Raw genomic sequence first — 54198 nt, forward strand, 5'->3', positions numbered from 1 at the left:
GACATGTTTGGTGTTGTAGCTAGCCGCATCTCAGCTGCGCTGTAAAGGCTCGTGTTGAGAGGTTCTGTTGAAGTCGTATAATTGTTGAATATTTAGTTTGTCATACCGCCGCCGCGCTACTGTTGAATATTTATTTTGTCATGCCACCACCGCAATGCCTTTGAGTATTTATTTTGTCATGCCACCACCGCACTGCCTTTGAATATTCATTTTGTCATACCACCGCCACACTATTGTTAAATATTTATTTTGTCATACCACCATATCTTGCATATCTACCGTGAGGCCCGCTGGTAGATGTCCGGGAAACGTCTGGTCTCGTTCTCGTTCCTTAAGTTAAAAAAAATATTAATGTTGTGTTGAAGATTTCAATATTACACAAGCAGTTGTCATAGTTGATGTTATATACAAGACACCGATGATAGATAAGAAAGTATATTTGGTGATTTTAGATGTGTGAAGAACTTTGTATCGAGAATCTTCTTAGGGTAGAATAATTTGACATGCGTGGAGTTTGCCAACGGTTTCTGGCGAAGTCGAAACATTTATTAAAATTAAACGAAATATATAACATACATATATACACAATAATTGTACAAACAAGTCAGGTACAACAGCCTCGGGTATAGTGGCTACTTTCAAAATTATTGAGGTAAGCTCGGTTAGTCAAGCTGGTAAAAGCTTTCATCGTCTAATGATGGCCTATGCTAGTCGCAGCGCCCTAGTAAGCTGCGCGTGCTAAAGAATAGGACGAATCTAAAATTTCATATTAAGTGCACATGAGAAAAGCCTTCACAAGATGCATTGTTTAGCCAGGCAAAATGGTTATTAATTAATATTAATATTATTATTTACTAACCATTTTGCCTGAATAACAATGCATCTTGTGAAGGGGTTTCTCATGTGCACTTAATATGAAATTCTAGATTGTATCTTTAAATCAGTCAGGATTTAAAGATACAATCTATCAAATGTAAACGAGTGAATGACATTTTAATGTAGCTTATCTGATGAATGACTTCTATTAAAAACTAATTCATTTAGAGCGGTGAAATTTAGACAGAACTTCATCGAGAAGATAATCTTTGCTGCACATAATAAGGTTAAAGTTAGTTGTCTTGAAACTATATTTTTATTTCATAAACTTATGAGGCAATCTATTCATAAAAGAACAACGGGCCATAAATTTTTTTTAGAACGAATTGCATTATATTTAGTAGCGAAATTAACAACAAAACTGAAGTTACAAAATCACCGCTAGGGTTTTAAATACAAACAAAATTTCTACGCAATCCTCGTTTGAAGAGCGATGGAAGGCACAGGGGCTATACTTTCAAAAAAGTTAAGAGATCGTAAGTTCATCAGCCAATCATTGACGGCCTTTCAAGTCAAATCCACCAATCACAGACAAGAAAATAGAGCGTAAGTACTTACGTTCACTTAGCGAGTTTTGAAAGTATGGCCCCTGGTCTCGAAAATTGAAGCATCGTGGGCAAATGTGGAGGCAATGATTGCCGTAGGATAATGATCTTAATCGATAAACTTTATCGAAATGGCTGGAATTCCGCCTTAACTTTTTTAAGGTCATTTGTAGTTCCCAAGCGCCTTACGAAGGGATTGGAGTCGAGTTTTAGGTGAAAATAACTCTTATTGTCTCAACTTTTATTCTTTTAATCTTTTTAATGAAATTTTCAAAATAATATGAATTTTGAAGGAGTTAGAGTTGAGTGATAGGACTCGAATAGGAATAGAATTCGAATCGGAATAAGAGTTTAATGTGAGTAAAATTTTATTGGGTGTAAAAGTCGAGAGGGAATAAAAGTCGAATGGAAATAAAAGTTGTGAGGTTTTCACACAATAGACAAGGTGTAAAATTAAAAAAATAATCAAGGAAACTTTTATTTTAATTTTGTCAACAAAATGTTGAGTTTAATTTGGAATAGTTTTGCTTCATTGTGAAGCAGACAAAGTTCAGTCGTTAAGAGCCAAATCCCAAAATTCGATCTTCAGAATACGGTTCACAAGAAGTTGAAGGTGGCGGTTTGAAAGAACAGGTGACGAAGGAATGATGTAGAAATAAATTTCCAATTGAATATTTATTTAATTAATATATTCAATTAGCCGGCTAAAATAAATTTAGGCTGGCAGTCTCAGGATTGAAATAAATGTATACTGTATAAGAAATAAATTTGAATTATAAATCTTGCAATATGCCAGGGTAATTTAATTAATATAATAATAATGATCAAAATATCACTTGTGTACGTAAAACATTATAACTAACCTGTGATTTAAATGCCCAGTGTCGCAATCACTTAATGAAGGAAGAATAATTGGTGGAAAATAATGGAAATCAGTTTAAGGGGTGGGAAGTTGGGCAGAGGGAGAATAATAATAATAATAATAGGGAGAAGAGTTGACGGTATAAAGGTATACCCGCGGTTTATACAAGATCAAGAATGATTATTGATGATTCTCATTATTATGATGATTCTTATTATTAGGATGATTCTTGTATCATCAAGAATGATACAAGAATGATTACTAGTATTTGAAATAAGAATTAATATCAGGGGCCAGGGCTAAAAACTAAAAACTAAAACTGCGTTGCAACACATCCATGCGACAACATTTCTTCTCGCTTCGAGCCACCGACATGTGGAACAGCCTCCCTCATAGCATCGTTGACGCTCCGAGTGCGAACGCCTTCAAGAAAAGTCTAGACGAAGCTATGCAGGAGCATATGTTCAGTCTTGAAATGACTAGCACCTTACGGACCTGGCAATAATTCCAGCAGCTTTTTCAATCGATCGTCTGTTCAGGAAAGATCGGGTTCAAAAAGCCGGGTCCCTTGTGGAATCAAGTCACGAATAGTACAAGAATCGGCAACAGGCCACGGGCTATTTCTTCAATGCCGACACTTCTATTCTATTCTATTAAATGGAAATCATTTTTACGAGCTGAACATCACCGTTAGCTCCTAATAAATACTTAGTGTCATCGAGCTTCGTTCATTAGTTCGGGATATATTCCTTGGTCATTGAATTTGAAGTTTGGCCGTGAGACCGGGCGTGAATTTGTCCGGCACCTGTAAGCAGGTGACATTGTTTGATCGCCTGGGTTCTGCCTGGCTAAAACGTGATTGCGTTTTAATTTTTAATAAGAGAACACGATATATGCAATGAAATATTGCTCCGGTTTGCAATGGTCTTCATTTAATTAATTTCTTCTTTAGAGCATTTCTGTTACGCCGGAGTGAAAATTTTTTTAAAGATAACATCTAATTCCATCCCGAGGCCGAGTCTCACTGCTCATACATAGAGCGAAGTTTATATTATGAAAGTTCATTGACTGGGCAGAGAGCTTTGTATTTCGAGGTCTCTTTGCACATTGTATCTACAAAGAATAGTTTTTTTTCAGCCGCGACGTCTCGAAAAACAAAATGTAGGCCTCGGCTCAACGCTGAGCAGGATTTAAAAGTGGCAGTTATGAATAAGCAAACCAAGTGTTGCGAAGTCGTGCTGTCAATGCCTGAACTAATGACTACAATATATTCTAGATTTAAGTCACTATTATGCTGAGGAAAAATTTTTGTGTTGCTAAGTTATCCATTAATTGAAAAAGAAAAATAGCTGTTCATATTTGTTTATTCAAGTTTGATTTCTGTTCTTGACGCATATAATGAGTGTGGGAAAGTATTTTTACACTCGGTTGGATATGATTAAATTGATTTCGATTCATATACCATGCATATTATTGAGACCCATACTCATTACCAAACACTGTGACCTTTGTTTGTTGAATATAAATTGAAATAAAAGTTTTCAGCATTATTGTTGGCTCCACAGTCCAGAGGAACAGGCGAAGCCTGAAAAATACAACGTCTTCAAAATAGAGACGACCGCAAAGTTGTAGGAAACTTTTCTTTTTATGATAAAAATTTTGGGATAATTCGCCCATCAGATAGGCATGTTTATAAAATAATAAACCTAACTATACAAAAAACAACTAAAACAGTTCTACACCACTTTTTCACTTTATTTATCAGTTCTATACCACTTTACTTTATCTAGAACATTATCGTTCCCTTGTTACATGAATATGGTAGAAATACACGGTCACGCGAAGAAGTTTCCTAGCAATGAACAAGACGCGGAGCCTAACCTTGAAGCTGCACTTGACAGCATTCACTTGAGACGAGAGGCTGCGCCGGTAACTGGCAACGAGTTGACTGTCTACCTCTCAGTAACGAACTTGTTTTGTACGAAAGTGCTTTCCATCACATGCTGTTACTAGCAAATATGGAATTATTCAATGTTAATATTGAAATATTTCATGGTTAGGCACTTGTTTTGTACGAAACTGTTTTCCATCACACGCTGTTACAAGCAAGTTTGGAGTTATTCAAGGTTAGCATTGAAATATTTTATATTTAGGTTTTAATGTCAACGGGACTTAATTATTTTAAATATGAACCAACCAACAAAAATATGTATTCTCATTTTATCATTCATCTGTTGTTTTCACGGGAAAGTTTTTATGAAATGCAATTTTACAATGGTAGCTTTTAATTAAAATTTTTGTTTGTGCTGTGGACAATTAGTCAAATAGTGATCAATCAAACCCGATATATTTAATCCCGTTGAACAGGTAGAAAACAAACTTGTTGCCCTACACGCACGCTGTGAACTTGTTGATAAATTTCGAGCGATGTCGTCACATCTCTGCATCAGCACGTACAAGTCCCCTAGACATGATGTCCTCAAGCTCGAGGTTTGTATCTAATCACTGCACACAACGATATAGGTAATGTCTGATACATCACTGCACACAACGATATAGGTAATGTCTGATACATCACTGCACACAACGATATAGGAAATGCCTGCAAATTTGCACGAAATTATATATAATGTCTGATTTTTTTGCCCGCTTGTTGGTGTGGATAAATTATTTTTGAGAGACCATCTCATGGTGTACCAAGATGACTTGAATAATGACTACTACTCACTAAAACACTAATGTATTTTGAGAATATGAAGTTATGTTTATTTTAAAGTGAATTTAATTCATTACGAATTAAGCGAATGATCTTAATTCGTGCAAAAGGTTTTGTTTGCCTAGAACAAGAATAATCTATAAATTTCACAATAAATTTTTCACGTGAGCGTCATTATGCCAGGCTCGAGCGAGCCGTCGAGCGTTGTGACGGCTCGCACGAAGGGCCAAGCTCCCGTGGCTCCCCCGCTGTTCCAGTTCGTGACCAGCAACAGCACCCAGGCCACCCTGTACCTCACCCAGTGGGACTCTGGGGGCTGTCCCATCTCCCACTTTGTTGTCCAGCTCCGCGACTCCAACAACCACTGGACTACGGGTCAGCTCAAAGTGATAATTTCCAAAGCTAAAAAATTGATGAAAAAATGGGATCACGGGTCAGCTCAAAGTGATAATTTCACTAATAAGTGATAATAAAGCTCAAAAATAAATGCAAAATGGCATGAATTTAATGTGTACCAAACTATGAACAATCAAGGTTTGCTCATTTGAAAAATGTATTTACATCGAACGAAATATCAAACTCTGATGTTTGTGGCCAATAACTGAACGTACCATTCGAGTTTGTTTAAGTGATAAGCGGTCATTTTCATGTAGGAATGATGACCATAAAATAGCAGTGAAGAAAAGCGACGTAGAACTAAAAGTTTGCGGCTCATTTAGCATATAGCGCAATTCATGAGATGTTTCATGGCATGGGACGTCAAATATGTGCTATGAAAGTCTACGGCAAACACTCGTAGTATTCTAGTATCTATGACTTATAAATAGCGGTTTCAGCGCTTATTAGGCCGTAGGCCTGTCGCTGATTCTTAACTTCGCAGAACATTTACAGCATTTTGCGGTCTCGAACTCGCAACTCACTGCTACAATTCTGCTGTGCTTAACCGCCCAGCCTCCTTGCCGATTCTGACCAGAAACTGGCGCCCAGAGCTGGGATCGAACCCGCGCCTCTCGGCGCCAATACTGGTACTCTGAACTGTAACCACTGGGCCACCCTGCCTTGTTTCAGTATTTCGTAATGCACGGAACTGTGCCGTTTTTGCATAAAAGTGAACAGAAAATAGGTTTCAAGTAAATAAATTAATCGCTTAGCATGCACTTCATTTTGTTTCAGTGAGCTCGGAGGTGTTGCCGAGCAGGACGTTCGCGGTGACGGGCTTGTCGGGCGGGGGGGACTACGACATTCAGGTTACGGCGCACAACGCAGCCGGCGCCACCAGGGCGCTCTACTCCATCTCTACCCCGCTACCACAAACTGATGGTGAGTTACACGTCCTAAAATTATTCGAGTTATATTTCATCAGTTTTTAAATTTTTAGTGAGGTTTTTAGCGCATTTTCTCATTTATGGAAAAAATGCACTATTGTTCTCGCCATGTCCGTCCGTCTGTTCGTTAGTTCACGTTTTCGTCAACGAGAAAATGCGCTCTCTGTCACTCACTGCAGTGAGTACTGAGTTACCGTATATATACAATTTTCTTTCGATGGACTGTGCTGTTAACCTCGTATACTTGTGAAAAATTGACCAAGATTAAAAGTAATTCCAAAACTTGAGGTCACAACGTTTAGGCAGTAAATATAGGGACCTTTTGAGACAGCTATTTAACAGATATCAGAGCCGAGGCAAATACATGGTAGCAGTACACGACTAGTCTCACTACTTCAAATTATATTGTTCATGCCAAGAGAGCACTCATGTTAGTTATCATGTCAATGTATTTTTTCGGCCATATCTGTCAAGCGTCCATATTAAGCGCCACCTGACTGGTTATATAAGTAGTTTTACCTGAACCTGAGGACAGGATACCAAGCGCGTGAAGGATAAATAAGACATCATCTGTCTAGAGAACTTATCTTGAGACAGGGTGGATACATGAGTTATATTAGTGGTATTAGGTTAAGACGTCGACCGTTAGATCTGAGTAGCTCCAACGCAAGTTACATTGCGACGTGCTTGTTAGTTACATGAGGCCTTATTAAGGTTCCTTTTCTGGCACTTGACGTCGTCCATACTGACTCAGGTTTAGTACTTTTCCGTCATTCTCTACCACATCTAGTAAATATTACGTTTTAATTACGGATGATCTCAACTTAGAATATTATAATTATGAATAGAATGAGGCGCCTGATTGACATCGGACATATCAGCTACTGAGAACTATCGATAACCACGTAAATAGGTATCCAATGTAGTAATCATGTCACGATAGGCCCAAAACTTGGGCTGAAATTCACAAATTTTGTGTACAAATAAGCATAGAAATGCTGTTGTCTGTTTTTAGCGCGTTTTCTCAGTTACTGAAAAAAATGCGCAACTGTGCTCGCCATGTCCGTCTGTCCGTCCGTGACTCCACTTCGTCGACGAGAAAATGCGCTCTCTGGCACTCACTGCAGTGAGTACTGAGTTATATTTTTTCAGGATCACCGACGGCATGGGGCGGTCCCAGCGGTCAAAGCAGAGACGATCGCAACTCGCCGCTGTGGCGCGACCTGCGCATTCTCATCCCTATGGCGCTGTCCACACTCGCCCTAATGGCCACACTCGTCAGGATCTGCATCTGCGTCAGGAGAAGTCAGCATTAGCATGCGCGGGGTCGTTATTTATTCAGAACTTAGAGAGAAAGCCAGAAAACTGAACTGAGATTTGTACCTCTGTTTGGTTTGACCGCAGCTATGGTGGACTTGACATGGCACTTGTGACAACTATGCCACCGCAGTTTTGCGATAAAAAAATTTTATTTTAACTTAGAGATGAACGAAATTAATACTAATAATATTTGTTTTTTTTGGGAACAGAAGTTACGGGTACGAATAGCCTCATTCAATGCAATTGCTTCAAGTTTCTCCCAATCTATTTATACCTCATTCATTTCAATCTTATCTGCATTAATATCAATATTACCTATACTTTTTTTATATCGGACATATTGTTGATGGATTCAATCGCTGCTGTAAAAAATTAATTTTAAAATCAATTTATTTATTCATTTTAATCTTCAATAAGCGTTTTGCTTTAACAACATAAAAAACGGAAATTCTATTACGTTAAAATCTCTCATATAATTCATTACAATTTCTTTCGTACTCCTCTTATTATCATTTCCGATGCAGTAGATAAATTTATTCGTGCACGCTTCAGTATCATTTCCGATGCAGTAGATAAATTTATTCGTGCACGCTTTTTCTGGTGCCATTTTTTGCTTTGCAGATATGAGGCTTAGGTTGATGTTCATGCAATCGTTGTAAAGAATTTTTTACTGAACATACTTCTCCCGTGTACATAAGGTTGGGACCTTTTAGGTAGGACCATAGTTGATGAGCTCAGTTTGTAGTCAATTTTGCCCTAGATTGTTCAGCAATTTTATACGTTAATATTTTCTTACGTTATGACCATTTTATTGTTTTTACCTCTATTATTTTCTCTATTTGTTTATAATTTCGACTAACCTCAACTTTGCGTTCAAAATGTCCATTCTTTGTTATCAGAAACCGTTACAGTCATCTACGCGTTTTCATTCCGAACAATCCCCCGAACAAAGAGTGGGTTTTCTTTATAATCATATTTTCTTCAGGCAAAACCGTGACAAAACACAACCCTGCTGATGACGAAGTGGCTGATGGCGGAGCATCGAAGATTGCTCAGGACGGCCACGACTCTTCCATGCTCAGGGAGAAACAGGACCTCGAAAACCCAGTCAAGGCGCGCTCACATTTCCAAAGATTTCCGCAGCCTTTGCCGAACGTAGACGACGTTCGGAATGGTAAAAGAACCTCCTTGTGTTTGGACAATCTATATCATGGTTGAACTATATAAGGTTGACCCACAAGAAGTTCCGTCTTAAACTCAAACCATGATCTATATACTGCTAGAAATAATACGTTTTGTAATTATTTTGTTGATAAGTATATGTTAATTTTGATTATTGCTGCATTCATTTCATTGAATGTTATTAGTTGTTATGAGGCTGCTTATCTACTTATTATTTAATTTCTTAACTAAGGAACTTAAATAAGGACAGTTTTGAAGAGAGAGACAGATCATCGCTTCGGGGGTGTGTATCTTGTTGCTATTTTTATTCCAGATGCGTCGCCTGAAACAGTTATGAATGAAATTCTGATTACAATTTAAATTTTCGTTGAATAATTTTATTTACTCTCATTTGAAGAAGTACTCGATGCGACCCATCTACACTTTGTTCAAATTTGACATTGTATATTCACGGTCCGTATTTATAAATGAAATGGCTTCGTATGTAAAATCCATTGTATAGCTTCAAGGTTCGCTCTCAAAATTCCTGAAATTTGAGTCGAAATTTGAGTTAACTAAGAAGTTTACAGAACAACGCAAAATTGAAATTTCTAAACCATTAATGGCATTCATACCATATTAGAAATTGCAAATTATTGTGAAATATTAGTTAATTAATGAATTTTTTTTAGCCATATTCTACCGTTAGCAGCAAAATCCTATTAAATTCAGATTACCCAGGGGAGTCGGACGTGTATCACTACGCGGACAGCACCTACCATCTAGGGGCGCTATCACCGATACCCCAAGCCCCGCTGTCCCGACCTCCGTACGAGGCGAGGGACGGGGCCTATACAGAGGACACGAGCCAGAGGAGCTACGCTACTCTTGTGTACCAAATACCGTCGCTCAATAATGTCGACAGCCCTAATGCTGTAAGCTCTTTCCTGTTATAAAAATTTGTAAAATTTATCATTAAATTAAAAAATTCAATATTAAATATATCCTTTAAATATATTATATTTATTATTAAAATTAAAATTTTAAAAGATCCGGTTAAATGAAACGATTTTAGATCATCTGTGAACAAGTCACGAAAAGTTCAAGAATCGGCGACAGGCCACATCAGGCCTACTCTTTAGGGCCGACATCACTATGTTATTACGGAGAACTGAGGAAGCGAATCAGCTATTTTACGAACCCGGAACTCATTTACACCTTAAAACGTTTATAAATTCACATTTTTTTACACGAACCGATGGAACTTACTCCTCCTTCAGTTTCAATGCAGAATATTTCAATATTGCGGTCATGTTGTTGATTCTTTAGTGAGCAATAATTGTGAGGGAATATCTGTGAATTTGTAGAACATTGAAGTTCAATCTATAAATTCATATGAAATTCACGATCTTGGAAAAACTACAAATACAATAAATTGATTTAGTCGCAAACATTCGTCACAATATGACCTTGCTGGAAATTAATCGTATCCCGTTTACTCTGCCCTATCTTACTTTAATTTATTTTCAATAAGCTAAAATAATTACATTAATTAAAGCCAATATTATCTATGTTTAAATGTGAATTGTAATAATTGTTTTTTTCTCAAACTTTATCACCCGTAATGAAGATAATTAAATTCACAACAAAGCACGATTGAAGAAAATCTATTCAAAAGTATGTGGTTTGAATTTAATATCATTCGAAATTAATTTTTGACTGACCTCTTGTGGAGGCCTATTTATTTACCATGATTTTATCTGTGATTTTTTGTTTGTAGGATGATGAGGGCTCTTTGACGGAATATTAAAAATGTAAAAATAATTCTTACTAAGGTGGAAGGCTCCTCGTCGGACGAAAATTATTTATTTAGGCCTATTTATTTACCACGATTTTATCTGTGAATTTTTATTTGTAGGATGATGAGCGCTCTTTATCTGACGGAAGATTAAAAATGTAAAAATAATTTTCACCAAGGTGGAAGGCTCCTCGTCGGACGAAAATTATGCCAGCGCCATCCCCTCGAAAATGTCTCGAGGTTACCGCGGGCAGGCGAGGCCGGAGAGTTCAGTTGCACTCCGGGGCGTTGAGAACCGCCAGAGACGTCCGCCTCGACACATTTCTTTCCCATCCCAATGTTATGAGTAATTCTATAACATTTGAAGCCTAACGGGAATGTAGAAGTAGCATAACATTAAGATTGATAGGAATGGGGAAGTATACGGTCAACTTAAAGTGAAAAACCGCCCAAAAATTAATTTTATATAGGTATCTGAAAAACAGCCCAAAAAGTAATTTTATTTATGTGAAAAACAGCCTAAAAATTAATTTTATATATCTGAAAAACAGCCCAAAAAGTAACATTCATCTGAAAAACAGCCCAAAAAGTAATTTCATCTATCAAGCGTATTCAAGATTGACGGAATCGCATGAGATATGTCAACCATCCTCATCCTGTTTCGTTAATGCTTAAATTTGTAGATAGCGGCAGTATATAAATGTAGCAAAGATATCAGGATTATAATATACTCAGTGTTGTTAATGATATGAAAACTCAAAATTAAGCCTTGTTCTTGAGTTTGCTAATATAATAACGTGTTATTTCACCTGGCGTTTTTGTAAGGCAACGATTTTCCTAATGGATCCTTCAACATTCGTTGGGTTAAGTTCGAGTTCTAAGAGGGGTTTAAGTTTTATTTTCTTCGACCAGTGCATTATCCAAAACTTTATACGAGGATATTTTTTCCTCTCATCAAGTTTCTAGCGTTAATTGTAATTTTGCAGTTGTTGAATTTTCCTAAGAATTCAGTTCCATAGATTGTAAATACGATGTTGAAAGAACTGGCAGAAGTCATCATCAAATTTACGTAAAAATTCCAGGAGTTAGTGGGCAGAAGACGAGAAAAAAACGATTTATTCTTTACGATTATTTGTTTATGGTGCTTTTGTTATTCAAGCAAAATTAAGATGCTAATCATGGCACGAATACCTATACCTGTCCACTGAGATCATGTTATAATATAGCAAGAAGCGAACGAGTGCGAGAAGGTTATGCAGTCTCTTTCTTTAAATTCCGCCACTGAGCACTAGTTTACCACGAATATTATAAGCGTTCGCATTGCGTTTTTTTCAACGCACGTATATTATACAATACTCATGATTAAATAAGAACTATTGAGTTTCCAATTAGTGAAAATAAGTTTCAAAGTAAATGTACAAAGTTTTAACCGACAGAACTGATTTATTCAATGTTGATAGTAGGATGTGAATAGCAGGCGAGCTATTACTACTACTGCATAGATACATTTATTATTAGATAACATCTCATTAAACTGAAACGATCCTTACTTTCAGCTATCCTTAGTTTCTGTAAACGGTTTTCAATGTTCAGAATAAAGTTTACTCTGTTCAATAAGTCATTTTTTAAATTTAACCTTACAAAATTAAATAAAAATCCTCTTTGTATAACAAATTACATACTAAAATGCAAAAAATAGTATTACTATTAGATAATATATTAAGGTTTAGCTATCAGCTTCATATAGTGAGCACATGAAGTACATTTGCACGGTAATTAACATCACATCAGCAGCACATACAGCAATAACGAATACGCATATGCATCTTACCGCGATGGCCCTGGACCCTCTCTTCCTTCCTTCAGATTTCCCCTCACCCTACCCATGCCACCGTCAGAACTTTCCCCTTGCGATTCATAAAGTTTGGGACTTTGCTTCACCTTAATGGCATCTTCGTTGGAACTGTCATTTTGTGATTCAACAAGCTTCGGTCCTCGCCTCATCTCCTGACATCATCATCAGAACTCAAACCCTCCCGTACCTGCCTCACTCTCCTCATGCCGCCGCAGGAGCATTCATCTTGAGACTCATTATTCTTCATCCCTTGCCTCATCTTCCTTAGACCACCACCAGACCTTGCATCTTCAAATTCAGAAACTTTAAGCTTTTTCTTGTTCTGCACAAGCCATCGTCATAACTTTCATCTTGTGATGCAACAGCTTTAATCTTCTGCCTCATTGTTCTTATATGACCCTCGATGGGTCCAAATCAGACTGGGCTTCAGTGCGCAGCGGCGTTCCACAAGGAAGCGTTCTCGGGCCTGATTTATTCGTTGCGTTTATAAACGATCTGCCAGAAGATGTGTCTAGCGCTTGCTCGCTATGTGCTGACGACACAAAAATTTATAATACAGTGAAGAATACGTCGCAAAAAGTACAGTTGCAAGGTGATCTTGACAGGCTGGTTGACTGGGCTGATAAGTGGCAGCTGCGTTTTAACGCTGACAAATGTAAAGTAATCAACCTTGGCAAGTATAATGAACAGCAAGATTACAGTATGAGAAGACATGGTTTTAACGACAGAGTGATGATGTCGAAGTCGACAACGGAAAAGGATTTAGGAGTTAATGTCGATAATGAGTTGAAACTTTCGAGGCATATTGCGGCTCAAGTTAATAAAGCCAATAAACGACTTGGACTGATCAGACGCTCTTACGAGCACATAGATGCTGAAGCGATGAAGATGTTGTTTGTCGCTGTCGTGCGTCCGAACCTAGAGTTTGGCAACGCTGTGTGGTCACCAAAACTAGAAAAAGGACAAAAAATTAATCGAAAGTCTTAAAAAACGTACAACAAGGATAATTCCGGGATTAAAAGGCAAGTCGAATGAAGAAAGATTACCGATTATGAAGCTTCCAAGCCTCTGTTATCGACGTCTGCGTGGTGACCTCATTGGAGTACCGGTATAAAGGTATACCCGCGGTTTATACAAGATCAAGAATGATTATTGATGATTCTCATTATTATGATGATTCTTATTATTAGGATGATTCTTGAATCATCAAGAATGTTTACTAGAATTTGAAATAAGAACTAATATCAGGGGCCAGGGCTAAAAACTAAAAACTAAAAACTGCCTTGTAACACATCCATGCGACAACATTTCTTCTCGCTTCGAGCCACCGACATGTGGAACAGCCTCCCTCATAGCATCGTTGACGCTTCGAGAACGACAACCTTCAAGAAAAGTCTAGACGAAGCTATGCAGGAGCATATGTTCAGTCTTGAAATGCCTAGAACCTCACGGACCTGGCAATAAGTCTAGCAGCTATCTCAATCGATCGTCAGTTATGGAAAGATAGGGTTCAAAAGGCCGGGTCCATTGTGGAATCAAGTCACGAATAGTACAAGAATCGGCAACAGGCCAGGGCTTATTTCCGACACTTCTATTCTATTCTATTAAATGGAAAACATTTCACGAGCTGAACATCACCGTTAGCTCCTAATAAATACTTAGTGTCATCGAGCTTCGTTCATTAGTTCGGGAGATATTCCTTGGTCATTGAATTTGAAGTTAGACCGTGAGACCGGCCGTGAATTTGTCCGGCACCTGTAAGCAGGTGACATTGTTTGATCGCCTGGGTTCTGCCTGGGTAAAACGTGATTGTGTTTTAATTTTAATAAGAGAACATAATATATGCAATGAAATATTGCTCCGGTTTGCAATGGTCTTCATTTAATTAATTTCTTCTTTAGAGCATTTCTGTTACGCCGGAGTGAAAATTTTTTTAAAGATAACATCTAATTCCATCCCGAGGCCGAGTCTCACTGCTCATACATTGAGCGAAGTTTATATTATGAAAGNAGTTATTCATTGTTGACATTGAAATATTTCATAGCTAGGCACTTGTTTTGCATGAAACTGCTTGCCATCACATGCTGTTACTGGCAAGTTTGGAGTTATTCATTGTTAACATTGAAATATTTCATGGTTAGACACTTGTTTTGTACGAAACTGCTTGCCATCACATGCTGTTACTGGCAAGTTTGGAGTTATTCAAGGTTAGCATTGAAATATTTTTTATTTAGGTTTTAATGTCAACGCGAATTAATTCTATTAAATATGACCCAACTAACAAAAAATATGTATTTTCATTTTATCATTCATCTCAAAAGTTCACGGGAAAGTTCTTTATGAAATGCATTTCTACAAATGGTCGCTTTGAATTAACATTTATGTTTGTGCTCTGGACAATTGATACAGTAATGTAAATTTTCGTTCTGCAGAATCTCTTTAAGACTTTTTACATAAATGAAAATAAAAGTTCAAATAGTGATCAATCTAACCCGATATATTGAATCCTGTTGAACAGGTAGAAAACAAACTTGTTGCCCTACACGCACGCTGTGAACTTGTTAATAAATTTCGAGCGATGTCATCGCATCTCTGCATCAGCACGTACAAGTCCCCTAGACATGATGTCCTCAAGCTCGAGGTTTGTATATGCATCAGCACGTACAAGTCCCCTAGACATGATGTCCTCAAGCTCGAGGTTTGTAGATTGAAAAAAAAGCTTTCTCAATCAATAGCAGTTAACCATGAACCTATTGATTATGAGTGATTGAAAACGCATGTATGAACGTTTTTTTGAACGTCTTTTTGAAAACGTCCTTTGAACGTCTATATGAAAATTTTCGCCATAATTCTCTTTTGTTTCTTATTTTTTAGAATCTGTTTTGATCATGTTACTTCTTGGTGTTCATAATATTTAAAAAAATTTATAACGTGATATATTAATATTTAAATATTCCCTTGTCATTCAGAAAGCTCATTATATCGTTATAAATTATTGTGTCTACATCTATTTTATCATGTTCAAAATAGAAGTCAAATGTTCAGTTATGTTTCGTGGGACGCGACTGCTCGATGGTGCCGGCCGTGCTCGGTACCACGTATGGCTGTCAGGCCCGCAGGCTCGACTTATCCTTCAACAAAATCAAGTGAGCGAATACAGCGTAAGTTAGAGTATGACTTGACGTACATAAGGGTAATTCACTGAAACTTCTTGTTTTGTATTCCCGAACTTCCCGCCAAGCAGCCAGATATTGTAGACAAAATATAACTCAGTACTCACTGCAGTGAGTGACAGAGAGCGCATTTTCACGTCCACGAAAATGTGAAGTCACGGACGGACATGGTGAGCACAATAGCGCATTTGTGTCATAAATGAGAAAATGCGCTAAAAAGGAGAAAGGTAATTCATGTAAAAATCCAGGTCATGAAGTTTTGTGTCGTGCCTAGTCAGTTGCCACGGTGCATTGGACAAGTGAGCAGCATGCGTTTGCTTCTGGCGTACTTTTCTAATGGCCGTTTCATTATCGCTATTTGTTGAGCATTCCGTACTCGGTTCCGTATTCGTTCTTCAGTTGGGTTCCTGATCAGCTCCAAACCTAATCGGGTTCCGATTAGGCTCCGTGTAATTCTTTTATGGGGTTATCTTAAATCAATTGTTTACAATGTCTGTCCAAGGACCCTATACCTCATTAGAAAGAACAGCATACGCCAAGCCATCGCTAACATACCCGTCTTATGCTTTAGTGAGTTGAACGCAACTGCAAAGTCGACTAACAGAATGCATTGACAGTAGGGGGCCGTCATTTGTCCGATATCATCTTTTAAACTATGTGATATAAAATTTCAGGTCATGTCTTATTCAATAAAATTTATATTGTAATGATATTTCCACTAGTTTTTTTCTCGGCTATTAATAATTAATATTAATATAGGAGCCGTCATTGGTCCGATATGATGTTTTAAACTATGTGATACAAAAATGCAGGAAATGTCTTCTTCAATAAAATCTATATTGTAATCATATTTTCACTATTTTTTTATTTGGCTTTTAAATCAGGAAGTTTCCGTGAATCACCCTGCATTACGTCTCTTTATCATATTACTTTCAACAACATCAAGTGAGCCGGCAGAGTCCATGGTAAAGTGTCTTGAGAGGTGCTCCACTGTATCTTCATCGTTCATATTTATTAACATCACCAGAGAAAAAGAATTTGTAATTTCAATACTTTGTGTGAGAAATTTCTTGTTTCTTCTTCCTAAATTTCCAACCATTTCCAGGAACATTCTTTAACATATTATTATGTAATGACATTTAGTATATTATTCGAAAATCACAACAAACTTTTATTGGGAAATATTCTCGATATAGACCTCACGTTCGCTTGAATTTGGTTTCTGTTCTCCTTACGATGTTTTAATCGAAAACGAACCCACAATAAATGATACAAAATTATGCCATGGAAAATTTAGTTTTCAACGAGGTTCACTTCCCGAGGCCCAATTACCTGTTGAACGCGCATCATCATTTTCAATCCGCGCTTTAGCCTGAAAACCTAACGCGGATTGAGGTCTCTGAAGAATGGATGTGCGTTCGTTGTGCCATTGGATTTCCTTTCATTGCTTTACGATTGAATCTTCAGCTCATTGTGCGGGCTGGAGAGATTCCCTTATCTCGAGGAACTGATCCTGGACAACAATTGTCTGGGCGACGACGCACTCTGGCCCTTCATGCCTTACCTCACCTCACTCTCCATCAATAAAAATTACGTGAGTCGAGCTAGGAAATTCTTCAAGCTTTGAAATATGACCAAGCAATAGTGAAAGAAATGTTGGAGGAACTTCTCGGCTTCCGTTACAACAAAGGTATCAGAAGAAAATTATTATATGTATTAATTTTATTTTGCTTACAGTTATGTGGTTAGTCTTCAATATTGATGGTCATTGCCCCAAGGTAACAATTGCTCCAACAATACAAAACTCTCGGGCTTACAAGCGGCCTCTGGTTAGGTTGCTCTTCAAAGCTTCTATGCGTATACTCCACATGCCAGAAAAAAACACACCGAAAATCTATAATTAATTCTTTACTTCCATTATACTGTGCTTTCCATAGAAGGGTATATTTAAATTAGAACCTAATTTAATGATGATTCATTTGAACTTTACTTTTCAACTAAGCTGACAGTTTTATAACACATTATCCGAAGTCATTTTGTTTTTTGCACTATAATCCTATACCTAAAATAATCGTAACAGATCCAGAATTCTTCTTCATCGACATATTGATGCATTTTTTCGATGATTGCACTAAAGAAATGGTAAACATCTTCATTTGTACAAGCCGTTCTAGAACGTATGGGCAGAAATGATAATTATTGAATTGCTCCATTGCAGTTCAGCAACACGGCTCAGCTACTGTGCCAGCTGCAGAAAGCTTGCCCTAAACTGCGCTACCTGAGCATGCTGAACAACAGCGCTTGTCCTGATATCTTCAACGCTGCTACAGAGACTTCCAATTACGATCAATTCGAGGAGACTTATCAACAGTACAGGTGCGTGTCATCTGCCTCTTGCACGCACAACTGCATAGGTTATTCATGTTATTTCTTACAAATTTAGGCATGAAATGTGTGTTTTATCATCAAAAGTTATCGAACTCGAAATACTTCGTTTGTTTACGCATGAAATTTTTGTATAAAATTCAAGAACCGAGTATAAATGTTTTCAATTACACCACGGGTCTTGAGCTTAAATGATAACAAGATGTGTATCTGGCAAGTCGCAAATTATTGTTTCACTCTTTATTAATATATTTAATGCTGTTGAAAATTTAGTAATGCCACCATTTTCCAGAATCGTGAATTTGAATGAAATAAAGGTTTTGGACAACTAAATAGAAGGCATGACGTTTGAATGAAGTCATTTTTCGTTGCATTTTTGTGCAGACTTTTAGTGCTGCAACACCTCCCAAAATTACGTTTCTTGAACGGACAGCCTGCGAGCAAGAAGAAACCCAGGAGCGCCAAAGACGGCAGCTCTCCCTTCACTGAACCGACCTCCAAGTAGACAAGATCACTGAACCGACCTCCAAGTAGACAAGATCACTGAACCGACCTCCGAGTAGACAAGATCACTGAACCGACCTCCAAGTAGACAAGATCACTGAACCGACCTCCAAGTAGACAAGATCACTGAACCGACCTCCAAGTAGACAAGATCACTGAACCGAGCTCCAAGTAGACAGGATCACTGAACCGACCTCCAAGTAGACAAATTCATTCAAACTTCGAAACGTGGTAAATTTTTGGAGTCGAGGAATGCTTGAACTCGCTTTGCGAGTTCAGACTGTTATTGAGGTCTTATAGGTCAGCGATATAACCACTGTTATTATTAAAAAACAAATTTAAATTTGCACAATTAAATTTGTTTAAAAAACCACGGAAACAGCACCCGAAATTACAGTATCCTCGATTCTAATCAGGGCCATAATTTCAACAGGAAAGCCTTCGCTCGACCTTGTTTTCTTGTATAGTCATGTTTTTGGGATCAGTTATTGTTTGAATAGTCAATTTTACTTTAGATCAAATATTAAGGTGACAGATAAACTGATATATTTGGTGATGTTTCATGCCGAATCCTGGTGATACCTTAGCAGACATGTTTGGTGTTGTAGCTAGCTACATCTCAGCCGCGCTGTAAACGCTTGTGTTGAGATGTTCTGTTGAAGTCGTATAATTGTTGAATATTTTGTTTTTCATACCTCCACCGCACTATTGTTGAATATTTATTTTGTCATACCACCACCGCCTTATTGTTGAATATTTATTGTATCACTCCACCGCCACACTTTTGTTGAATATTTATTTTGTCATACCACCGCCGCACTATTGTTGAATATTTATTTGTCATACCTTGACTTCACTATTGCTGAATATTTATTTTGTCATACCACCGCCGCACCATTGTTGAATATTTATTTGTCATGCCTCCACTGCACTATTGTTGAATATTTATTTTGTCACACCACCGCCGCACTATTGTTGAATATTTATTTTGTCATACCACCATATGTTTCATATCTACCGTGAGGCCCGCTGGTAGATGTCCGGGAAACGTCTGTTCTCGTTCCTTAAGTTAAAAAAATATTAATGTTGTTTTGAATATTTCAATATTACACAAGCAGTTGTCATAGTTGATGTTATATACAAGACTCCGATGATAGATAAGAAAGTATATTTGGTGATTTTAGATGCACTGTTTATCCAGGCAAAATAGTTAAAAATGTCAATCATGATTTAAAAATGCAATCTATCAAATGTAAACGAGTGAATGGCATTTTAATGTAGCATATCTGAAATATGAATGACTTATATTAAAAACTAATTTCTTTAGAAAGGTAAAATTTAGACAGAACTTCATCGAGAAGATGAATTTTGCAGCACATCATAAAGGTTAAAGTTAGTTGTCATGAAACTATAGTTTCATTTCATAAACTTATGAGGCAATCTATTTATAAAAGAACAACGGGCCATAAATTTTTTCGAACGAATTACATTATATTTAATAGAGAAATTAACAACAAATCTGAAGTAACAAAATCACTGCAATGGTTTTAAATACAAACAAAATTGCAACGCAACCCTCGTTTGAAGAGCGTTGGAAGGCAAAGGTCTCGATAATTGAAGCATCGTGGGCAAATGTGGAGGCAATGATTGCCGTAGGAATTCTTAATCGATAAACTTTACCGAAATGGCTGGAATTCCACCTTAACTTTTTTAAGGTCATTTGTAGTTCCCAAGCGCCTTATATGAAGGGATTGGAGTCGAGTTTTAAGTGAGAATAACTCTTATTCTTATTCTTTACTATCACTCAATTATTCTTCTTTTATTCAACTTTTCAAAATAACATGAATTTTGAAGAAGTTTGAGTTGGGTGATAAGACTCGAATAGGAATAGAATTCGAATCGGAATAGGAGTTTAGTGGGAAAAAATTTTTATTGGGTATAAAAGTCGAGAAGGAATATAAGTCGAATGGCAATAAAAGTTGTAAGGTTTTCACACAATCGACAGGGTGTCAAATTAAAGAAAAAATCAAGGAAACTTTTATTTTGATTTATTTAACAAAATGTTGAGTTTAATTTGGAGTAGTTAACTTCATTGCAAAGCAGACAATGTTCAGTCGGTAAGAGCCGAATCCCAAGATGCAATCTTCAGAATACGGTTCACAAGAAGTAGAAAGTGGCTGGTTGAAAGAACTGTATGCTGTATAAGAAATAAATTTTAATTATAAATCTTGCAATATGCAAGGGTAATTTAATTAGGGTTATAAAAATGATCAAAATATCACTTGTGTACGGAAAACACTATAACTAACCTGTGATTTAAATGCCCAGTGTCGCAATCACTTTATGAAGGAAGAATAATTGGAGGAATATAATGGAAATCAGTTTAAGGGGTGGGAAGTTGGGCAGAGGGAGAATAATAATAATAATAATAGGGAGAAGAGTTGTACGTTTTGATGGTTTGGAAATTGATATAAAGACTTAAGGCTTGTGTTTGAATCTTCGCAGGTAACGTAGTAAGGTAACGCACTTCTGGAGCGAAAAACTCTAAAAAAGTAAATCGATTGATTTGATTTAGATGGTGAAGTATAATAACTAAATTTAAAGCATGAAATTTGCATTCGAATCATTTTAAAATTGTAAGCCTTAAAGTACGTCAAACTTAACAAAAGATTGAACAAATTAATTTAATGGAGCAAAAAAATAAATACAACAAAATTCACACGGCATTCATACAAACCAAGGAATAGAGAAACAGGATTAAAGCAGACGGATGAAATACTAGCACGTTAATGCAGGTAGCCTATAAGTTGTCAAACTGTACAGAAACTGCAATCTTCACGAAATTGTCGAGTTTTTAGATAATGAATCACATCAAGATATGAACTCTGCGTCACGGCCGTAAAACTCTAGACTGTCACTGACGGCTAATATAACGCAATACAATAGATAACAGATGATGACTGCAAGCCCTGCGGCAGAACCTCTTATTTAGACTAAATGCTTATTCTTCGGGTGATGTTAGAGAAGTGGATACAACAATAATTCTAAGCTAATAATATAATAAAAGATCATTTTGAATAAACCCTGCTGAATACGAATTGACTGTGAGGAATGAGGAATTTCTCACAAAGTCGACTGGGAATAAAAGTAGAGTGGGAATAAAAATCGAGTGGGAATGAAACTCGAGTGGGGATGAAAGTCGAGTGGATGAAAGAGTTGGGTGGGAATGAAAGTCGAGTGTGAGTGAAAATCGAGTGGGAATGAAAGTCGAGTGGATGAAAGAGTTGGGTGGGAATTGGAGTTGAGTGCATGGGCATAACATTCGAGTGGGAATAACAGTGAAGTGATGTTCCGAGCGAGCCGTTCATTGATTATGTTCCCGCGGGCAGGTAACGAATTTGGATGAAGGAAACCACGTTGATTTTTATATTGCTTGAAACTTGTAAACTGACACGAGAAGCCAGACAAACTAATTACGTTCAGTAGTACAAAATATTACATCTAATTCAAATTTCACATATGGATAATTTTAGATATAAGATGATCATTTAAATTGAGGTTCGCATGGTTCTAATGGCCTAGAAGGTAACGTAATTTCAGGCACAACTTTGAGTTACATGTTAAGAGTTTTTCATAATTGTTAAAGACTTTTGGTGCCGGAAGCACATCTCAAACTGATCTCAGCTAATTAACTAAAGAGTTAACGACTAACCAAAGAGTAAACGAGTAACGTGCAAACTGTACGTTCTAGATCTCTCAATGGCGGAGACATCTATGTGGGTAGCCACCACATGTGAGAATAATCGAAAAAATCAATAAATTAATAAATAACAAGGAAATTAATCATGCGTGGGAAGCACGAGCTGCAAGGTTGTAAAGCGAAGTACAAGGGTGAGCTTAAATAGAGAGGATTAGCAAATAGAAATAATTTATATGTTTTGAAAAGAATTGTAATATTTATAAATTTGAGTTGGATCTACTTATTGCTAATAAAGCGAGTATAAGACAAGAATTAGTATTAAACATTTTCCAGGAATAGGAACAACCTATAGGAACAAGGCTTCCACTTCTTAGTAATCTGGCGAAAAATTTGCGATCAGCACAAATAAAAGTAAAAATAAATACAGCAAAAAGACTGGACAATTTTTTCGGGGTAGCCCGGACGCCGATATTGCAGAAAAAAGGCACAAAATATTTCAAATAAATTTAGCAGCGGCTTGCGTCGAAGCGATGTTGATATTAGCGATGTTCTTGCTTGTGGTCACAGCACGAATGCCTGAACAAGAGGCGGGTGTCCGAATTGGTTAGTGTTTAGGAGTTAATATTTATTAATATATCAATCATATAGTATTAACCAGAACCTATTTAACCGAAACTTTGCAAATGATGCTTATATCATTCAATTCAAATCAAAATGATCCAAGTTGATCTGCCTCAGCGAGAAGTTATGCTGCAAAATATCAAAATTTTCGGCAGCAGGAGGCCGAATAAAATTAATCTGTCCATAGATTTTAGCATTTTAATTTAAAATAAACTTAAAATTAGGATTATTTTAGTTGTTACAGGTGCACGTGTGTGTTGAGTTGATGAATGAGAACTCCAGCAGATAATTCAGAGTATAGCGAATTTACGCGCGTAAATTCAGAATACTACGAGTAAAAACTGTGTATGAGAGGCAGAGAGCAGCAGCAGCAGCAGCAGCAGCAGTAGCAGCAGCAGCAGCAGCAGCAGCAGCAGCAGCAGCAGCAGCAGCAGTGCTATAGCATCTGGTATTGGTTATTCCTGACAACTAAGAGGCACAGCTGCTGGTGGAGATCAATAATATGGGTGAAGAGCAGCAGCAGCAGCACAGCAGCAGTAGCAGCAGCAGCTGCAACAGAAGAAGCAGCAGCTGCAGCTGCAGAAGTCAGGTGCAGCACAGGATGCTGGGCACTTCAGGGCACAGTCTCGGCGCAGCTGTAGCAGCAGCTGTAAGTCAGCTCTTAAAGCTGCAACAGGTGACCGGGCCGCGCACCGCTGCAATTTACCGTTAACGACATCTTTGCTGGAGCTGGTGAGTTTAGACGATTAAACCTCAAAGTCTGTAGAAGTGTTGAACTATGAGGATATAAATGTATACAAAAAGTGTTCGTCCATTTATGGTGTCGGGGAAAATTCTAAATCTATTGTGTCTAAGTTACCGTATGGCTGAATGACAGAGATCGACTATTAACTGAAGAAAGTTGTCATAGGAAAATGCATATACTTCTTGAGTAACCTTTTTGGTTAAAATAAAGGCTGAATAGCTCTGGTTTGTGCATGAAGGATTATCTCGAATCGCGTTAGGAGAAACGTTTATATTCAATCTGGCTGCCCGAACGTTCCAGAGAAAGCCTGACTATTAGCAGTCAGTTTTGTAGCATTTGCAAAAGCTTCAGAGATTATTCATTTACCGGAAATAGTGTTTTTAACCAGTGAAGATCTGGTAATACGTCCTATGACAAGATCCTTACAATTCGGCTGCTTGACCGACATTTTTCGAACATGTATCAAGTTTTTTACGCCTGAAAATTGAGCGCGTTCTCGAATCGTTTCCATGAGAAGTAGCTTCTGAAATTTGTCTCAAGTTTTAAATTCTTTTTGTTTCTAAAAATTGAACACTTTAGCGAATGAACGGTTTAGAACTTACGTACTTGTAAATGGATCGTTGTTCAGATTTGGATCGTTGGGTAAACATCAGTCCAGCTGAAGTCTTGACGGTATTTATAAATGGTCCAAGTTGTTGTCAAAACATTTTGATGATAAAATTTAGAGGAAAGACGATCGCAGGTTTCATATTTACTCGAAATTAAATTTTGGCTTAGACGTTAATTAATTAACGCTTCGTCTGGCGAAGCTTATATCGTCCTTTGGAATAGTTAATTGCATTTCATCCACATAAGGATCCTGCAATTTTATAAATATTACTTACTTTTACCGCTTATTAACGTCATCAACGAACTCTTGTTAATAATGTTGTATTAAAACAAGGGAGTCATGACAGCAGGGATAATTGGTAGCTCAACTGAATTACTATATATATAATTGCGTAACTGAATTGCTATGTATACGTCACTGAATTACTATGCATGAGAATAAATTCAAATTCTGGATGACAGCTAAAATTCTTCTAGTTTTGGTGCACAACAGATCACCATAACCAAGGGTTTAATGACGGAGATTATACTGTGACTGCAACTTAATATTTGTAAAGCTCTCCTTAACAAATCTTAAACACATTTAAATGTTGTGCCAAGCGTTTGCAACAATTATTTAGAATAATGACTGTAAATAACTGAATATTGAGCCCCAAAGGAGTCTGAAGTCCTAGAAAAATGAGCACAATTTAAGTTTATGTCATGTTTTCTTGTAAGCTAGGGGTTATTATGGAGGCAAGACATTTACCATCAGTTATACAAATTAGGAAACAAAAATTTGGTTATTAAATCATTTTGCTCATCACATCGCAGTTCAGAAATACATCAACGATCAATTTTCGATTTCTTTATTAACACAGGATCTACCCATCACCAATACCTTTATCATTACCCTCAGATTGCTTCATGCTTCTCAGTCTATTGATGTTAATCAGCAAAAAACAGAAAATTAATACTTTTTGAATCATTATGACTTTAAATAAATCGATTAAAATCTACATGCTTTAATGGAGATACGTTTGGCTAATACTGTCGTGGATGTAACTATGTTTGTTATTATGTTTATCAGTGTTCATGATAATTTATAACCTCTATTGCGTTCAATATTATTAACTTAGTAATAATGTCATGAACTTCCTTCTGAACATGGATCAATTGTCGCCACTGTGCCGTGCCCCGATTAGGCTCAGATCTGTAGAGGCTTTGCAGTGACAGCGCGCGTGTTCCTCCAGCGCAATCTGGTGCCGCGCGTTTAAGGGTACGCACACAGTGAAAGCAGGTTTGCCCGCGCGGGCAAACCTGCTCCAACCTGCCACAAGAATGAACATAGGATAATAATGTAAGTGTTCACAGTGAAAGCTCATCACATCCCAGTTCAGAAATACATCAACGATCAATTTTCAATTTCTATCATTAACACAGGATCTTACCATCACCAATACCTTTATCATTACCCTCAGATTGCTTCATGCTTCTCAGTCCATTGATGTTAATCAACAAAAAAAAATATCACAGAAAATTAATACTTTTTGAATACTTTTGACTTTAAATAAATCGATTATAATTTACATGCTTTAATGGAGATACGTTTGGCTAATACTGTCGTGGATGTAACTATGTTTGTTATTATGTTTATCAGTGTTTATGATAATTTATAACCTCTTTCACGTTCAATATTATTAACTTAGTAAATAATGACATGAACTTCTCGTTATTATTTTTAGCAATGTTTATGATAATTTATAACCTCTATTATGTTCAATATTATTAACTTAGTAATAATGTCATGAACTTCCTTCTGAACATGGATCACTCGTCGCCGCTGTGCCTTGCCCCGATTAGGCGCAGATCTGTAGAGGCTTTGCAGTGACAGCGCGCGTGTTGCTCCAGCGCGATCTGGTGCCGCGCGTGTTAGACAGTGTTAAGCTTAGACGAGTTAAGCTTTGTTTGGGCGGTACTGAGCTTAGACGTGTTAAGCGTGCTTTGTTTAGGCGGTACTGAGCTTATAGACGTGTTAAGCGTGCTTTGTTAGGGCGGTACTGAGATTATAGACGTGTTAAGCGTGCTTTGTTTGGGCGGTACTGAGCTTATAGACGTGTTAAGCGTGCTTTGTTTGGGCGGTACTGAGCTTAGACGTGTTAAGCGTGCTTTGTTTGGGCGGTACTGAGCTTAGACGTGTTAAGCGTGCTTTGTTTGGGCGGTACTGAGCTTATAGACGTGTTAAGCGTGCTTTGTTTGGGCGGTACTGAGCTTAGACGTGTTAAGCGCGCTTTGTTTGGGCGGTATTGAGCTTAAACATGTTAAGCGTGCTTTGTTTGGGCGGTATTGTGCTTAGACGTGTTAAACGTATTTTGTTTCGGCACTGTTGAGCTCATTTCGTTCTGTCAGTACTTATCTAAGACGTATTTAGCGCATCATTTGGCAGTACAGAGCTGCGTCACATTAAGAGTATTTTGTCTTGGCAGAAGTGAGCTTAGACGTATTATCAGATGTATCGAGCTTTGACGTATTAAAGGAGTTTCGTACATTCCCTAACAAAATTTAGAGTCGCCCATGCTTCGAGAAATCCAAATCAGAAGCTGCCGCGTCTATAAATTTTTATTAGGTGTGAGCGCTTAACAGTATTGAGCATAAATGTTCTTAAACGATTTTCGAGGTGCGTGTTTGGAAATAGCGAGTTTAAAATAATACATTTATTTATAATATGTTTCAAAGAAATCTCCCGATCTGGAACAAATTTTATCTGAGGAGGTGAATTAATTTCCTCCGTGTTAGCTGCCTAAAAATTCTATTTGATTTGAATGCAGGAATTCATTTTGGAACATCGCTCGTTTTCTTTCTAATTCCTCATAACAACAAATATGTCTCAAGTTTTCTCGCAGTTTAGTTCCAGATTTCATCGTAAGTTTACAGGAAAATTATTTTGACTTTTTCGACTCTTTCATTATGTCCTGTATGAAATTAAATGCATGTTGAATTTATTGATACTGCCCCAATAATTTCAATACATAAACACCATTGTTCATTTAACCGCCATCAGGCTCTGCTCAAGACTGATGTGAGTGGGAATTATTTGCACGGCAATGTCAGCCATCACCATGCACGGCAATGTCAGCTATCATCATGCACGGCAATGTCAGCCATCATCATGCACGGCAATGTCAGCCATCATCATGCACGGCAATGTCAGCCATCATCATGCACGACAATGTCAGCCGTCATCATGCACGACAATGTCAGCCGTCATCATGCACGACAATGTCAGCCGTCATCATGCACGACAATGTCAGCCGTCATCATGCACGACAATGTCAGCCGTCATCATGCACGACAATGTCAGCCGTCATCATGCACGACAATGTCAGCCGTCATCATGCACGACAATGTCAGCCGTCATCATGCACGACAATGTCAGCCGTCATCATGCACGACGATGTCAGTCGTCATCATGCACGACGATGTCAGCCGTCATCATGTCAGCCGTTTCCCCTCCGCTGTGCGCTGAAATAAATGATAGCCAATTAAAATATGTTGGGTCACGGGCCCATAGCGGGTTTCTCGCTAAGTATGGCAGATATTGGTCCGTGTTCTCTACCGCTGGTCGACAGTTTCACTGGGGTGAAGTGTACGGCTCTACGTTTTGCTAAGAGTTTGCGTTGATAAGTTACTCGCAAATAACTGTTTTAGCCCAAATAAAAGTTTTTCTCCTTCTAAATAAAACTGTTTTCGATTACTGTAAATGGAGCTTCTGAAATTACTGTGAATTACATTTTAAAAGTAATATTTGTAGGGATAATTTTGAGTTCAAGTCTAGACTATTATCTTTTGAAATAAAATGTAGACACGATATAAATTGAAATGATACATAGTGGGGCAACGGGCCCACGCGTGTCACGGGGCAAAGCGCCCATGGTGAAGTCTTGTGTTATACATCATTAGATTTGTCTCAATTAGCTTTTCAAAACTATGACTCGCTCTTTGAATTACAAATTACACTTCACATTGCATGTTTTTTTTATTTGCCGCCTCAAGGCAGCAGGTTCTAGTTTCTAGTTATGCGTATTTGACCCCTTATCGAGTTCTTGACTCGATCGAGCCAAAAGTGGATTTCAGCCAACACCAATGAGCCAAAAGTTGATGAGTTTTTATGGTGTTAGCTGAAATCACGATTAAGTACGAATTCCCATCACATAATATCTGGATTATGGACATAACTGGAACGAAATTTTTTTTATCAACTAAATATATTTTTTCTAGTCAAGGAAACATTTTTTCATGGCAAGAATGAATTTTTATCGTAAGGATATATTTTTCAAGTCATGGATATATATATTTTATGAATGAAATATTTTTTTTCACGTCAGTGATAAATTTATTAAGCCAGGAACATATTTTTTTCAAGTCAACGATATGATTTTTCAAGTTGTTAATAAAAGAAGGAATGCCATATTTTTTATTACATTTCATTATTTTTAACTGTAAAGTGTTGTTTTATCATTTTTAAACGAAAAATATGCAATTGTGGTATAGGTGGGTGGGCGCCTTGCCCCCAAGCCCATTGGCCCATTGTCCCAGGTTTGGGGCAACGGGCCCATTTTGACACTCTTTACAAAATAGTGTTTCATTGAAAATTGAATAAATCTAAAGGTGTCTAATTCACATCATACATTCCTCATTAGTTGTACCTTTAAACAAAACAAAGAAACACCTCGTATCAATTAAAACTTCATCAAAAATTTAGTTTAAAAAAGGGGGGCCCGCTGCCCCATGTTTCCCTACTATGTACGTGTCTAGCCGATCGCGGTACATGGATTTAAGATTGATATGAAAAATTATTTGGACTGAAATAAATGTACGGGACTCACGCATGTTTACCATATCAAATTCTTTTCATTATTTTACACAATTTCTCGCTGGTATTTCGGGTAAGGCCATGTACCTCACCCCGAGCTTGTAGCCATGAACCTCCCTGTTTCCGAGTAAAAAAAAATACAGAAATACTTTGAAGGTACCCGACATAAGTTAAGAAATTATTACCCTTGATGAAAAGTGACCGGGCTTGAGAAATGCATATATGTCTGGCTGCCGGGTTCGTGAGACACTATAATAACCCCGCGCTATGACAGTCTCTTCAGTGCCACCAAGTGACAAATTCTGGAAAGATTTCAACGTAGTTTGGCTAACTCACTGATTTCAAAGATTTCTTCAAGCCAAAGGCTGCCAAGTGAATGGAGTGATAATTGCTCGTAATTGCGTGGCTCGGGGAATTTGAGTGGACGGAAAAAGGGTCAACGTAGCTTGACAGGATCGCACTTCTGTTCGAACCATTAAACCACGAGTTTTGAGGATCATCCAACTCATATGATCTTTACTTTATGCGGACGAACGTTTCATTTCAGATAGAAAAATGAGTTAGTGTTTTTTTCGCTAACTTAATTATTATTGCTGTCAGATTTGTGCTTTATTAGCTTGATTCCTGCGAAGAAGTTACAAAAGTCTTACGTGATTATATGCGACATGCTGCATTACAGTTACTATATTATAAAAATTACAACTATGACCTTACAAACCTACTTATAAAAGAATTTGCTGAACTATGATAACATTATCAAGCAACATTACATTAAGCCCAGGAATGTGATATGATCATTGATTGATTTTTTGTCGTTTATTAACTACAAGGATAGATCTCCGAGAAATGTTCGTGTTTCCATTACTGAATATCTAATTTACGATCTAAATATCGAAAACATTTCTGTATTATTTAAAAATTTACACTACACTTGATTCTTAGAAATTGACAGGTTTCTTTCATTTTAGAATTAAATATTTATTTTGTAAGATGCGCTCATAAGGCATGCATTGAAGACGTATTTTCGAAATTTGGCTATCATATATTTCTGCAAAAGATGCACATATTTTTTTCTTACAGGAAAATATGGCAAATTTAAATGCTACACTATGACAGTTTGTCTGCTGGAAGTAAGGTAAAGTATTTCTTCCTTCAGAAAACACATTTTGATCGAGTAAGGTAAAGTATTTCTTCCTTCAGAAAACACATTTTGATCGAGTAAGGCAAAGAATTTCCTGCTTCAGAAAATACCGTAGAGAAGTTTCTCTACTATCTGAGGTATCGCTATGAGGCTACGTAACTATGAGGCTACGTAGGAGGCTGTAAAATCATTGCCGCCTCAAGGCGTAGATTCTACAGAATATAGTAGTAGAATATAGTCATGGTTGAACTATATAAGGTTGACCCACGAGGATTTCCATCTTTCAGTTCAGCTTTCTTGTTACGTCACTGAGATCGAGAAACGTAAACCAACCCGTCATTCCCATGACGGATTGGTTGACTGGCTTGATCGCATTTCGGTGATTGGTTAATGCCCGTGACGTCACTGAGATCAGCGACGTCACAGGCGAACAACAAACTACATCAGCAAAAATGAACTTCTCATGGGTCAACCTTATACCAGTTTAACCATGAGGCTGCCTTTCGAACATCGGAAATCGTGATCAGGCGCTGAGGGATGGCAGAACGATGGCTGATGCACGAAGAGCTTTGATAACGCATGATTTATTATGTATTATTGAAAGTTGTGTGTGCCTGTTTTAAAATATGTTAGGATTGTTGGCGATAAAAATATAGTGGGGCTCTTCTAGCATGTGTCCACGACAATTATCGTGTCGAAAAATTATTTAGGCATAGAATTTTCTAGTTTCTTTTTGTACCGGAATTACATGACATCAAAAAAAGACATTGAATTGTATTTTTAAAACATGCAAATTTCATTAAAAAATGAAATGAAGTTACATTTTAATGTAAAAAGCTGGATTTAAATGTAAATTCCATGCTAACTGATATATTTTTAGTTTTAAAACTATTTACTGCAAATGGAATGAGGCTATAGAGGCTATTCGGGCGGGATAAATAGATTCAGAATGAGGATGTTCGGGATGACGGGATTCAGGATGAAGGAATTCTGGATGACGGGATTCAGGATGACGGGATTCAGGATGAAGGAATTCTGGATGACGGGATTCAGGATGACGGGAATCTTATGTTGTGGATATTCTCTATCCTGGGCAGCGCCGGGCTAACCTGATAGATGACTATAAAAGGGAATTATTCGTTTGAAGTCGCGCAACTGTCCATCGCTCTCCTCACTTACCAAATTTGTCTTAAGAAGCCAATAACCAAATAACGAATTTATCTAATCAATTAATAGGAATAAATAGTAAATCAATTTTTTAGTTATCTAAGCTCTCTAAATTCTTCTCATACATCGTTCTCCTGCAACTAAAATGAAAACTTATTCTAGCGGCTGTGTTCAGCCTAAGGTCGAACATACAGTCAAGCCTCAAAGACAAGAGAAATTTCATCACATAACAAAACTCTTAACTTTATTGTATAAAAATAATGCCAGCAGGTATAAAGACATGCGGAGGGAAAAGATTACCTGAGATTAAGGGAGACAAAATCGTGGGGAAGAAAATCAGCTTCTCGATTGGTTCTGCTTTTGTATGCATTCTGCGGCGCGCGAAATCGCGGAGTTGAGATGGCGACTGTATATGTGGCTAACATGGTTGGGTTTCAACTTTCAACATCACGATTTGAGTATAAATGATGAAAATATTGAACACTGATATATTAATGTAAATATTTTGAAGCTCGTTGTAATAATAAATTGAACATAAAATCAATCGGGAAATTTTCGAATATTGAAAATTTTGACATTCGTTGATGTTCAATCCCATCTGTGTGTGTATCGCATCGTAAATTTAAACTCAATTACAAAATTCGTCATGTAAAACTATCCGTGACACAGTAAACGTTTTTGTCTTTAAAAATTCTTGACATAAATAAAATGGTTCCCGAATATTTCTAGAACACACAGCGCAGGCAACGATTTTAAATTACTTAAATATTAATTCAAATATTCATCTGAATGGATTCATCGTCAGTATTAAATAGCAACGACTTAAAAGAGTTGCTGTGTTACTAAGTTAATTTTTAGAACTATTCTGCAAATATTGGTGCATACTTTTGGAGGTCTCTTATTACTTCTTATAATCTTTGATCAATATTGTGCCTTATTTTGATAATATTTTATGTTTCAAATTTCTTTAAAGAAATCAATAGAAACTTGAAATTTAAAAAACCGAGAATATTCATAGATTACGAATGCAGTAGTACTACATATAAGCTCTTACTCTTATAATATACTAAAGATATTAAGAACTTAAAGATAGCTCACAACATTCACACATGTGGAGTTAATATATCGTTGGTCCTCAGAAACTGTACCATCTACTGACAACGACATCGGTACTATAATGTAGTCCATGCCACGTTTACACTATAGCTAAATCGTTGTCTCTGGAGACCACTAAAAATATTGAAAAATTTGTCGTTTAAATGCTATCTTACCGTAAATTTCCGAGTTACATAGCAATCATAATTATTCATTGAAAAAGCTTGACTTGAAAATTTAACTCAATAGTATCAGCCTGAATATTGTCAGCCTCAATAGTATCAGCCTGAATAACATCAGCCTGATAAGCATCAGCCTGAATAGTAGCAACCTCAATAGTAGCAGCCTGAATAGTATCAGCCTGAATAGTATCAGCCTGAAAATATTAGTCTGAATAGTATCAGCCTGAATAGTAGCAGCCTGAATAGTATCAGCCTGAATAGTATCAGCCTGAATAATATCAGCCTGAAAAGTATCAGCCTGAATAGTAGCAGCCTGAATAGTAGCAGCCTGAATAGTATCAGCCTGGATGATATCAGCCTGAATAGTATCAGCCTGAATAGTATCAGCCTGAACGAATTCGAAAGTCCTCATATGAACGGAAGAAAGAATTTGAAGGGCAAGTTATCTAATACGTGTCGCCAATGGACTCAAGGACTAAATTCTGAAATTAATTCTGTCGACAACTTTTGCCCGAAGCTCTCTGTGCTATAAATTCCGATATTCACGAGTTTGTTTCCATAGTAACCAAAACCGAACAAAAAGGAGAAACGTGATGTTCCATTTCCAGTGACTGATCTTTAATTAAGGAAAGAAACTATCGTCGCTGTTGTCTGCAGCATCGCAGGTGCCGATCTGTGCTGATTATAATCTAGCTTTCTTTTTAGATCGCAAGGCAAGACGCCATCATATGTGATCAATAAACCTGAGGTAAGAACTCTCCCTTTACCTTTGAAGTAAACAGTTAGCGCTTTGACTCCTGAAATGAATCTAATGAAGGTCAGACTGTTCTGTTTGTGAGGCTGGAACTCAAGTGGCGCAATCAGACATTTCACTGAAGAGACGCGGATCTCAGGGCTCTTAATTCAGCTGCTGTCCTGGCGAACAAAGGTTTATGACGCAGATTTATTTATAATTACCTAGCTTTCTAAGCTTAATACCTAATTAATTTTACTTCCAGGGGGGGTGGAAACTCGAGCTTTTAATTTTTGTTGTATGATTTTAAAACGGATAGTACTATTTTTCCGTGTGGTTGTCAAGCGTATATATATATATTAGGTATTACATCTGGAATTATTTCATAGAAGTCAATAACTATAGCAGGAAAAACACTTCAAACAGGAATGGATCTTTGAAGGTTTTATTGCTGTTAGGGGAGCTCAGGACAGTGCCAGTGAAGCGTCAGTGAATGGTGTTTGATTTATGACACGTGGGTATTCACAATTGGCATCTGACGGCACCTCGATCACTCAAAGCAAAATTATTTTCATTCGTGTGACTTTCCAATTGTGATTGGAAAGTTTGGTGAGCAAGGGTTTTCATGTCATCAAAGCTTCAACGGAATCTAACTTGTAAGACGCTCGTTAGTCTGTAAAGCTCCATCACTGGGATATTGAAGGAATATATCTTCCATAGGTGGCTTTGAGACGATGCCTTTTGCTAGGCATATTGCACTGACCTAAGGACGACTGACAGAACACGGAAGCGCAGCCGTGCACCACCAATTTTGTGCACCAATAAGCCCTGAATCGAACGCCTTGGATCTTTCCTGACATCCACCAATCAGCCGTGAATCACTCGGCTTTGTCTTCCTCCGGCCTCGCATAGAACCTGCCGTGCACCACCAGGCGGCGGATCGAATCTGACTTCCGGGCATCGTTAAATTACGTAACTTTACGTTCACCGCATCTGAGGTTAGGTTTCAGCTAGCATAGTTCTGTTCCAAAATTTATCGTCCTTCGGCAAGTGGCCGTTCGACCGAGGGCTAGTTCGACCCACGGCCTAGATACGGACGGCTTGAAGTGTTGAAGGCTACGTTCCGGAAGGCAGGAATCATGATGGTCCATTACATCCAGGGCAGTGGAGGTCTTTGGCAGGCGACCCACAAAACACAGCTGCGGTCGTAGTTTCGCTTCCAGCAGCAGTCTTAACTCGAATCTCGCTTAAATATACTTAGCTGCTGCATTTTCGTCTGTGATTGAAGGGCTTAGCTTGTACAGAATGAGCAAGACGCTGCTTGATGATAAAATTTTTAGCATCACTCTCTTTTTCAGCAGCACATATATAAACAACGACCAGATGTTAATGTGTTACCTATAAGATTTGTTATAAAATTCCCAATGCTATTCATATTGGTTCTTACTTGCAATGAGCCTTTTATATAAGCAGGGAATTTAACAGGTTGTCAAGTAGGACCAAATATTAAAGAAAATTCATTTCAGAGAAGCGTTTGTAATCTCGGCAAATAACGCCATAGTTTTTTTTATCCCAATAATCAGGAGGTACGTGAATGGATATTTGGGGTTACTGAGGACAGCACAAAAACGAAGTTGAACGATTATCTTTAATTACAGGTATTGAATTTCTACTGCAATTACAAAGTCGTGAGGCTGAGATTTTCGGATCATTCATCCAGTCAATTCTAGACTGAAGTGAACTGGAAGTATCCGCTCATTTGGGCAAAGATCTTTGTATGTCATGCATCCTTTCGTATTTTCCCGCATCGTGTCCTCTGAAGCGACATCACAAGCGTCAGTTCGAACATGAACATGATTTACGAGTGGCAGTCTCAGCCAAGTTTTGAGAAGTTGTGCTGAGCACAATAACGTTAGCAGCATTGTTGCTGCTAACGCTGGGGAAAAGTACGGTGTTCTTAGCAGATTGCAAAGGAAACGAAGTTTACGTATTAGGTGGGTTATTACTTACAACTGAAGTTCGACTTGTGATTTTGATTCATGTAATGCAAATACAATTTAGTTATACACTACTTTGAACAGAACAAAAATTACCTTCATATTATTGATTATGATGCATTTTAACACGTCCTCAGTACAGATGAAGAAAAATTAAAATGTTATTTGCGAAAATAATTTGATTTGTTTTTCAGCGAAATGTGGGGCGCGCACATTTCTATATGAGTGGGTATTGACAAGAATATTTTGATAATCATTGCTTTAAGGGGACCGTCTACCCCTAAATTTTCAATGTTGGCGTTTTCCGGTTTTTGTACTCATCTTAAAGCTTACTTTCTGACGCTTCGAACAGTACCAGAATCATCTCTCTACGTCGAAAAATGATTTCGTGACAGCTCCCTAAAGGGGGGCGGTTTCGAGGGCCCTTCAGTAAAGTCTATGGGATTAATTCGAAGGCTGGACACACTAAAAAGGAACGTCTGACGTAAAGCGGCTAATTATGGCATTATCCGGTTCTTATACTCATCTTAAAGCTCACTTTATGACGCGTCGTACGGTACCAGAACCATCTTTCTACGTGCACTTTGACGTACACGACGCGCCGTGGAACGGGGGGCGGTATTGGGCGGCCTTCACCAATTCCTATGGACGTAATTGGAGAGCAGGACTATAAAAAAGCATGCTGCCGCCAAAGCAGTCAGTGCCCATCATGACAGCGAGGTGAGAGGTTCCAGTCGCTCTATTCCTTGCTGACTTGGTTTGAGGCTTAGTTACGGTATCTAGGCTACGTTACGACTCTTTTACGTCCCTTTACGTGCCGCGCGGCCGTTTTTTGGGCCTGGTGTAAACCTCCTATTGCTCTCACGGCAAACCTATCTCCTCCTACAGTTTTCAAGCTACAGCAATGAGACATATACCATTCGATTCTAACATCATTTTTTGAAATTTGTGTATGGTTCGTCTTATATATGGGGAAGAAGGGGGACGTGCAGTAAGGCGTATCAGTGTATCGTGCAGTAAGGCGTATCAGTGTATCGTGCAGTAAGGCATATCAGTGTACCGTGCAGTAAGGCGTATCAGTATATCGTGCAGTAAGGCGTATCAGTGTATCGTGCAGTAAGGCGTGTCAGTGTATCGTGCAGTAAGGCGTATCAGTGTATCGTGCAGTAGGTTTAGGCTTATTTGTCCGAGTGCTTAATGCCGATCCTGAATATCATGACAGTTGACAGAAAGCAAAATATAAAAATACAAGAAGTCTTATCTAGATAAAATGACACTAGATTGAATTTAGGGATTTTTGGAGATTTGAATTTGCCAATTCCTCTTTCTTGAGTGTTGCATGAGCCTGCTATCAGTCCAAGGTGAGTTTCACTATTTAATTACTGTAAACAAATTTGGTCTTTGATGAATAGAAGGCTACAAGTTCGTTAAAAATTAGTTTTTTTTTGCATTAGGTTATTTTTATTTTTCGCAGGTTATTGCATGTTAAACGATGCCCGTAAACTCTCTGGTATATATTGTTATTAGATCAATCAGCTTTGGCGATTTACATGGCAAGGCTGAACGAAGACGCAAAAGTTACCAATGCAGCGTGAAATTTACTTTGATGTTCTGAATGGCAATGCAAAAAAATGTTGTGAATGTGGTTGGCTACAGATTAGAAAAGTTTGACGACCAAATTAGGAAAAATAATAAAAATTACTGTAATATTTTAATTGATAACGCTAATTATAGCGTTATACAGTTTTCTTGCTGATATTCGTGAACACTAAATTTATTATAGACTCCGGGTTTTCTAAATCATTGCTTCAGTTTATGTAGAGTAGCTATTTGAATGTCTCTATTACTAAACGAAAATTCAGAAACGGATCTGTAGATGGCGTCAGTCATGGAAAGTAGCCGTTGTTTAAATCCCAACTCTGAACCTACCAAAATATTGTTAGTGAATGTTACGCACGACAGAAGACTATTCCGCACGAAAAGTAGAGTTCTGAATATATTGATCAAATGTCAATTTAATTGTTATCTATTGTGTCTTTTATTTAGGATTGCTAGTATGCTGCTGCATATTCATAAACAATGTGGCGTGTATATTCTTATACAGTCAGTGATCCAGATGCTGATTGATAATATAGAAAAGTCTACCCTCTACAAACAAGGTAATTTCTAATTTTACATCTTAGAAAACGAAAAAATTGATGATAAGCAATCTAAATGTGAATTCGAAGCAATGGATTGAACGTGTTTCGACACTGCTGGTTCAAATAATTTAAAAACAGTGAAAACTTGAATGTATATTGAGGTTATTTTATAAACAATTGAATGTTATTAGTTAGACCTCAGAGTGCCCCATAGAACCTGCAGCTCAAAAATGTTTCAAGATTTCAGGTATAGCAATATTTTTTACACGAAGTTTAGCTTGTGATTTCTGATTGTGTATTTGCGAGACATGTACTGTTTCCAAAATTAAAGCAAGACAGAATTTTAATGTCTAGAAAACCGAAAAAATTTTGACAACAAGCACATCCCAGAAGCCGTAGCTCTGTTAACTCTCTACCGCCACTCTCNATTTGCCGGTGAAGATAAGGAAGCAAGTAAACGAAGCAGGACTAAGCCGAAAGATAATTTTCCTCAAAACCTTGCGTTTTGATCAGGTTATTGGTCAAATGAAATTTATAATAAAAATATGATGCATCGATGCAAATTTAATCATAGTTTCATGTTTTTATCGCATTTTCTCATTTATGGAAAAAATGCACTATTGTGCTCGCCATGTCCGTCTGTATGTCTGTCCGTCCGTCCGTGTCCTCAAGTTTACGTCGACGAGAAAATGCGCTTTCTGTCACTCACTGCAGTGAGTACTGAGTTATATATTTTTTAATTTTTCTTTGAAATTCATGTGTCAGCTGGTTGTAAAACATAATTATTCACATTTATTATTGAACTAATTATTATTAGTTCAATAATAATTATTCATAATTATTCGCACTATTTATTTCAGTTCACCATTGAAATTTTATTTAGATGTGTTTAATTTGTTCGTGAAACGCCAAGTTTTCGGAAAATAGTTACACAGCAGCATTTACATTCTATAATTATTAGCTAATTGATTGAAAAGAAGCTTTGAATCAAATTTCTCCGGCTATTCATGTTCTGTGCAGTGTTTTATATGACTATATCCCCAAAATGGGCTAAATTTACTATACAGCCCCAAAATGGATACTAATGGACTTCACTTCCTGAGAGCCAAAGAAAATTTGGTTTCAATTGCACATTTAAATTGTAGAATTCAATCACTATAGCATATTTTCCTTTTCAGTACATATTAATTGAGTCTACGCCCGTCAGTATAGTAGAATGGAGAGTCTATATAAGTTCACTGTTCAAGGACAGTCCCATGGAATTTTATAATTCATGTCTCAAGTGTTGTGACAGTTTCCACCGATGTTTCCATCTTTGAAAATGATGATGAAAAAATGCGATTTGAAAATAATTTGTCATGGTACCGCAACTATATCTAGAGATTACATCACGACTAAACGGTGATCATAGAATTTTCTTTCTTTCTCAGAGACTCTAAAGAATGTTCAGCAACTGGCGGTAAATTTCATATTAGCTCATAATATCAATTTTTTATAGATTAGCTCATAATTTTTTTAATTAGCTCATATTTTTTTTTTCATTTCAACTATCACAAGATTTTTCGCCGTTGCCATCTATATAATCTAAATATATGAAAGATTTAATTTATGATGCCACCTTTTGATGGAGAATTTAATGCAACATCGTATCGGTATCAACAAGTATGAGCGATACAATACGGAAGTATCAACAGTGCACACTGAACAGTTTTGAAATCGGCAATTTCAAGCGCGCTTCATCGGCTGTATACAAATCTGCTGGCCTTGACGGTAAAGAAGCGTTCATTCCTTTCTTTGTTTTTTTCATGAAGAAAAATATAATTCGTTATAAAGGTAGCTCGTTATTTGTTAGATACCATATAGATCTTGCCTGCTGTTTAAGTACATTACAGCTCTACTCATCCATTCAATTCTTATTTTAGTCAGAAATTCGAGCAAAATATTGCCATATTGCGTACCCATCTTGTAATCATTTTAATTGATCAAGGTCACTAATAAGTGCCATACGGGCTGCGCATGGCGGTCCGGAATGAAGTGAGTGTAGCTTGCTCTAGTTCAGTAGCAGGAATGTTTACCGATGGTTGGGTTAGAAGTGCTGGTATTATTGGGCTGGGCTGTCAAGGGCACTTGATAACAAGGCCATTAGAGACAGACTCGCTGTCGAGTGTCTTGTTAGCATCACAGTCAAGCCTTCAGCTTGCATACTGCTGGTAGCCAATACTAGATTTGTTTCATCCTAATAATAATGACTTTGATCATAATAATAATAGAATAATAATATTAATAATAAAAAATATAACTCAGTAATCACTGCAGTAAGTGACAGAGAGCACATTTTCTCGTCGACGAAAACGTGAAGTCACGGACAGACGGACAGAAAGACGGACATGACGAGCACAATAGCGCCTTTTTTCCATAAATGAGAAAATGCGCTAAAAATGTTTCCATAATTATGCACCTCAATGTAATTTTTTATGACAGTTTAGGGAAACTTTCTGGTAACCAGGGATACTTTGGGTAACAGGATTCGTTACAATTTAACAGTTAACGTCATAGACAGTGCAGCGAAATTTCTGACTGGGACTAATGTTATTTTATTTCAATCTTTAGAAAGTTCGGCAATTAGAGCAGTATTCTTAAAATAATAAACAATTTTATAGAGCTAGCGCGTTGATAATATGTAAGATTGTATGTTATTGATGATCTAATATTATAATATTGAAGTTATCTAGATGTATTGATGTAAACAATCACATATGGTAATGGACTGCACTTGTATTTTCTGAAGGTTTACAATTAATATAAATATAAGCAGTCACGAAAAATAAATACCTTACTGTCAACACGAGTTTCTATTATAAAGTTAAAAAAACTAACAAATCGTTGCAACTTCTTACCATATTTGTTGCAGAGCAGTTTTAAAAAATGTGACGCAATTATTATTGCTCTGTGGCTCAGGTGGCATGCGTTGGGCGGGCAATAATGAAAGTATGAGACAGATTAGTTGAATAATGGAAGTTATTTTTTTTTTGTAGATTTAATGTGATTTATTCCCCTGGAATATTCCCAGAGTTGCTCCTCGTCTGAATTTGAAAAGAATAAAATTCAAAATAAAATCTTGAACAGAAGGAAAAGAACGCCCTTGAAAATATTTTTTGTTCGTCAAGTTTGGTGAGGAAAGTTCGAAGGTATTGAAATAATTTATTGAATTTCCTCACCCATATGCGCAGCAGCTGAAAGTCGTTCTCAGCCTTAGAGAAAGTTTATTTATTCTTTAGTATAAATTGAACTTCATAATAAAACATTAATATCAAATGTGGCTTCTCAGAGAAAGTTTAACACTTTACATTGCAAGAAATTTTAGGCTTGATATGAAATTCCAGGCTTACACTGTAAGAAATTCCAGGCTTGAAATGACTTACTATTTTTGGTCCGCAGGTTTAAGCATCCAGCGGCACGGCAACAGAGAAGTCAAGCACACATTCTGCGCCGCTGCGTTCAGCTTCATATTGACGGCACGCTGGAAAAAAGAAGAGCGTCTTAGAAATGGCGCTGAACGTCACAATTGAAGAGCCCTTCGGAATGACTTTCAGCGGGGATTTCAGTCCGTCGGATGATTTGAATCTCGCGACGAATGTCACCCAAAATGAATCCTTGCCTTACATTCCGATGGCTGATCGATCAGAACGCTTCTTGGTACCGATACTTTTTGCACTGATATTTTTAGTTGGCGTCATCGGGAACGGCGCTCTAGTTTATTTCTTTTTTAAATATCCCCAAATGCGGAGCGTGCCCAACACATACATCTTATCGCTAGCCTTCGGAGATATTCTTGTTCTCTTGTTTGCTGTCCCGTTTGTGTCTATTGTGTTCACGTTAGAAGACTACCCATTTGGTGAGATAGTGTGCAAGATGCAAGAAACCATGAAAGATATTTCTATTGGAGTTACACGAGCCCTTCACTCTTACTCTGACGCCGTCACGCGAGGTTGCCACCGTGCCTCCTTAGTAGTTCCTTATAAGTGTTGTGATATCTATACACTGGGCCTTATTTTACGTACATGTTGACATCAAACTAATAAACTGAAACTCGGACCAGCATCACCCATTACCCTACCTCCATTTAGGGAAGCCTCAGTCAAATATAAAATCGTCAGCACAATATTAAACGAATGGTATTCCCCAATCTTCAGTGAGATTACTCAAGCTCCCTCAGTATTCCCTCAGACATCCCTCAGTTTCCCCTCAACTTCCCTCATAACTTTCAACTTAAATTATACGTAAACTATTGAATGTAGCAACCTCACGCTTGTACGCAGCAGAGAACACTTTAAAGTTGTCGTTTAAAGTTGTACGTAGTAGCAACCATCACTACGTGTCGTTTTACGTTCACTAGAACGAATCCTTTTTGGGAAGTAGGCTTGTGACAATATTGTTCCGGTTACAGGCGGTAGAGGGTTAAGCTGAGAGCTGGAGTTGCAAGAAAGCTAACGATATTTGTTTTCAAACATTGCTCGGAGTTTACGGAGACTTGAAATAAGTTAATTTCACGAGGCGACTTCAAAATAATAAAGATTGAAAATGCTCAAGCTTGGGGCATAATTTTACACGGAAAATCGCTCTAGATTCTAGAAGAATAGTAAACCTTGTAGGTCAAGCCGTGGACGTCGTACTGAAAAAGAGCCACAGTTCGTCTGGAGTCGTGGTCGGCACAGCAAGCGGTGAACACGTTTCTTGATGAGAGGTGTTTGGTAACTCATTTGATCACTCCTCAGTTGGTACTTGGTTTTAATGCTTCTAAAATTCACTTCAGCCTTGCGACAGATATTTTTCTAATCGACATCAGACTACAACTTGAAATTCTGATTCATGTCAAGAATTTATTTTTTAACCCCGAGAACTCAGATTACTTTTTCCAGGCATTAACTCTTCAGCCATGAAAGGTTTACTGGGACTCTTCCGTTCATTTCCTCCGTAGCATCTGCGAGAAGTTTAGGGCACACGCCTGACTTGCTTGGTATGAGCACTTGCTCATACTTCAGTGGAAGTCTTTTAAGAAGTTATTTTAATCGAAAAATTCCAGAGATTCATTGCCTCGTATTTATGATGCAAGAATGTATATAATGATAAATCTTAAAATTAGGAAAAATGAAGTAGCAAACTTGATTGACAATTGAATTTAAACCATTTTCTCTTTCAATTTATGGATCGTCTCCATCGCATAATTTAGATCACTTGCTTTACTTCATCACTTGATTACTTTTAATTTTTCTACTATATTGGATCAATGAGCTCTCTCTGTACTCGAGATAGGGGAGGCCTCCTTAATAGAAAGCCTAGAAGAGGGACAGAGCGTAAGTGACATGACCAATGGGGTAGGAGTAACAACAGGGCAACAGGACTTCCCGATTGCGGAGGAAACAGAAGTAGAAACTTCAAACGAGGGGAAAAAATTAAGCCGAAATAGTGAATAAAAAGTATACAAATTACCCAGATGGGAATAAACAGCAAACAAGAGGTTATAAAAACGCGAAAAGATATTTAGGCCAAATGAATGTGATTTTTCCTCGGGGCTTCGATGGTTATCTTAATGACGATCCGCACGCTTTAATTAAGGGAGATTCATTTAATCTGCACTGCTTGCTTTTATATAGAAGAATAATTTTGCAATTTTTGCGAATTTAGTTAAATTGTTTACGCTATTGCAATAAAACGTAAATTAAATTGTATCAAATTTTATTTTGATTTTTTTTGTCAATGAAAGCATTGATTGGGCATTGATGAAAGCAACAGCAGTTATTACAATCTAACCATGTTAGATTGTAACAATATTCAACGAATTTTTCGTTTTTTTTGGCGACTATGAGGCTACTTTGATGGGGACATAGTTTTAATCCCAGATTCACGGTAATTTTTTATTCAAATCACAAATAAACTTCGCGTGCCATCATGTTCTGATTGTTTTTATGGCATTATTACATTGTTCTTTACTTAAACTTCTACAGATTTAAGAGCCTCGATGTTTGTCAATCTCTAGAGACTGTATAGGAAGTTTTTGAGTGAAATTTAGAAAGAAAAAAGTCTTTGCTTTGTCATGTTGATTATGGAATTGCATTTGAAGAATGCATAAAAGGTTTTCCCTATCAAAACTCGCGCCAGTGATTTTATAAGCGAAAAAAACTTAGCTATTGTTGCAACAATTTACGCGACTTTATTGACCATGCATGTACTAAGAGAACTATTGTAATAATGACTGTAAGTCTGGTAATCAAAAGTTCCAAGAAATTAACCAAGTGGGAAAATATTAGGCACAGCTGAAAGCATTATTTTGAAGTAATAAGTGAAACGATTGCCGAAATTCTATTTCACTGTTCCTATTTCGACCCACAAAAAATATGCCTTAACGTGTTTGTAGTTACGTGATCTCAAATATTATCGTCTTACTTGTAATAACATGTATTGATCAGTAAACATCATTATTTAATCATTACAGCATTTTACTGATAGCGAGGTAGCCAATGATGTTCCACGTTAATTGTGTTCCCGATCCCTGAAGCCGGTTCCGTGGGGCTAAATTGTACCTCCATTAAACATTAATCAAAGGCATTAAAGAATTTATTTTGCCTTTAACAACATTCCCTTCGGTACAAGTTTCTCGCTTCGATTTTTGAAGATAGTTGTTGCGAATTATCTTCGACAGCATATAAATTTGAGAAAAAATTCAGTTAATGTGATGTCAACAGTTCCTACTTATAAAAAACACTTGTCGTTCCTACTTATTAAATAGGTAACTTGCCGTGTAAGATTGTAGAAATGTGCGGAAATGTCACAATTCTGACGTTAGCGTGAACGTTTTTTTTTTGGTATGTAATAACGTTTTATCTACGAGAGACTGATATTTAACACGTAGTAGGTTTCGTGTACGAAATGAAACTCTGAGTATTATTGCACCGTTATATTAACACGTGACAGGTCAGCAAGTTAGCCACGCATGCTACACTTCAGAGGAGTTTAAAAATAGAGACAAAGTTTTGCTCCAGCTGGTGCTATATCGCACTGCATTCAACGCTAAGCTCAGTTCACTGGGGGCGGAGGCCGTGTGTATCAACTATCAAGCAAATCAAAATTTTAGCATTGTAAGCTAAACAATTTTAATGCGATGTATACTAACGTAACAGAACAATTATCTCGTTTACAATATAAGTTTAAATCAGAAGGTTTTTAGAAATGATTTTGTATCAAGATTTAAATTAATGCTAATCTCAATTTTAAATTTCTGGGCGAGTTAAATAAATTTTTCGAATAAACCTATCATAAATATTTATCACATATGTGCATTACTAATAAAACTGATGTTTGTTGATCTTTATTAATAGCATGATTATATCATGGTATTAAAATATCACATATCATATCTCTCTTACTATAACACCTTACGTTTAGCTAGGACAAATATCATGCAGGACAAAAGAAATTATTTGAATGACTTTGTCGGCATGTGAATTGTCTGATGAAAAAATGTTCATTAAAAAAAGGAGACAAAACCAGTGAACCATTTTATCTGCAACACATCAGCTGTTTTTGTCTTTGTAGTTAGAGTTCAGCCTTCTTGACTCTCATACATTTTTCCATTCTCCAGTTGACATCATCTTTACATCAGACTTCTGTCCAATATTATAATTTATTTCAGAATTTCGGTTCTCGTTTTTTGCACTTCAGATTTCATCCTAATTACATAAAATTTTCTGTCAGCACTTCAGGGTGTCCAGTTCACTCGCTTCAAGCAAGCAGGTCCACAACCCGTCTTCTCATCAGCTCAAGCAATTCAGAAAACGTCGCTGCGATGTTCGTTTTCAACGTCTACGTTCTGCTGGTCGCGCAAAACTTTATTAAAAGACACATTATAATTGATAACAGTAAGTTATGCAAATACTTCCTTTCTCAATTTCTCCTTCACCAAAGAAAAAATTTTTTTAATCGTTTGAAAATTGGAAATGTAGCATTTAAATTAAATAATGTTATATAATGCAACCAAGTTTCTGAAGTCTTATTTCATTTTAAGAGTACAAATCTAAGAAGAGTACGAAATTATGAACATATTCGCCATGTTATCCCCAAGTTTCGAATCATAGCTGTGGTCCTGCGAAAGCATCAGGTTAACATCAATAGTTTTTTTTGATGTTTGTTTGATGCTTGGCTGCACGTTGATTAATCGAACATGTTTGTGCGTTGGCTGAGAGTGAGAATGAGTGAGTCACAACTCACTAGTGTTATCGACTCCAAATAGATGAAGAAATGTGGACTCATGACAATTTCGCTGCATTAATGACAGCTTCTTAAGATCGTTTGAATGGTTCGTTATAATGTATTGTCGCATTATTGCACCAATGATGGTTGAGTAATATAAAAATGCACGTAATAAGGTCTTTAGGTATTTTATGGTTCATCTGTTGCTGGTGCCCATCATGAGTAGATGCTTATCCGCTGGGTGCATTCACGCCCTGCATGACATTGAAATGTGATGAGTCAGTCGTTGGAATTGCTGTAATGTTTGGACCATTCATTGAAATAAGATTTGAATACAGATCAAATTTCTTTCCAGGGTTAATCGTTGATTGGTTAAAAAATTCACCATTATAAAAAAAAAAACTTTTACAAGGTGAAAGTTGTCGGTGCAGAAATCCACAGATTAGAGAGCTGTAGATCACAGCTGTGTTGTGCACATAAAATCAGATATTTTTTAAAGTACTGGACTGAAAACTGAACACGCATCGGAGAAATACTTGCTAGTCATAATATGAAAAGATGATACCAAAAGAACGAGTAACTTTTCCTTACATTATAATTCTGGAAGATTTGATTCTCTTATTTGAATAGTAACTTACCATGTGTAAAAGCGTGGAAAAAAGTAACTCAACTACAATTTATCGCATACACATCATTATTGATTGGCAAACTACGTGCCAATTGTGACCTGAGATTCGCAAGTTATTGATTGTTTCATTAAATTAAATAATGGTTAGCCATTGTCTCGAATTTTCCTTCCTTCTTCGACTTCTTTTAGCAAAATATGGACCTATGCTTTTGAACGTGGCTCATTGCTCTTTAAAGGCTCGGTGTCAGAACAAATTCTTATGCAGCGCAATAATTTGCAGGGTCCATCAGCGGTAAGGCACAAATGGTCCCACTATATGCGGTAGTCGTCTCCGCGCAGTAAGACAGAGAACATTCCTCTTTACTTGTGTCCAACTTTCTAGAACCTTTTGGCGCTTTAAGTTTGACGCTTTTATGATTTATTATTTGTTATTTCAATTAGAAATCTCGAAAATATTCACCTCGATCATTTATAGAATAAGTTTGACAGAAATGAGTGATATTATATTCTCTGGATCTTCAGAATGACAACTAGATAAAACGGTAAAAAATCACTTAAAATATTGTTTAAAGATCTTCCGATCATATATTACATCATTGCACTAAGTTTTGTTTTAAGTTTTGGAAATTAGGCAGCTTATTCGTGGCAGACTGTTACCTTATTTCATTTACCCCGTTGTAGGTGGAACGGCTTCCTTGTGGAGTGGGATGTCTACCGAACAAGCATAATAAATTTCCCATCGTGTTCTTGGAACCAATACTTCATTCCGTTTTGCTTTGCTTGCCATCTTCTCGCTCCGATTTTTCTAACCCGGCTTCCTCGGGCCGATCTCCAATTGCGTATCGGTCAATGAGAACATTCAACAAACGCTGAAGCGAAAAAGGACGACCCAAAATTACGCTTTCGGTAAATTTATTGGGTGGAGTAAAATCGAGCTGCTCGTTGCTCATTTCGCTTTCATCGTTTCGGAAGGACTCTTTACGGTAGAAATCATTTTTCCCATCAGGTGATCGCAGATTACGTGCGAGTTGACCTGGCGAGTAATCGAAGTTAGTATGAACGTCCTGATCGATTTCTTCAGCGCTGGACCTCTGGATGGCATTCAACGATGTCACGTCAGTTTCAGCAGCCAGTCCGACTCGTGCCAAGTTCTTTAAAGTAAACGGCCGTTGGTATGGTCGCTTCGTAGCATAGCCGTTCGGTATAAAGTCGTATAGCGGATTTTGCTTAAGCTTCATCGATGGTTGTTGGAATGAATGAGTAACAGTTACTGGTCGCACCTTCAGCATTGTAATTGGTCGAATAGGTTGTGATTGCCTCGTGCGTACAATAGGCTTGGAATAAGGCGGTTGACTCAGGGAATCGAGATACTCTACGAAGCGAGTAGCCCAATCTTCTTCGCTGGATGCACTGCGTTTACCATGAGCTGGAAATTGAAGAAAAAGTTACGTATTGTCTATTGTTTGAATGGTTGGTGACACGTATGAGAGTTCAAGTAATTATATTCTATTGACTCATTACCGAATATATAGTTTTACTCGGAGCCTCGATTCACTATTGATTAATCATTAAAGGTCACGCTGGTTGTTTCTCGTGTCAAACAAATGGAAGTTTATCATTATATAAATGATGGTTAATCATGTCAAATTATATATATATATATTTGTATATGGTGTCCCCTGAATTATTGTCTGCAATAAATAGCCTAATTAATGAAGTAATGTCTGCAAAAAATAGCCTAATTAATGACAAGCCCAGCAGTGACGCACTCACCTCCCAGGCATGAATGTCCGTAGTGAAGGCAGCCCACTGAACAACAGCAGTTATTAATTTTTATTAATTAATCAATTATAATTATTAGAATTTGTTAGCGAGAAATTATAGCCATTGTAGTTTGAGATAAAGCAAACATTGCTTCATATTTCATATACAGATATTGAACACATAATTCTGGAAAATCAACCTGTTTCCCTTTTAAGATGAAAATTGAAAATTGGCTCTCTTATTTTAACAAATCTAAGTATAACAAATGATAAATGTCAACAAAATTTTGAGTTCCGTACTAGAATCCGTTCAATTGAAGACTGTTTCCAATAAGCAAACCCCAATTGGACTCCAAATAAAGAAGCCCGTTGAGCTCATCACCACCCTAACAAAATTTAGAGTCGCCCCAGCTTCTGGTAATCCAAATCAGAAGCTGCCGCGTCTGTAAATTTTATCTTTTTGAATTGACAGAAGTTGTTTGATGAAAATAAAGCGGGACAAATTAAATGAATTAGTAAGAGTTGTTCAATTATGAGGGATTATGTCTTTTTGAATTGATAGTTGTTGTTTGATGAAAATAAAGCTGGACAAATTAAATGAATTAGTAAGAGTTGTTCAATTATGAGGGATTCATGTCTTTTTGAAATACTAGAAGTTGTTTGATGAAAATAAAAGTGATTCACAGATTAATCGCAGTTTATAAGAGCCGAAAAATTGAGATAAAAAAGTCACGGGTTGCTGATGTGTTTATAAATTAATGAAAAGTTATTGACGGATTAATACGAGTTGTTCATGGATCAATATGAGTAACTTCTGGATTTGAAAACGTCTTACATAGATGACGGACGTACAGTAGGTATAATTAAATCATCGTTTAGTAAATTCCATATACTGCAAAGTATCAATCAATATTTCGTAGTTAGCCTTCTAACTTATTTCTGAACACGGAAAATGCGATTGTTATTCAAAATTTTACGAATATGATTTTGAATTTAGACGCAATAAGTATCTTAATGATTAAGAATCTAATTATGGTGAGTAATTCAGAAGCATCATAATGACCGCGAGAAGCACAATTGCACATCATTATCCATCATCACAATTACTGTTGAGGTGAAAACTATTATTACAATAGTTGACCCTGTTGCATAGTTCCTTGATATTATGTAAAGAAATTAAAAAACAAAATTCAAACATAATTCTCACTAATTTAACATACCGCAGGTAAAGTAGCGAATCAATGGCAAATAATCACCAATTATTTATAACATGAAAGAAAAGGGCAGGTATAAACTCTATCTTATATTCTCATACTTATTCGTCAATAATCGGGACCTTCATAAACATTAAAAAATACAAAATTAATAAGAGCAAATAAATAAAGATTTTTGTGGATAAACTGCGAAATTTGTGCTCAAAAGAGTGCGTGGTGCTCAAAAGAGTAGCTCTTATTTTAACGTTCAAGTTCTTCATAGCTAAAATTAAAAAAGAAACTGCACAAATGTATTCACTCTTCAAGGTTAATAAGAAGAGAAAATCCAAACTACGACCGGGCATCTTACAAGGAGTTGTAATGAAAGTTTTTTCAAATGTATCTCATTAATGGATCGTTGTCGTATAAAAACCTCAATATGCATATATCTTCATAATGTGACAGTCCAAGCTTGCGTCAGTTTATAAATGTATTTTAAATAACACCTGTCCCGTCACCCTGCATTAATTCGGTCAGAAAACTTAGCGATAATATTTCAATCAGAAATAAGAAAGAAGTATCACGTATAGGCAATCATATGAATGTTTTGATTGATGAATTACATATTTCAGTAGGATAAACTAAAGATTAGACCGTCTCAAGATCCACTGTTATAGTGCCGTAGTTTGATAAGAACAATTACGAACGTTTAGAAGAGAACGTTTATTGGCTACTGTCTCATGAATTTAGTATAAATGATCAATTTTACGAAAAGAAATCCTGGCGCGAATCCCTCGATGGGAGTGCGGCACCTCGCTCGCAGCGCCCCGGTGCAGACAAGAAGATTGCCAGCCTACCTACCAAGATTGCGGCGATGTCTGCAATCCACCTGCTAAGATTGCGGCAGTGTCTGCAATCATCATTGAGGGAGCAAAGTCTGCGTATCGCTTCTACTAGCAGCTTACTGGTATTTAATTTTCTTCCCACTACATTTATATACTTTCAAGGAAATTCACTCCACCCAATTTTTACTGAAACAAGTTTCATGTCGTAGACATGAACGGTGAATAAGTTGTCATTTAATACCTAAACCTAAGGTGAATAAGTTGTCATTTTTATCGGTCGTAGTTTAACAAATTCATGACTAAAAGTCTTTATCTTTTAATTCAAACGGGTTTGCTTAGATGGGTTTTATTCAAAATCGAAATTTGATTTTAGTAGACAAAAATTTACCTTAAAACTTCGCTTAAATTGAAATTCCTGAAATGAAACGTTTCAAACAATTTCGACGCTTTGTTGGAAAGAAATTTTATTAGGGCAATCAGAAAACTTTTCAGGGACCAAAACTAGACGATACACTTTAGATTGAAGCAACAATGCGGAGCGCGGCGTCTGAGCTTAACGTCGTCGCAACATGCGAGCTAAGATGGAGATCTGGGGCCATAGTTTTCAAACTCGCTATGTGAACGTAAGTACTTACGCTCTATTTTCTTGTCTATGAGGTGAGTGGGAGTGAGGTATGTTGGTGAGTGGGAGTGAGGTATGTCGGTGAGTGGAAGTAATTCATATCGGTGGGTAACAGTAAATTGTACGGTATCAGTGCATGGATTTCAAATCGGCGAGAGAGAAGAAAATAGAATTTTGCACATTGCTTATTAGTGAAGGTACATAACTGCAGAGTCTTGATGTAATACCATTGAGGCTTAAATTCAAATTCGAAGTTTAACTCTCATTGCAATCAGTTGCCCAGTTCCACAATGCAGTTCAGGTGAGAGCCTGTTTCTAAAGAGAGTTCCTTTGACACAATCTACCATCTTATTTTAATAATAAGGAATGATGCATAACAATGACTTACAATAGAACTGCTGTTGATGAGACATAAATCGCCACTTTGCAGATTCTGCATTTACTTCGCGCTCGTCATTAAGAACCTTATAATGCTGGCCAAAACTACGGTTTTTAATATTTGATAACCACATAATGACTTCGAAGCTGTTTTGATCATCATTGATCAAAAAAAGGCATATTTCAAATTTGTATGCAAAATTAAACTATATTATTTGTTGAGCACGTCAAAGAAGGTGATCCGTCAAATTTTATATTATTAATTTTATGACTATAATTAAACAAGGCGTGGTTCAGTCTTATTCATCCGTAAAATAGATCTTTTCTATTGATGGCCGGCGGTTTAAGTTATCGGCATGGACGGTAGATGAATCTCTTCCTTTGAAGTATCCATTTGTTGTGTATTATCCTTTATCCACTTCTCAATTCATCAGGAATTGTTTAAAATGATATAAATTTATGAGCGAAAGTACACATTTTAGGTCAGTTATAGTTTCCACTGATTGATCAAAGAAAATATATTTACGACTTAACCAAGCAAGAAGTACGAGTATATCTTATGAGAAATGTAAGAATCCCATTTTTCCTGATCTCTGCACGAAGTGGCGTCAGTGCAATGTAATGTTTCTGGACTATTGGTAATTAAGTAAGATATAATACACGAGAAACTGCTAATTTTCGCTATAGTGCCTCAAAACAATGTTAGTATCTCTCACCTCTATTTGAGAACTCTTCCCAATTTTCTGAAAATTTTTAATATATTTCCAATGAATGAAATTACACTGATAATTTAAGGTTAATTTGAACATAATGCATTTGCAAACTGAAAATATATTTTCCATAAATTCTATCTGAATTTTTATTAACGAAAAGTTGTTATGTTGTCTTCAGGAACGTTTTATCTTGGGCTACACCCGCGCGTAGGCGTGTCTGATAGCGATGAAGCCCGGATCAAGATTCGTCATATCCGGAGAACAGGATCGTCAAAATTGAGGGGCAGGATCATCTTCCGTCATCGCGATTATTGGAAATTCTTTTAGTTATTGGTTTATAACGACTGATAGTTATTGGTTTATAATGACTCTTAGTTATTGGTTTATAACGACTCATAGTTATTGGTTTAAAATGACTCTTAGTTAAGACTCATAGTTATTGGTTTATAATGACTCTTAGTTACTGGTTTATAATGACTCGACTGGTGAAGGGAATTTAAAAATTCATTATAGTTTCGTTTACTATAACACTGCCCTAGTTTTCTCCTTTGAAAAATTATTCATGAATTCGAACAAAAATATTGTCGACGGAAGGATTTTCTTTGAAATTAAATAAACACTTCAAGAAAGAAAAGAAGTGATTATTAATTTATAATTGGTTGGATCAAGGAAGGAGTGAAAGGCTCAGACGTTTAATGTACCGGTTGAGTAAATTCAATGTTAGATATTTTATCCGTAGACTTTTATCATATAAACTCCGTTCCCACAATTTTCTTTGACGTGCTCAACAAGTAACATAGTTTAATTTTGCATAGAAATTTAAAATATGCCTTTAAAAAATCATGAGTTAATTTTATGACTTTTATTTAAACAAATAAGTGTTGTTTAGCGGCTTCAATGTGCGTATTGATTTCTCATTAAAATGCCAGAATTTACAGGCAGTTTTTGTCATAAAATCTATACGATTACCCGAATATAAAAAAATATAAGTCAGTACTCACTGCAGTGAGTGACAGAGAGCGCATTTTCTCGTCGACGAAAACTTGAGGTCACGGACGGACAGACAGACGGACAGACAGAGGGTCAGACAGGCGGAGAGACAGACGGACAGACAGGCGGACAGACGGACGGACAGACGGACATGGCGAGCACAATAGTGCATTTTTTCATAAATGAGAAAATGCGCTAAAAATAGTCACAAATTGACGAATCAATTGTTAAGTCAATTTATCAAAACTGCAAGCTTAAAAATTCCTCATAATTCAAGAACCTTGCAAAACTATGCATAAAATAGACTAGGTATTCTCCTGAGCAGAACTTGGCATGCCTAACTAAGAACTAAGACAAGAGATGCCTGAAGAAAAGATGGCATATGGATGAGAGGATGCCGGCGAGGTGTCAGCTGAAACTAAAGAGGCTTTTAGCCCGTGTCCGGTAACTGTAAGAGATGTTGACGATCTTCTTGCTTCTTATTTAACAGAAAGTATTGCGCCTGAAGTTCGGGGCTTGAAGACTTAAATTTAGAGTAGCAAATACTTTTTAGTGAGTAGGCTGAGGAGAAATTACACAGCAATGGCTTCAAGTTTTGAACAACTTATAATGTAATACGTGTTCGTGATTATATTTCATTTGAACCTTGTGATTAATTGTTGTGTTCTTACCAGTTGATAGTTGGAAAAGCGACATGCAAAATCATTTGATGGTTTCGATCGCTATATGTGTGTAGTAGACTATGCTTCTAAATACATATTCTCATAGTATGTAACGCTCTCTTCAATCAAACTCGCTAGACATGAAGGACGTCTCAATTATAAAAGGAAAACACATGCGTATCACACGCCTAATCTTTGCTAGCGGATTCTTCAATGAGCAACAGCTTCATCTATCTTCACGAGAACTCTCTAGTCTGACAAACTTTATACAAACATACCAAACAGGCTCAATTCCAATTGGTAAATACTGAAACCACAAACATAAATGTTTTGTCAAGTTTTTGGCATGAACTGAATTTAGGTGATTCGCATAAAATCTTCCTGACATTCCAATACATTCGTACTGGATGAAAGTATCCGAACCATCTACCCGGGTACTTAAAAATGACTCAGAACTGTCCACCCGTGTAAATTACGACTCCGAACCGTCTACTCAGGTAATTAAAAATGACTCCCAACCGTTTGCCGGATAATTAAAATTCGGTGAAATGGATCCCCTTTATTGTCTATAGGATGAATTTTCTCGTCATTTTCTTAGATAGAAGTGTAAAAGTATCTTACTTTTACGCATCATAGAAGTGTAAAATTTTAAAG

General features: G+C 37.0%; 2 protein-coding genes across 2 annotated transcripts; both read left to right on the forward strand.

Moving 5' to 3' along the window:
* The first annotated feature begins 4101 nt into the window (after positions 1-4101).
* LOC108670246 lies at positions 4102-11097 on the forward strand. Its single transcript, XM_047885388.1, has 8 exons — positions 4102-4261; positions 4768-4806; positions 5183-5374; positions 6173-6319; positions 7477-7629; positions 8630-8818; positions 9538-9740; positions 10783-11097. The coding sequence occupies exons 1-8, from the start codon at positions 4102-4104 to the stop codon at positions 10951-10953; spliced, it is 1254 nt and encodes a 417-aa protein (XP_047741344.1). The 3' UTR covers positions 10954-11097.
* Positions 11098-15004: 3907 nt separating this feature from the next.
* On the forward strand, positions 15005-18831 carry LOC108670248 (leucine-rich melanocyte differentiation-associated protein). Its single transcript, XM_018157708.2, has 5 exons — positions 15005-15156; positions 15504-15604; positions 17099-17225; positions 17850-18007; positions 18401-18831. Exons 1-5 carry the CDS (start codon positions 15037-15039, stop codon positions 18519-18521), a joined length of 627 nt encoding a protein of 208 aa, XP_018013197.1. The 5' UTR covers positions 15005-15036; the 3' UTR covers positions 18522-18831.
* The last annotated feature ends 35367 nt before the right edge of the window (positions 18832-54198 follow it).

This window comes from Hyalella azteca, unplaced genomic scaffold (genome assembly GCF_000764305.2).
Source record: "Hyalella azteca isolate HAZT.00-mixed unplaced genomic scaffold, Hazt_2.0.2 contig17793, whole genome shotgun sequence".
NCBI lineage: Eukaryota > Metazoa > Arthropoda > Malacostraca > Amphipoda > Hyalellidae > Hyalella > Hyalella azteca.

What these genes read in the sequence shown, in the direction of transcription:
- LOC108670246 (XM_047885388.1), top strand. Translation starts at nt 4,102, where the DNA reads ATGGTAGAAATACACGGTCACGCGAAGAAGTTTCCTAGCAATGAACAA. An exon ending in CACTGCACACAACGATATAG is followed by an intron (nt 4,807 to 5,182) that starts GTAATGTCTGAT and finishes TCATTATGCCAG; the next exon opens with GCTCGAGCGAGCCGTCGAGC. An exon ending in ATGTCGACAGCCCTAATGCT is followed by an intron (nt 9,741 to 10,782) that starts GTAAGCTCTTTC and finishes ATTTTCACCAAG; the next exon opens with GTGGAAGGCTCCTCGTCGGA.
- LOC108670248 (XM_018157708.2), top strand. Translation starts at nt 15,037, where the DNA reads ATGTCATCGCATCTCTGCATCAGCACGTACAAGTCCCCTAGACATGAT. An exon ending in TTATCCTTCAACAAAATCAA is followed by an intron (nt 15,605 to 17,098) that starts GTGAGCGAATAC and finishes TTGAATCTTCAG; the next exon opens with CTCATTGTGCGGGCTGGAGA. An exon ending in TCTCCATCAATAAAAATTAC is followed by an intron (nt 17,226 to 17,849) that starts GTGAGTCGAGCT and finishes GCTCCATTGCAG; the next exon opens with TTCAGCAACACGGCTCAGCT.